Source organism: Sinocyclocheilus grahami, unplaced genomic scaffold (genome assembly GCF_001515645.1).
Source record: "Sinocyclocheilus grahami isolate Dianchi unplaced genomic scaffold, SAMN03320097.WGS_v1.1 scaffold229.1, whole genome shotgun sequence".
NCBI classification, from domain to species: domain Eukaryota; kingdom Metazoa; phylum Chordata; class Actinopteri; order Cypriniformes; family Cyprinidae; genus Sinocyclocheilus; species Sinocyclocheilus grahami.
The window spans coordinates 535,484-586,252 of NW_015505408.1; the positions used below are offsets into that span (position 1 = coordinate 535,484).

Here is a 50,769-nt window from a genome sequence, read left to right on the forward strand (position 1 = left end):
GGGCTCTGTCACGAATTCAGTCCATGGACTTCCATTACATTGACTCTCGCACTACACAAACTGTTGCATAGCACCCCGGACTTCATTTCTCATCATTCTTTGCACAATTTGCACACTGCCCTGATTGCACTCATTGCACACAGCTGTTTCTTATCACCTCACTCACTATATAACACCCACTCAAACCACCATTCTCTGCTGAGTATTGTTTAGCCTGTACCCCTTTCCGAGTCTCCTTGTTTAGCCTGTACCCCTTTCCGAGTCTCCATGTTTAGCCTGTACCCCTTTCCGAGTTTTCCTTGTTTAGCCTGTACCCCTTTCCGAGTCTCCTTGTTTAGCCTGTACCCCTTTCCGAGTCTCCGTGTTTTCCTTGTTTAGCCTGTACCCCTTTCCGAGTCCCCATGTTTTCCTTGTTTTGCCTTGCGATTTTTGATCTTTGCCTGTTTTCCTGTTTTTTTCCCTCTCGTCTCGCCCCTGTGATTCTGTCTGCCAATCGGTGACCTATGCTAGCCCTAGGACTATTCTTGTGTTTTGCCCGCCATATACCTGTTTGCCATTGTTTGACCCTGCCTGTTTACCACGCCTCTCTATTAAAAGCTTGCAGATGGATCCACACGTCTCACGTCTCATCAGCCCTGTTACAGAATACTCAGCCAAACAAGGATCCAGCGGCTTTTCCAGTGGACTCTGGCCAGGTATGGACCAAGGAGGCCTTTCTATTGAGGAGTATGTTCACCGGTTCTGTGTACTATCTTATCAGGTTTTATTTAGCCTGTACCCCTTTCCGAGTCTCCGTGTTTTCCTTGTTTAGCCTGTACCCCTTTCCGAGTCTCCGTGTTTTCCTTGTTTAGCCTGTACCCCTTTCCGAGTCTCCGTGTTTTCCTTGTTTTGCCTTGCCTGTTTTTGCGGTTTCTGATCTTTGCCTGTGTTCCTGGATTTCTCCCTCTCGTCTCGCCCCTGTGATTCTGTCTGCCGATCGGTGATCTACGCTAGCCCTAGGACTATTCTTGTGTTTTTGCCCACCATATAGCTGTTTGCCATTGTTCAACCCTGCCTGTTATACCACATCTCTTTAATAAAAGCTTGCAGATGGTTCCACACGTCTCACGTCTCGTCAGCCCCGTTACAGTAATCAAATATCCCATGACAGATTTAATTACTTGGCTCTTTAGAATACTCTGTTTTAATTAGTAAATTGCTATAATATGATATTTTCTGTTATTCGCAGCACTTTCAGATCATTGTGCGAATTTAATTATTTCCTACAAACTCCATTGGCTACATTCCTTAGAGAAAATGACTTAATATTTACCAATATTAATACTGCATTTTAGCTGTAAGCTTTAAGAAAATATTCAGGTAAAATTCCGAAATAATTCAAACTCAAATCAATATTATAATCGTGCGCACGATTTACTAATTCGTTACCTCGTTTTAAGTATCGTGCGCACGATTTACTTTTTTTCTCTCTCGCTGTAGCGGTTAAAACTAATTTTGGTTATTAGGTGAGTTGTGCTTCGGTTTAGCTCTTCGGCGAGAATTAAAATGCTGGTTTGATGGGTATCTGTGCACCCATTGTTACAGATAAGCGACTTTTGGAGCCAATAATAACGCCAAAACCTAAAATAAAATAAAATGACGATAAAGAGATTAAGCCCTAACTAAAAAAAAAAAATTCCATATAGGCCTATCTTACCTGTCGAGTAAGAAAGAGTCCATCTCTGGGTCGGTTTGGCTCTGTCACCTTCCCCTTTGCTTGTAAACTTTTAAACAATTCACTGATAAGATAACAACTCATTGGTTAATGGTTATGGAGAGAAAGAAAACCTGTCAGAACAAACACGCCTCCCACCTCACCAGGGGCGGATTTAGTGATTTGGGGGCCCCAGGTAAAATACAGGAATGGGGCCCTATACAATTTCACTCATTTACAACCTTGAGGTTCCTTTCACTGTTGCTCGCCAGTGCACGACCGTGTCCCATAGTTGTGTCTAATCTTTTAGATTTTTCATGTACATGTTATTAATGAAGGATTTCTTTAATGTTGTAAATCCCTTGTTCACATTTAAACAGGTTATAATAGTATTAGAGTAGTATTGGTGGTGCGTTGGGGTAATTTTCACTATGCAATTGTCTACACAACGCAAGGCTGTCTAATTCTAAACTTTAAAATATACATTTATTTTTATTTATTTTAATTGCACATTTAAATTAAACTGAAGGAAATTATAAATTTACATGCTTAAGGATTATTTCAACCAAACATGAAGTGTGCCTGTGTGGAAAGTGACTGTGCATGGTCCTTCTTGAGTCTTTCACAAAAACGAGTGATCGCCATTTAAAAAAATTAAAATAAGCCCTATATAATATGCACTGTTGCTTAGTATTAAAATGATAGCTTCAGATGCATGATATTTGTAGGGCCCTATGAAATCCGTTTTATTTTTTCCAAAAAAAAATTTCCGTTTCAATTTTTCTGGATTCAGTTTTTTTTTCTTTTCTTTTTTTTTCTGGATGATTATATTACATTTTAACAAAAAAAAACATGTCTAATTAATTAAAATCATGAAACTTGTTTAATTTAACAGCAGTTTAGGCCTTTAAAATGATAGCTTCAGATGCATGATATTTGTAGGGCCCTATGAAATCAGTTTTATTTTTTCCAAAAAAAAAAATCCGTTTCAATTTTTCTGGATTCAGTTTTTTTTTCTTTTCTTTTTTTTTCTGGATGATTATATTACATTTTAACAAAAAAAAAAAACAAGTTTAATTAATTAAAATCATGAAACTTGTTTAATTTAACAGCAATTTAGGCCTATTAAATGTTTAACAAAAATTACATTCTTAGGGCCCAAAATCTGTGCTTTCTTTTTTTTTTCTGTATTCCATTTTAATGGTTTAATCAAAAACATATCTAATTAATTGAATTCATAAAAACAACTTAATTTATTAATGTGTATACAATAATAGGGTCCTATGAAATTTGAATTTTATTTACTTATTTTTTAGATATTCTGTGTTGTGCATTTTCATTTTTCTGGTAATCAAATGAAGGCGAAAACATGAATCTATCTTTTATTCCAGTGAAAATTAAACAAACCCTTTAATTTTTGTACATTCAAAATGCTACACAACAGAAGTTTACGGTGTAACGAGCAATGTCACGGAATTCGTCAAATATTGAATGAATAAATCAAATGCAATTCATTGCACTTCAATCAAACCGCGATATGGACTAGTGTATGTGAATATTAAATGGCAAAAATACTATTTAGCTACTACAGACGACAACCGCGAGCGTTGCAGGTGCTTAAATATATGCTTTTTATACGCGCATCTCGCATATAAAAAGCATTTTAGGAGGCCCTTGACTTTTGGGGGCCCAAGGCGGTCGCCTACCTTTGCCTAAAGGTTAAGTCCGCCTCTGCACCTCACTGAACATGCGCTGTAATAGTCGGACCTTCTTCTCTGTGTACGGACGTGACATAACCACGCAAAGACGAATGACGTAAAGTTGACATTACCGACCCGACATCTTTATATACTGTAGCTTAAATCTCCATGTATTTGAGTAATTTTATAAAGTACATTTCATGTCCACTGTTGACAATTATATATTGTTTAACAATTTTCTTCGGAAAAATCATATTTTATTGTTTATATATATATGTGTGTGTGTGTGTGTGTGTGTGTGTGTGTATATAGTTTATATAGGCTAGTTTGTGCAGCCTGTTTCAGTTCACTTGAAAATACCTTGATTAAAGCCCTGTAACAGGCTACTTTAAAAAAAAATTATCGAGTGGGTCTATAATTTAAGATAATGATAATTCAAATGTTACATTCAACATTATTCATATTAAATTTATTAATAAAATAAAAACTACTTTTTATGTATTTATTTGAGTCATTTTATAAAGTACATTTCATGTCCACTGTTGACAATTATATATTGTTTAACAATTTTCTTCGGAAAAATCATATTTTATTGTTTATATATATATATATGTGTGTGTGTGTGTGTGTGTGTATAGTTTATATAGGCTAGTTTGTGCAGCCTGTTTCAGTTCACTTGAAAATACCTTGATTAAAGCCCTGTAACAGGCTACTTTAAAAAAAAATTATCGAGTGGGTCTATAATTTAAGATAATGATAATTCAAATGTTACATTCAACATTATTCATATTAAATTTATTAATAAAATAAAAACTACTTTTTATGTATTTTTTCTTTTCCCTGTATAAGTTTATGTATGCAAGTGTGTGCGCGCGCGTTCTATTTCTCCTCTCCTTTAAATGCTCTGCTTTACATACTTACATATATAAGATACATACAAGATGGAGATAAACACATGCACAAAACAACCAAGCACCCACACTTGACAATCACATTGTCCTCCTATATGTTGTTATGATGTCCTGTCCTATGAACATAAAATAAAAACAAATTTAAAAATACTTCAGAAAAATATTTATCAAAATTAGTTTAAATTAAATTTTCTGTCAGAAAATATTTTATTGTAGTATATTTTAATATTATTTTATATATTTTGTCCATAAAATTCATCAACTATGTCACTAAAAAGAACAACCTTTAAAAAAGTTTCATCACATCACCATGTGACCATCGTGTATGCTATCTTCTTCTATGATGGACATTTTAACTGACCACCAATGTTATAGTTATATATATATATATATATATATACAGTGGGTACGGAAAGTATTCAGACCCCCTTAAATTTTTCACTCTTTGTTATTCTTTCCCAAAAAGACTCATGGCTGTATTAGATCAAAAGGGAGCTTCTACTAAATACTGAGCAAAGGGTCTGAATACTTAGGACCATGTGATATTTCAGTTTTTCTTTTTTAATAAATCTGCAAAAATGTCAACAATTCTGTGTTTTTCTGTCAATATGGGGTGCTGTGTGTACATTAATGAGGAAAAATATTAACTTAAATGATTTTAGCAAATGGCTGCAATATAACAAAGAGTGAAAAATTTAAGGGGGTCTGAATACTTTCCGTACCCACTGTATATTAAATGTATTTACTTTTATTATTTTATTTTATAATTTTTTCCCACATTTGAAGTTAACCTTATGAAGAAAATAGCATGTTGTTGGCCAGACTAGGCCTTCCATTGAAATCATGAGTCAAAAGGGAAAATGATCAATTTACCCCACAAAGCCAATTTTTGTATAACAGTTTTCATGACCCTACTGTGTGACTGTTTACTGATTACTTACTGATTTCCACTTTTCAATAAACTGCTACTTGAACAGCAAAAACAGTTTAGAACAAAATATTGACAATTGAGGAACAATCATACACAGCATACAGAGTGCAGACAATGGAAGAAGAAACTTCGAGAGAATCAAAGGCGGTACAGGTTTCCAAGTGGCAGAATGATGTGACTTAGAAACAGCATCATATTTCATAATGTAGAATCAGCAGACATGTATAGGTGGAATAGTGAAATGGTCTGAACAATTTTAATTGCAAACATGGGGGGAAAAAAGATGCTGGATGAATAATGAATGAAAAACAGAGGAAAAAATGAAATGACTAAATTATTTGCATATTCCAGGGTTTTATAACTTGGTCACATGGTCAATGGAAAACAGAACAGATCAAATATATATATATATATATATATCCACATTTGACCACCATTACATGTTTCAACATCATGGTTAACAAAAAGACGTTCCAGTGAAATCAACAGTCCAGAAGCAGCCTAGCCCTTCTAAATGATCTCTAAACGCTTCCACCAGAGCAAAATTGTATATTTAAACCACAAGACCAGTGCAGTTGAGCTAGTCTGGACCAGAAATAGCACCGGCGCATTCACAGTCTATCTGTGGTCTACACAAATCAACCCAAAAAAGAAAAAAAAGGAGTGTGTCCTAAAGTACATCTGCTGCAACACACTGAATGTAAACATTTACAGACATTTACAGCAATCAACTCGCATCGGTTTTGTAAACCCTTAGCTCTGCTAGTGCTTTCATATTGATGGGAAACATCTAAATCTATGGAAACACATTCATTCTAAAGCGAAACAACAGAATGTAATGTTAAACGGAAAGCAGGTACAACACAAATATGAACACAAAACAACTATTAAGTGCTATAGTTGGTATAAACACGAAAACCTCTGCAAACAGGACAAAAAAATATTTTTTTAGCTCACTAAATTTGTAACAAAGGCTAATTTAGTATATTGACCAACATATCTACATAGCTCTCATTTTATTTTTAACAATATTTGAATTGAAATAAAAAATATCCTACTGTTAAATTACTATATGTAACCTGTTCTCGTCTGAACACACACATTTCAGTGAAACTGAATGATAATCTCATCACTTTCTTTAGTCTTTTTCGCATGGTCAGTCGCCACACATGCTGCTCTTCAACTGTATGTTTATGTGAATGGCAGGACGGAGCATCTGCTTCAGACACATTACAGCATGTGTGGACAGAAACAGTCAATGTACCATACATTGTTTTCTAGTCTCACATTTTGTGAATATGCTACACTTGAGTACCTATCACTGGTAGTGTATTGGGATACTCAGCAGCAGAGTGGGAAAAGCCCTTCTTTGACTACATTGAGTGAGAGTCCCAGGTTTCTGCTTGTTGTTTGGCAGTAATGTGTCTCATGAGTGGTATCTGGCCCACACCAGCTGACAAACTGCCTTTAGAACTTAAGATCAAGCAGGTTCTGTTTCTTCAAGAAACGGTATAAAAGGAGACAAACGGTCTATAACTTAAGATGAATCAGGTTTTGCTTCTTAAAAACTCTTTAACCTGTATAAAACAGCAAATCTCACAAAAAATCACTCCAAAATCAAATTAACTATTGATTAATTAATCAAATTTATGAACTATTGATCAAAATAATTATTTATTAAAATTATTGTAATATAATTGAATATATGATCGAATTGTATATGTAACATAATATAAATTAAGCCTAATTTAAGTCTGCTGGTATGTTTTGTATTGTGGCATTATTTTAATATTATTTTGATAAATTGACAATTATGACATAAGACGGATTAAAAACATCCTGTCTGGCCACAATGGCTTTTTTCAATCAAATTAACAAACATTAAGCAGTACAACAAATACTACCATGATTTACTCAATTTAAATTTTTTTTTTTTTACATTACAATAATTAGGATGCATTTTTTTCATACTAAAGTAGGCTGAAAATTAAGGTTGGATGAAAGTTATTTAGAATAAAATGATTACAATGCAAACCATCTTAAAGGAATAGTTCACAACACACACACATTAAAAATTACTCACCCTTCTTAACTTGGAGAAATGTATCATTACAACACTTGCTCACCAATGGATCCTCTGCAGTGAATGGGTGCCGTCAGAATGAGAGTCCAAACAGCTGATAAAACATCACAATAATCCACAAGTAATCCTCATCACTCCAGTCCATCATTTAATGTCTTGTGAAGCAAAAAAATGCATGTTAGTAAGAAACAAATCCATCATTAAGGCATTTTAACTTTAAACTGTCCCTTCTGGCCAAAATATGATTTCATAATCCATAATAAAAATGGACTTCATCCATGTCTTCACACCAAAATACACTGACAGATTTGATTAGAACTGTTTTGGATTGTTTTTGCCTTTAAACAGTGCTTTAAATCTGTGCATACGTCTCTCCTGATTCAGACGAGACAACTTTTTAACTGGAGAAAGCAATGGACATGAAGTTAAAAATTCCTTAATGAAGGATTTGCTTCTTACAAACATGCAGCTTTTCACTTTACGAAATGTTAACTGATGGACTGGAGTGGTGTGGATTACTTTTGGATTATGGTGATGTTTTTATCAGCTGTTTGGACTCTCATTCTGACGGCACCCATTCACTGCAGAGCATCCATTGGTGAGCAAGAGATGCAATGCTACATTTCTCCAAATCTGTTCCCATGAAGAAACAACCTCATCTACATTTCGGGTGGCCCGAGGGTGAGGACATTTTCAGCAAAGTTTCATTTTTGGTTGAACCATTCCTTTAATGATCTTATTTTAGTGTGAAATACAACCCTGACAGATTCTGTGAGATTCACCCCAACAGGCCAGTTCTACAGCTGCGCAATCACAAAACGTAAAATATGCTGTGCAACTTTTTTTTTTTAAACAAAATATCTGTTAAATAAGAGAAACAGGGCACAGAATCTTTCACTAAACTAACGACAAAAAACTCCTCAAACTAAATATTTAGGTGAAAGCCACTGTATATAGTATTACGGTAGTAACAGACAATACAGAACCCATTTTATGATAGTAATTAATGTCCTTAAGACATTTTGCTATAAAACTTTTGATCCTAAACTATGTACAGTACTAACTTGATTTACAGGACATATTCATAAAAATATACTGTGTGAAAAGGTACCATTGCATTGAAACTGGAGAATAATTTACAGTAAGTATTTGTACAATGGTCAACCTCACTGCAATGATATGTACAAGCTGAAACATTTCACCGTTTATGCATCCAAACCCAGAATCCTCAAAAATATCTTCTGTCAGAACAGAATTTTCATTTATAGGTGAACTTTTCCTTTAAGTAAAGAGACTAAACAAATTTGATATAATATGCATAATATAATAAATGAGGTCCACTTAAAGCTGCAGTGTGAAAGTTTCTGATTCTGAAATGTTTAGAAAAATTGATATAAGAGCGGTCACATGGACGATCAGCTCTCTTTTAATATTGTACTGTTCTACAGCACTATACGAGTACATTAAACGCCGCTTACACATCCCAGGACTCATCTGAAGTCATTCTGAGATCTAAAGTGAGAAAGTGACGGATGATTTTAACAACACAGCTGAAACTGAGCAGAACTGTGATGGAAGATGAGATGGGACAAGCAAACATCCGTGTTTGGTTTCTGTTAACTCTGTGCGAGTAATTAAGTCTCACATTTAGAATGGAAAATCGGTTTACTAAAACACTAAGAGCCTCTCATTTTCATCAATATGATGACATTGAAAGTGTTAAGCGTCCAGTCCTGAAGATGAGCTTTTTTGCTGTTACAATGCAATAAATAAAACCAGCTGAACACATGACTACAGTACACCTGAAGGAGTTTGGAGGAAAAAAACACCTGCATAGTATTTGAGGGGATCAGAGGGCTGCAGTGAGGCAGTGTGGGATGAATATCAGAAGCAGGCTCAGCACTATGTGTCACCTGTGGATGGACACACACCTGCCTCTGGATTACCTGAAGAAAAAAATAAAAGGTTTAAATGAGCAAAGCACAGATAATAACAAACACAAAAAATAAATAAATACAAACATATGCACATGCACACACATATATAAGGATATACATACATAAATAAAAAAATAAAAAAATAAAATAAAATAAAATAAAATATATATATATATATATATATATATATTAGATATTCAGTTATTTGCCAAGGCAACATATATCATTTTCTTTTAGATTAAGCTGAAGCACTAAATACAGACTGGACATAAAATAAAAACTAAAACTGATTATAATAAAATTTATAAAAATAAAATGCAAAATATAAAAAATATTTAAAAGAAATACAAAAATAAAATAATTTTAAACCTTAAATAATAGCATAAAAAAATAACACTAATAATAAAATGAGAAAAGTGCAAAAGTCGTTTACTAATTGTAACAAATTAAAATTAAATCTGAAATTATAAAAGTATAAAAACCATTTCAAAACATTAATAAAAACTGCAATAGTATATAAAAAAATACTAAAATATATATATATATATATAAGGAGAGATTAAAAATCTACTTAAAAATCTGGTTTAAAACACGTGTGTCACATTCTTGAATGTAATCTTTGATTCATGAGGTTTTCAAAACTTCTATAACATTTTTAAGTTTCCATTTAAGGACTGTAAAAATTTCCATGACTTTTCCATAAAACAAATATATATTATTAATCATTATCAATTATTTTTACTAATAAAAATAGAGAGACAAAAATAAAAGATTGTCAAATTACTAGACATTTAATTCTTGTAATGAGGTTTATTTTCTTTATCATGATATCAATATTTCTTGGTTGTTTTTGAATTTACACCACCCAAAAACATCAAAAATCTAATTTAATTAAATTACATTTACATTTAGTCATTTAGCAGATGCTTTTATCCAAGCGACTTACAAATGAGGACAATGAAAGCAATCAAAATCAACAAAAGAGCAATGATATACAAGTGCTATAACAAGTCTCAGTTAGCTTAACGCAGTTCACGTAGCAAGGTTTTTTTTAAATAATATAGTAAATAAAAAGAAAACAGATAGAATAGAAAAAGAAGAGCAAGCTAGTGTTAGGTCTTTCTTGCTTTTGTTAATTGTATAATAAATGAAAAGAAAACAGATTTATTTTTAAGAAAACAAGCAGCAAATGAATAGAGTGCAAGTCTAAAAGGGACAAGTGTTTTTTTTTTTTTAAATATGCATATTATTGAAACGATGCATTGAAGTCGTGCATTTTTAATGTATTGTTAAATAAATTAACAATTGTGGACAACAAATTACTGAATTTTCAAAAGAATAATTAAATAAAAATAATAAATATATCTCTCTCTCTTTTATATATATTTTTTTTAATGAATATTTATATATTTATATGTAATATCAATACATTTTAAATTTGATTTAAATCAAATTTTTGTTTTGTAAGACAAAAAATGCTGGATTTGTGAATCCTGAACATGAACCAAATCAGTTAAGAGTGGCTGCTATAAAACAGTTCCTGATAATATCATGTCAACAAAAATATTTTTGATTTGCATCTTACAAGTGCAGATAACAACCATAAACTTGATACCAATATGAAATATTACCTGGTGCAGGCGTGGCTGCTGTGGGGGGCGTGCGGGACTCGTCGTCGTCGCTGAAGCGGATGGCCGGCTGGCCGTCAGACTCCTGTCCGCTGATGCTCCGCAGCGCCAGGATACGATGGTGCAGGGCTGCAAAGAGCTGCGCAGCGTCCTTAGAGCTGGACTGAGAGATGAGATGAGATGAGACCAGCAACACAACACTGACTCAAATCAGCTGGGATGATATAATCATTCGGTGCATTCTCACAGATATGAGGAAGACTTTGACGCCCTGCTCCTCTGTGTCCATGGCTGTTATTCTGAGACTCTTCTCACTGGCTTTATCCACTTGCATCTGAGGCCAAAGCTTAGTGTTGAGGATCACTCGAAGACTTCCCTGAGTCCGCATGACTGCAAGCCAAAAACAAACACTGTGATCAGCTATCAGTAAACAAGAACACTACAGATTTTTCTTTTCTAAACAAGTGACTGAAAAAGGTGTGTTGTGCGATTTTTTGCTAATAATACAGGCTGTGAAAAATCAATGAACTGACCAGTATTTGTCCATTTTGAGATTGCTAGCATCAGTCACTAACTTGAGCACTCAAGGCAGATAAAACAAAAGTACTAGCACCCCCTTGTCGGTAACAAAATCCGCAAGTGGCCTCGTCTATAATGAAAATGTGCTGTTTTTAATGAGTTTTGTATAAACATTGCGTAAAACAAGCATCCAGTAAATCTTAGCTGTTGTGCATCTCATTGGCTCACTTTAAATAGTCTTGAAGTAATAGTTCATCTGATCCCAAATATGTAGTCAACATTTACTCTCCATCAGTTCAATTCAAACTCACGTGACTCTTCTTTTTTTCATCAAATTCAAAGAAATGTTTAAGCAGAAATTTGAAGCTTCTGTTTTCCATATAAACAAAAACAGAGTGATTCCGACACTACTGTTCTAAAGTTGGTGGTCAGAATTTTTAAGAAAGAAATATTTTATTCAGCAAAGATTATCGGACTGATCAAAAGTCACAGTATAGACAATCATAATGTCACAAACGAACCCGATTTCAAATAAATGCTGTTCTTTTGAACTTTCTTTTCATCATTAAATTTTAAAGTATATTCAAATAAAAAAACAGTTCCATTAAATTGTAATATTCCACAATATTACTGGTTTTGTGTTTTTGATCAAATAAATGCAGCCCTGGCGAGCATTAACGCTAGTGTATATTATATGACTTCAGAAGATGTGAAAGTTATATGCGCCATCTCTATGTTGATTTTTTTTGTTCCTGTTTTGATCTGACACTCTGCATGTGCTCTTTTTTGTGTGTTTCACAGAAGAAGAAAAAAATTACATTATGATTAAATGATTACAAAACTTTCACTTTTGGGGTGAACTTTTCCTTTTAATATCAATGACTGGCCACTCGGGCACTGGCCACTATCAAAACTCTATTCTATTCAAATTCACAGTAACATATTGAAGTGTGAAGGTTATACAACCAAGGCCTTCGATAACCTCTGCAGTGCATTACCCAGTCTGGACTGTAAGGTGCCGTCATCAGCGGACGCCATGTCATTGAGCCTGAGCACTCCACATCCTCTCTCCACCCATGACTGAGACGTCATCTCAAACACAAACAACTTACACTGCATCTGAAAACACACGGGAAAGAGCCTCATCTTCTCATGTGTTTCTGAAGCTCGCCTGTATGGATCAGATGTGTGAGCTGCTCTCACCTGCAGCACATTGCTCTCAGACTCCTCTCCTGTCCTGACCTCCACCTGCTCTAATAAACACTTCTGTGGTTTGTGTGCTTCGTGTCGCGCCGCCGACTCCTCCAGAGACTCTTTCATGTTGTCACCTACAGCACATTAAAACATAAATATGTATGTTTTTAGTGGCTAAGTTAAGCATACTGTGCTATTTTATTAACATCCTGCCACTTTTTTTACTTTTAAGACTCTGTGTAAGATAAAAAAAAATAAAAGTCACAAAAAACACATACTCTTCTCCACAGTTTGATCGTGTGAGGAGGAAATCTGGCTGAACAGGCCCATCTCTGACTGAGGCTCTTTGCTGCTCCCTGGAGGTTCAGTGCTGAATTTTGGCAGTGCCTATAAGCGTGCAATACATAAACATGTCAGGAACTGTGATCTATGATAACCTGACCATGCCAAATCATGACAGACATATCAAGGTTTAGAACAGAATTTACTGTTTTACCAAGACACGATCCAACATGTTCTGCCCAAAGACAAACTTCACGCTGTTGGCATCGCTGCTGTCAGGTTTTTGTGCACTATCAGAAACAATATTGATGCCAAGAAAAGTTACAAGTTTCTGCCTGAGGAGATCTGTAAAAATGTCTTTAAAAATTAACATGAACATTTCAGCTGCAGTACCTGGAAGTGATATACTGCAAAAAGTAATTTATTTCCTCTGAATCACCACTTTCGGATGAGAGACAGCTGTTGGCCACCTGCAGCAAATACAATTAAACTTTCAATCAACAAGACAAAACACCAACACAGAAGCGAAACCATTTTTACTAAATAAAGTCAGAACTTTAAAAAGATTTATTAGGAATTAGGGCTGGGCGATACAGGTAAATGATATCTTGATCTTTTTAAAATACCCTATGTTTAAAATACATTAAAGAGGATGAAATAATCATAAATGTAATAAAATAATATATCCTACATATTTGCACTGAAATGGTTTATTTTTGTCATTTAGTGGTTTTCAGCGTTAACCAATCACATCAACCAAACTGTATTGTCACTTACTGTAACCTAAACAGATCAAACTTTTATCATGTAAAAACTAAAACCAATTAAAATCATCAAGGCATCTCCTTCCCAACTGCTTTTTATTTAAATAACATGATGAAAAGTGATTAATTCATTATTATTTGTCATCTATATGAACCGTCATAATAATATAATATATCTTCTGCTCACCAAGGCTGCAATTATTTGACCAAAAACACAGTGAAAACAGTAATATTGTGAAATATTATTACAATTTAAAATAACTTTTTCTAACTGAATATTCCTGTGATCTAAGCTGAATTTTCAGCATAATTACTCCAATCTTCAGTGTCACAAGATCCTTCAGAAATCATTCTAATATGCTGCTGATTTGCTGTGCTGCATAATATTCTTGTGGAAATAGTGATAGAGACCTTTTTCGGAATTCTTTGTATTAAATATCTTTAAAGCGACTTTTGACTTATTTAATGCATTCCTGTTGAATAAGACGATTATCTTCTCAAAAAAAAAAAAAACTTACTGACCCCAAATTTTAACATGACATTAATGTTTTTAACTTATTCATGAAATGAACTAAAAAAAGTTTCCTATTGAAGTTTAAATAAGAGATGCTATTAAAACATTTGTCTGAATGCTTCCATACTCGCAGTAAAGACTAGGAAACTAAATAAATCCTTTCTTCATTTTTATATTGCCAGCAAAAAACTATACAGTAAATATTCAATGTATAACCCAGCCCCTAATCAGAATGAGACAATCACACAGAGAACATCAGACGCAGATGAATCAAACCTTTGCTCTGTCCCTCATATTCTGTCCAAACACAAAACTGCTCTCAATTGGGGCACCTTCAGTTTTGTCTTCTGTTTTGTGCCCAAAAGTGCTGTTGCTCTTTACCTTAAAAGAAATAACAAAAGCTCATTTAAGTTTAAAAGTGTGACCAGGCTGCTCATATCCTGTTCACTTTGCTATAGTTATGTGTCAGAGCTTCAACTAGAAATACGGGGTCAGCCAAACAAAATGAAGACATTCAGAACAAGATGATAAAGTATTTTCTGGAAGCCACAGTCATGTGAAATAAAACTAGACTTGTCTGGCATTTGGACCATAGCCCATGCTGCGTTCAAACATGCTTACATTTGTCAAATATAAAAAAAAAACAGAGCGCAAACATTACAGTTGCCCAAAATTCTGTCATCATTTACTCCTGTAAGAGTTTCTTTCTTCTGCTGAACACAAAAGAAGAAAGTGGGTAACCAAACAGTTTCTGGTCCCCATTGACTTCCATAGAATTATTTTTCCATACTATTCAATGGGAGCAGCTGTTTGGTTGCACACATTGTTCTAAATATCTTCTTGTATGTTCAGAAGAAGAAAAGAGAAAAAAAAAAGATAAGAACTCATACAGGTTTGGAACAACATGAGGGTGAGTAAAAGATGACAATTTTCATTTTTGGGTGAACTATCCCTTTAAGAGATTTTTGTGACAATAAATTCAAGTAGATAACAGTGCTGTCTAGGACATGGGTTGCTGTCGGTCACGTCTTACCGGTGACACGTCATTATCCTGTGTGCCAGCAGCAGACGTCTCTGAGTTACGTTCACATTCTGCTCCTCCATCTGAGAGGTTCTTCGCTCCGTTTGAACTGCTGTCGCTCGAGTCTGCTGAAACCACAGACTACAGCTTTTAGTTCAGGTTCTCCTTCAGCTGATCTGTTTGAGTTGATATTCATCATGTACTCACTATGGGTGAAACGATACACGTATTCATACTGAATATTTTCAGTACAGGTTTTTCAGTTCGGTGCGCATGTGTACGGAACAAATGTAGCATTGTTTTAAACAATGCACATGAGGAACTTTATTTGAAACTCCTAGTGTAATATGTCTTCGTTTTAATGAATCAATATCAATTCTTAAATCCCAAGACCGATCGTTTAGTCTATGCCGTTTCAGTTGATGCATGAATAAAACTTTAATGGACATACAGCTCATCTACTGTCCAATAACTGCCATAAGCTTTGTGTTTTTCATCTTTCAAATTCTGTCCAATTTATCAAGAAATTCAAACAATAAATGCCGTTCTGATGCTCTTTGATCGCAAAACAGCAGCGGAGTTTTAGTTTTATTAGTTTTATACTACTAGCACAAAATAGACATGAATGAACATATCACGTCTCATGTAATAGCTCAATCAGTGTTTCAACCATGGAAAGACATTGATAAAACAGCTTGTAAACAATGTGTCACATAGCATTGCCTCGGGCAAGCCATTCAGTGCCCACAGATGGTTAGTTCGCTACAGAAATGAACAGAAATGTATGCACTATATTAGCCTATATATTCACTATAGTTATGTTAACCTGGTAGTGATGTCTTGATTATGTAATGTATGTGTAAATAAATCTGTCATGACAACAAGATATGACAGACACTGTGTAAATGATTCTATTTCAACAACGAATTGGAGTAGAAACATCATTTTATAATTAGTTCATGTAAAAACTGGCAATTTACATGTTAACATACAGTTTTTTAAAAAAAATTTGAGTGCTGATTATTGTATCTTAAAACAAATATTAATTAAATGTAATAGTCTTGGCTCTGCTGTTAATTGTAACCTTTAATATTATAGTAATGTGCAAGTAATTGGGTTCCCTATACAGTTTATAACATTAACTTCATCCTTTATCATTATCCTTAAAGCTGCAGTCCGTAACTTTTTTTGGTTAAAAATGATCCGAAATCAATATTTGAGCAAGTACATAATCAGCCAGTGTTCAAAACTATCACCTTACTTTAAGCCCGATTCACAACGGTTAGCTTATAATAATGTTTTCTAATTTGAGTGGTACGGGTAGGTTTTCGCGGGAAATTCGAGCATGGCACTGCGTCATTACGTCACGTCTGTAAACATAAAGAAGTTGTCCCGGCTACTAGGCTATCGCATGTGAGGATCCTGCAGGTGGCGGATCATTTATAGCCTTTTCTCACAGCAGTCAGAATAATTAAATGTATCATTTTGATGGCGGATTGTAATCCAGAAAGGATTGTGTGTTTATGAAACACATGTGAATGAAATTAAATGCAGCTTTAAGATATTTTATTTTATTTAGAGACAGAACCACAATTTGTTCAGTAAACAACAGTTTAATAAAAAATAAAAAGAAGCAATTTTATGTTTATTTTTTTTCCCCTTGCTGTACCGAAGACATACCAAACTGTGACTTCAAAACTGATTTCAGCTTTAAGATATTTTATTTTATTTAGAGACAGAACCACAATTTGTTCAGTAAACAGTTTAATAAAAAATAAAAAGAAGCAATTTTATGTTTAGTTTTTTTCCCCTTGCTGTACCGAAGACATACCAAACTGTGACTTCAAAACTGATTTACATACCAAACCATCATCTTAGTGTACCCTAGCACTCACTGTTCTGTGGGGGGGATCGAGCCGGAGGGGGCTGCAGCACTGGAGGTCGCAGGATGCTGCGCTGGGCTTCTTTGGGTTTCGGGCTGGGGACACCTGAAACGAATCAATCAAAAGACATCTCTCAGGCCCTCTGAGGGTCTCTGGCACAGAAAGTTCAAATGGTGACCGTCTATGGAATCATGCAAATAAACAATCTTACGAAAGCACCACAACTGGACATTAATCAACAGACGGTTCAAAACAGCAGATGTTTGAACACTGACTCACCAGCGCTCGGCGCCTGGCCATGGATCAGAGTCGGGGGTTTCAGGCGAAACCCCACAGTTTTCTCTTCTGGGAGGAAGAAAAAAAGAAAAAAAATAGTAGTCAACACGAAACCAAAACTGACATTACTTACTTTTTTGATACAAAATATTAGTCTTGTGCAAAGGTTTGTAATAACTTGCCCCATTTCTGAAACAACTTATTTTTAATTCTGTCAAATACAGAGCACTTTTCTCAATCCAACCCAATTCCCAATGGATAAACTCCAGTCTTGATTTTTTTTCTTACTGAATATCCTGTTTCACTCATAAATGTCACATTATGAAAGTCAAACAGGCTGTGAATGTAATTTTTTACTGACTTACATAACGTGTGATTTGGTACAAGTTTGAAGCACATTGAGTCTCACCAGGTTCTGAGTCTGAGTTTTCGGTTGGTGACTGGCAGAAACTGGATGGCATGAAAACATTATTCTTAGAAACTGTAAAAAGGAAAAGAAAGAAACCGGGCTAAATAGAAGAAGTTCTAAATGTACTATAAAACCTGTAATTATCTTCCAGGTGAATTACCGAAATGAGTTGGTGGAAACTGTGTAAATGATGATGTTCTTCCTCTTTTGGCTGCAGGGTTGTAATCGCCATCTGCCGTATCAGAGTCTGGACAGAAACGGAAGGAAAAGTCCAGAAAAAGGGAAATTAAAAAACAAAATACATTTAAATTTTAAAGACACATGCATACATGAATTCTTCATACAGAAATCACGTCCTCATATATATATATATATATAGAGAGAGAGAGAGAGAGAGAGAAAGAGACAGACAGAGAGAGAGAGAGACAGAGAGACAGAGACAGAGACAGAGAGAGAGAGAGAGCTGTCAAGCACATTTCAAAGATGTTTTTCACCCCAAATTCAAAAGGAAAATTAATTACATTTATTATTTACTTAATTAATTACTTAATTAATAATGACTAAATGGCATGTTTATTAGATTTCTATGATCTGTAATAACATTTTCAATAACATTAACAATAACATTTTCATTACATAAACACTTTCCTTCTTAAATTGTAGTAACTGTATATGGCCTTATAGAATTAGATTCATTTATTTATTTTTTCATTTAATTTTAGCAAGTAATTACTTTTAATTTATTAAATCAAACACATTTTTGTGTGCTTAACTGTGCAATTATAAAAAATAAATAAATACCCAGGTCTCTTTTTCTTTATGACACAAGTGTTCCTCTATATTCTAATATGTCCCAAACATTTATTTGTGAAACTCATACTTTCAGTAATATTTTGGGTTGACTGCTAAAAAGACTGAAGCTCACCCTCTCCATCCTCTGAGCTGGATCCCTTTACATAAACACTTTCCTTCTTAAATTGTAGTAACTGTATATGGCTTTATAGAATTAGATTCATTTATTTATTTTTTCATTTAATTTTAGCAAGTAATTACTTTTAATTTATTAAATCAAACACATTTTTGTGTGCTTAACTGTGCAATTATAAAAATAAATAAATACCCAGGTCTCTTTTTCTTTATGACACAAGTGTTCCTCTATATTCTAATATGTCCCAAACATTTATTTGTGAAACTCATACTTTCAGTAATATTTTGGGTTGACTGCTAAAAAGACTGAAGCTCACCCTCTCCATCCTCTGAGCTGGATCCCTCTGCTGACCTCTGAGGATAGGATCAGTGTTTTAAGGCCAGTATTGAACAGATGTGACCCGAGTCATGCAGTAAGAAGTGAAGTGCTGGTCTTACCTTTTGTGCTTTATCTTTCTGACACACAAACACTGGAGGAGCAACAGCAGGTTTCTCTGCAAGTTGAAAAACAAGATTTGGTGTCATTGAGTGGACATGCTACAGCTAAGAATCTCATGTATCCTTGACAGAGAGAAAATAAATCCAAGACAGCAGATAAAGTGTGAGAAATGCATCAGATTATATACATCTATGTACAGTATCATTTAAAAATATATTAGAATTCATTCAAAACTGAGAAGTATAATTGCAATAGTTTTTAATAATTAAAACTGTCTATTTGAACCAAAAGTGTGATTTGTATATTTATTAGGGCTGTCAATTTGACATGCGAGTAGGATTAATTAAATTGTGGAATAAATAATACATTTTATTTAAATAGATGCAATGCTGTGAACTGTAGCCCAGTGATAGGCTGTTATATGTCCAATTATAGGGAAATAAAATACACAATATATTAATGTTTGAAGCTACTTTTTGTTTCATGTTTTGAGCTTGCACTTTCTGAACGGGTGCTTCTTTTTCTTAGATGAAATAATAGAAAGAAAGAATAGAAAGAAATCTCATTTTTGAAATCTGAAACCATTTATTGAACCTTAGACAAAATCTTAAAAAAATGTGCATATGTGTTTTTTTTGTTGAGTACCATATTAGATACAACAGTCTTTTCTGGCTTATATGATACAGCAGTATGATACAGTAGAATATGAATCACCCAAGAATAGACACCTCAAATTTATACAGAGGCCCAAACTGAGCAAAAATATGCAAGTCGGTACAGATGCCAATATTTATATGGCTAAGAAAGATGACATGCTTAGTTTTATGATCAAAGCTCTGTAGTTTCAAAACGTATAATGCAATGGAATACAATAAAAATTGAGACATGAACAAATAAATATTCACCAAAAGCCTGATTGATCATATATGATACTTATACATTTTTCTAGAAAATGTATGTATAATAAAGTAAACCTAAGCTGATTCAGTCCAAGAAGTGTAACAACATTAGATATTCTTATGTTTACTTTATAAAAATCTGTAAATATTTCACAGCGAAAAGACCACAAGCTGAATTCTTTTTATCAGGTAAAAACCTTTTAGTATAATTGTAAAAACATCCCCATGTTTTTCCAATTATACTAAAAGGTTTTTTACCTGATGATAAAGAATAAAGATTGTGTAAAGTAGATTATATACAACAGGTTTTTCAGCAACGTGTTGATCATTCAGTGTACTTAATATGGAAACATTCCCGTCTTCATTTCCTTGTGTCTATTTTTATGTTACCACGAGGAAGCCTGGGCTTACAGAGATGTGTGGCTGTCTATAATCTTACACCCCACACATGTGCTAGTTAATATCTCTGATGTCTAACGCAGACCATTTAATATCTACCAATGACTGTCCCAGTAACATCACTTAAGAAGTGCAGAAGAGATCATCTCCTCATCCGTTTGCCAACACAACTCACCGTCCTCATCTGCCATGCTGCTGTCTGATCCTCCGCAGGATGAAGTCAAGATCTTCTGTTTCCAACCATCAGAGACAAAACTCTAAATAAAATATGGTGGCTGTACAAAAACAAAAATTTTGTTAAATAAAAAAAAAGACCTGACAAGAAGTAGCCAAAACGACTGATTTACAAACCCGAACATTCGCATTAAAGCAACCGTTCTGCGATAGTTCTGAAACGGAATATTTGTATGTACTCAATAAACCTCATGCTTATACGCTTGTATGACTTGAATGAATCAGTTTTCAAGTTTAACTCACTGATTCAATGCTCCTGTCGTAGCAGTCTACAGCTCACTGGAGGGAAAGATTTTCAGTTAATGATGACTTCTTAAAATTGTCGTTTCTCACTCAAAGTTGCATAGTATACATTTATGGTCATTTTGAGTACAATAGAAATGCATTGTGCATGCACGTTTACAAACAACCTAAACATTAGGTGCTGTTTTTAACCAAATATCCAAAAATGTTACGTTAATATATGAGTTTGGACATTTTTATTTTTTGTTATATTGTTTTATATTTGTATATATACACACAATAAAATCAATAATTATTTAATTTGTAATAAAAAAAACATATCGTTATTTTTAATAGAAAACACACATATAGACTATACATATTATACTAATTTGATGTCCAGAGTCAAAAATGACTCGCCTTCAAAAGGCTACAACACAACAGCTTGTATATTTTAATTAATTAATTAAAAAATAAACTTTTATATTAAAAAAAATACATATTTTATTTTTTAACAGAATAATATGCACATAGGCTAAAGCACCTAACCTTTTAAAAACTGCTTGTAAATCTTTCATTACGCTTTATTATTACCATTTCTTAGATACAATCTTATTTCAAAATTCAATTAGCACATGTTTTGTATTTTATTTCGGAACTGACTGATCGTAAGTCTCATTGATCTGAGCTTATACACCTCAGTAAACAAAAAGCATTAATTATTACAACTCTCAATTCTGCACAAATTACAGCTGAACACATTAGACTAACGTACCTCTTAACTTAAAACGAAAACAGTTTAAATGTTAAAATTGACACTCCTGTCTCAAATGACCAGAAACCCACCAACATATAGACAGAAATACCTGCCTACGCGCTTATGAAGACAGCAGGAATAACAAATATGTCTGTAAATGATAAACACACTTCTGTGAGAGAGTATAAATATGTAAACATTAGTTCTGAGGCCGGTGCGTTCAAATGCCACGATAACATTTCATAATTAAATCAACTGAAATAAGCAAACACTCGTTCTGTCGGCTCCAGACAGTCTCACAAATCATAACATGATTGTTTGTACTTAATTAAAAAGAGCTTTACTGGTATTTCATGCACAAACATCTCTTACCCTCATCTGTCACCTCCGCCATTTTTCTTCCGCTGTCTACCCATAATCCTTTGCGCTCTACTGCGACGCCAGAGCGTAGACGGCTTGCGTTGCGTTGCGTTGCGTTGCGTTGCGTTGCGTTGCGTTGCGTTGCGTTGCGTTGCGTTGCGTTGCGTTGCGTTGCGTTGCGTTGCGTTTCGTTGCGTTGCGTTGCGTTGCGTTGCGTTGCGTTGCGTTGCGTTGCGTTGCGTTGCGTTGCGTTGCGTTGCGTTGCGTTGCGTTGCGTTGCGTTGCGTTGCGTTGCGTTGCGTTGCGTTGCGTTGCGTTGCGTTGCGTTGCGTTGATGTTTCTGTGGTCGTTTGTAGAATGCTGGACAAAACTATAGTTGACTTTGTTTGGAATTCTAAAAATCACTTAATTAAAAAAAAGTGTTATGTTAGCTGATCGGGCTATGGGGGGTTTTGAGTTAGTGGATTTTTCTACTCTTAATAATTCGTTTAAAGTTAAATGGATAAAAACATTTTTAAACAACCCCACATCCTGTTGGAATTTTATTCCAAATCATATATTTAATTCTGCTGGAGGTTTGCATTTTTTTTTTTATTGCGCCGCAACTTTGACGTCTCTAAAATACCTTTAAATTTCTCTTGTTTTCATAAACATGCTTTAATAAGTTGGTCACTTATACATAATTATAATTTTTCACCACATAGCTACTTTATTTGGAATAATAAAAATATTAGATATAAAAATAAATCTCTTTAGATTTGCCATTGAAGAGAATGTGCCATTGTGTTTGGTGCAATTCCCAATTGTATTGTACCTTTAGTAACTTTGTTAAAAAATATTTATATCCAAACTTTTCTGTAACCCCAAAAATTGTCTCTCTTTGAATTTAGACCCTTCTCACTGTAAATTTATTATTAATCTACTGCTATATCTTGCTAAATTTTACATTCATAAGTGTAAATTTTCAAAGAAAACTCCCTACTTTTTTATTTTCAGGAAAGATTTTGATGTGTATGTAAACTATTTAAGAAACTCTAATAATTCTATTGCGTGTAAGACTCTTTCATGGTGTAAGTCTTATAAGCTAACATAGTATGCTTTGGAGTATTGTTTGTAACCCTTATTGTCTTTTGTTCTTGTCTTTTTATTTGTTGTTCTTCTATTGCACAATAAAAAAATTTAAAAATGCTTGCGTTGCGTTCTCGAAGAGTAAAAACGTTCTGATATTTTACTAGAATAATAGACCTATATAATTATAATGCTATTTATTTATTTATTTTTTAATCATGAGAAGAATAAATGCAAGTTTTCCACAAATACAGGGTTAAGTAGTACCACCGGGTCAGAATGCAGTGTAGTTTATCTTTCGGCCACCAGAATGCAGTGTAAAACATGTGAAATATGGACTAAAAACACACACAAACCTGCTTATATTATTCATTTCATTACAGTACCAGCTTCAGTAATTCACCTGAGATAGCAACAATTTACTGAAATTTGAAAAATGATTATAAATACATACTAATTCATATGAAGATAGTGCTTATTTGCGTCCAAAATACATGTTTTTAAGTAAGACACATTTGTAATTCCCTTTGATACATGGTACACACTTTAGATAGTGCTATGAAAAGATATAAAAGTCTGTATGAAATCTTTATATTGCAGTGGTCATGTTTTAACACTGGCGTGTTGGTCATTCTGATCATCTAAATCATGATACATTGGCTCTCGGTTCCTATACAGACAATAATGCTGTACGATGAACACAACATCGAAGAATATGGACAGCACACCCAGTCCAAACTTTGTGGGGTCTCCAAATATAAACATCCATTTATCTGTCAAGGAAACACACAAATTAAAACAAATGTTTGAGTGCATTCTAATGTCTTTAAAGCATTGGCGTATAGCAAAGTGTTTGTGTGGTCTCACCGTTGTTATAGGCCTGAAGGAACATTTGAAGTAAACTGAAACTGCCCCCTGTGAAGTCCAGCAGCACATTCCCGATGCTCCATCCCTCTGTGCTCTGCCTGCGGTAGTTCATATAAGCCTACAAAATAATGCAGAATTACATAACACATTTTTGGGTAATGGAACTGGACTTGATGTCAAGAACATGTAAACAAACGATAATCAAGTTGTAATTACTTTAATTTAAACTTAAATAAAACATACACATAGGTGGCCACAAGTTTGGAATAATCACAATTTTTTTATGTTTATGGAAAAAATCTATTTATTTGGAAAAAATGTCAGTTTCAAAAACGCGGTATAAACAGTAATATTGTGAAATATTACTACAATTCAAAATAACTGTTTTCCGTTTGAATATATTTTCCAAAGTAATTTATTCCTGTGATGGCAAAGCTGAATTTTCTGAATTTTCATCTTCAGCAAATCAGCATATTAGAATGATTTCTGAAGGATCATGTGACACTGAAGACTGGAGTAATGTTGCTGAAAATCTAGCTTTGCATCACAAGAATAAATTACATTTTAAAATATATTCAGATAAAAAGCATTCAAATAAATTACATTTTTGATCAAATAAATGCAGCCTTGATGAGCATAAAATACATACTTCAAAAACATTAAAAATCTTAATTATTACAAGCCTTTGGCCACCAGTGTATGTTATAAATAAAATCCAATATACATACATATATATCATTTAATCTTTCATAATTTTTCCTATGCATCAAATTTGATCCAAATGTAACCATTTCTAATATTTTTCCCGATACAAATGATGTTACTCCAAAATTCAATCACAAATCTAAGCTTTGGGACACTTGGGTGCAGTTTCGTAGGACATTAGGAGGATTGCTTTTATCTACTGTTATAAACCACAAATATAACCAAGTGTACAAAACTGTTAAAAAGAGGAAGTGTGAAATCTATGTTTAGCATTCCAGTGAACTGCATCGAAGCCATTATTTTTAAAGGGATAGATCACTCAAATATGAACAATTCTGTCATTAGTTACTCACCCTCATACCATTCCAAGCCAACATGACTTTCTTTATTCCACTGAATACAAATCTCCCATGGCTCTCAAATTTCTTTCACACATGTGAAAATTCAGACATGGAGGCTAAAGACACATCAGGCCAAGTTTGATTCTCAAAACACACTGAATATTGGCAACTGAAAGCAAAAGATCTGAGTGCTAGAATACAGGGCGAACATTCTGAATATAATAAAATGTTGTTTTCAGTGTTTGCCCCAGTTCTCATGCACTTCCCTCATAAACATTTCCCTTCGGATTTCATTGGAACAAGGAAGTACTTTGGTCTGCACTTTTTCAAGTCAGGTTTGGAACGATATCAGGGTGGGTGAGTAAATGATAACATATGCATTTGGTGGTGTGAGATGGGAGAGTTGTACCTGAGGGATGTACTTTACAAGTGTGACACCCAGTTTAATGTAAGAGAAATAGTACAGATAATCCAGCCAGGAGATCTTCTGTGCCACAGCAACAAACAGGGAGACAAACGCAAAGGTCCAGCCAATCGCTAATAACCCAATGGCCACTTTGGAAACCTTTTGCCCTCCTCTCTATATAAATAAATGATTTTTAAAAAAGCAATTTAGGAAACAATGCAATTGTTATGTACTACTATTCAAAAGTTTGGGGTCAGTATGATGTTTTTAAGTTTTAAGTGAAACAACAAATTTCTAATGCTCACCAAATCTGCATTTATTTGATGAAAACCAGTAATTTTGTGAAATATTCTTCATGATCCTTCAGAAATCATTCTTATATGCTGATTTGCTGCTTAAGAAACATTTCTGATTATTATTAATGTTTTAAAAAAGCATCTACTTAAAACTTGTGGAACGTGACATTTTTTCAGGATTCTTTGATGAATGAAAAGCAGCATTTTTATTATTATTTTTTTCTTTTCAAAACTCATTTTTAAATTTAGTGCTGAATACTGAATAAAATAACAAATTTCCTTAAAAAAAATCTTACTGACCCCATACATTAAAATGTTATTATATGTGTGCGTGTATAACATTATCATTATTAAGACGATTTACACAGTAATGCTTCAACATTTACCTCATAGATGGCACACTGGCAGATATAGACGAGAGTGAGAAGTAATGCATGAAGACTGAAGAAGACGTCATTGGCATCGACAGGAATGACCCCATTTGGATCTTTCTTCAAGAACTCCTCCTATAGATGCACCATTTATCATCTCCATTCAAAATAAAACTCTATTAAACAAAAGCTAAAGACACCGCTTTAGCTCAGCTAGCACTAAATTAGTCCTTTAAATGTGTGATTTTTCTGCAGAAATACTTCTATCCCAGTAATGTCCCACACCACTGTCAGTAAAAAAGAATGCAGCAGAAGACTGGACTGAATAACTACAACCTGAAAGCTGTCGAGTGCACACACCTGCATATACGTCACCCAGAACAGGCCAATGTTGAACACACTGTAAGCGAAGAATCCAGTCAGGTTGAGAGCGAGGAAATCAAAACTGAGACCTACCACACTGCATGAAACAAAACATGCATGTTATTCATATATAGACGAGAGTGAGAAGTAATGCATGAAGACTGAAGAAGACGTCATTGGCATCGACAGGAATGACCCCATTTGGATCTTTCTTCAAGAACTCCTCCTATAGATGCACCATTTATCATCCCCATTCAAAATAAAACTCTATTAAACAAAAGCTAAAGACACCGCTTTAGCTCAGCAAGCACTAAATTAGTCCTTTAAATGTGTGATTTTTCTGCAGAAATACTTCTATCCCAGTAATGTCCCAGACCACTGTCAGTAAAAAAGAATGCAGCAGAAGACTGGACTGAATAACTACAACCTGAAAGCTGTCGAGTGCACACACCTGCATATACGTCACCCAGAACAGGCCAATGTTGAACACACTGTAAGCGAAGAATCCAGTCAGGTTGAGAGCGAGGAAATCAAAACTGAGACCTACCACACTGCATGAAACAAAACATGCATGTTATTCATAAGCTTTTTTTATTCAGTCTAAATCCTCGAGGCTCAAAGATCATCTCATACCTTCGTCGTTTCCAGTTCTCATACGCCTGCGGGTAGAACGACACAGACCAGGCCAGGAAGTAAATCCAGCCAATGATTTGGTTGATGATGAAAAGGATGTTGCTTCTGACAATCAGGAATCTGATTCGTGTTTCTAAGCTGGAAAAACAGAACACACATCTAACACACATCTAAAATAGTTTTTTTCGAAAAGTTATTAGAATATTATAGAGTTCAATTTAAAGGGACAATTGCTGGTCCCCATTGACGTCCATAGTATGAAAAAAATACTATGGATGTCAATGGGGACCAGAAACTCTTTGGTTACTCACATTCTTCAAAATATCATATTTTGTGTTCAGCAAAAGAAAGAAACCCATACAGGTTTAGAACAACTTGAGTGTGAGCAGACCTATCCCTTTAAATGTATTGGCATAGTGCTTTTAACAATAAATACAGTTCGCCTATTACTCAGCTGCCCACAAGCACCAGTGAAATCCCCTAAATTAAGGAACTAAATAAATAGAACAGGATTTGCAAGTGGCTGATGCAAATGTCTCCAAGTCTGGTTATAATGCATGCACAAGTGTTGCTTCATGCTATAACTGACAACAAAAAATATCAGCAGGAAGCTATAAGAGAGCATCGCTTTTTATCCAATACTGTTTAATTGGTGACAGATTAAGAAAATTTAGCTTACAACACACTTTTTTATGTGAGTGTCATTGCTGGAAAGGTAAGCAGTCACCTGACCAACCCCTTTTGCTTGCACTTCAAAAGATACAGATGAGTTTCCTGCCGGCACGACAACCTGTGCAAGAGGAGAGAGGACAAATATAGTTATCTAGCATTGCTTAATTTGACAGTGTTTTATATAATTTTTACAGTGTTTATTTGTCTGAAATTAATATAATTATTCATGTATAACTCAGGCTATAGATTGTAAATAGATGACACAGAAATTGAAATTGTATATATCTTATAAATATATATACAGGTGCATCTCAATAAATTAGAATGTCGTGGAAAAGTTCATTTATTTCAGTAATTCAACTCAAATTGTGAAACTTGTGTATTAAATAAATTCAATGCACACAGACTGAAGTAGTTTAAGTCTTTGGTTCTTTTAATTGTGATGATTTTGGCTCACATTTAACAAAAACCCACCAATTCACTATCTCAACAAATTAGAATATGGTGACATGCCAATCAGCTAATCAACTCAAAACACCTGCAAAGGTTTCCTGAGCCTTCAAAATGGTCTCTCCGTTTGGTTCACTAGGCTACAAGTATTCTAATTTTTGTTTCACAATTTGAGTTGAATTACTGAAATAAATCAAATTTATGATTCCACGACATTCTAATTTATTGAGATGCACCTGTATATATGAGATGTTATGATATATGATGACTTAGGGCTGGACAATAATTCAATATCAATATGTATCGCGATATAATTTTTTTCAATAACGGTGATATGATTTTTAAACACATTTCCGATATTTCGATATACATTACCAGTGTTTCCCATACATTGATTTATTTGTGGCGTTTGACTTCGTTGAATAAACATGAGCACTGCACGTTTCAAAATCATAACGCGTCGCGGGTGTTTTATATGAATGTATCTCTGAAGGGAACCAACTGTCTTCAGAATAGTTTAGACTGTATTTTTATCTGATAAAGTAGCGTTCATGAGCGGAGCTGCTTTGTTTGCAAATATTATAAATCCAAACATTATAAATAAGATTATAAGCTCCAGTCCAGAATTTGACATGAAAGCAAGCATCAAAACATACTAATTCCTATTAGACCAAACTGTAATAACAACAGAATCTTTGTATTTAACATCAACTTTTGACTATGATTAAGTCAGACGGGTGTATTAAAATCTGAAAGGTTGAAATAGGTGCACATACCTCACCAGGCAGTAGAATTATTGAAGAGACATTTTTTGATTTATACGTGATATTGAAATAAAGCGTTACAGACGTGTTCAATGGTGAACTGTGAATGTAAACACATAAAAGCCCAGTTATATTTAAATGATTCCCAAACCATATAGTTAATCTTTACATAGAGACTATGAATAATCAGATCATGGCTTACAATCGCACCTCAGTGTAATAGTGATGTTTTCTGAAGATTGTTCCGGTAGATTCACTGTTGCTGGAGCTTTGATAGTCACTTCTGCATCTGTAAATATAATGATATTAACTTTTCCCTGTTCTTCTCTTTGTTATCTTTTATTTGTGTATATTTAAAACAGCATACATACCAGCTAACGCCGTGTGCGCACAGGCAGACAGTGTTATGAGCAACAGTAAGACAGCTTGCTTCATCTTGACATTATATTTATAATCCCACACGAGTGCAATTACTGTTCACTCAAGAGCTCTCATTAAAAACAAAGCGAATATGCGTCCTAACACGCCAAGCGTTAACTCTATTACAGAGGAAACTGATGATCTCAGTCTGTACTTCCGCATGCATTCGACATTTTGGATCACATGACACGGGTCAGCTGACTTCGCTCGACCAATCATATGTATATATGCTGCCTCGTGTACTGGCCCCCTCTGAAACATTGTTGGCCACCCAGATGTTTTTTGCGGTCTAATTGTTTTCGTACTAGTCAGTTTATGACTCAGTGTTGCCAACTTAGCAATTTTGTTGCTAGATTTAGCAACTTTTCAGACTACCCTAGCAACTTTTTTTCAAAAAGCACCTAGCAACAAATTTAGCTATTTTTAAAAAAGTATTTGGCAATTTTTAGCAACTTTTGTAAAGTGACTCAAATGATAAAAAAGACACATCTTTTCAACTAAATTACACAAAAAGAGGAAACCATTGAACAGCTAGCCAGCCAAGCAGCACATCAACCGGGATGCCGAACAGTACAAAAATCAAATGTGCATTAAGTTGCTAGTTCCAATTGGTCAATAATAAATGCACATTTATGATACAGCATGTTATCAGCTTGTATATATAATTGTTGTTCAGTTAGGTACACTGTAAGGCAAGGCAAGGCAAGTTTATTTGTATAGCACATTTCATACACAATGGTAATTCAAAGTGCTTTACATAAAATAAAATAAAAACAATAATCACAACAATAAAACAAGGAATTTTAAAACTTTATATATATAAACATTACATTGTGTCCTATTTTTACAGACTTTTGTGTAGCACACTAACTAACTACCAGTTCACTGCTTAAAACTATAATGGTTAAGAATGTGCAGTTCTACTAGTTAATAAGAAAATACATCAAATGTTTAACTGTTCAATAATTCAATGTTGTAAAAAAATCCAATCATAAAGATTTATTTATTTTATTTACTTAGTCATTTAGCAGACGCTTTTATCCAAGAAAACGATTATACGTATAATATAGTGCAATCAGTTCGGACATCGCACAGTGCTCTACAGTTAGTTTTTCTAGTTTTTCTACACTGTAAGAAAAAACGTGGAAAAACTGAAAAGGTACTAGTCATTTTCTGCCAGGATGTTATCCAGTAAGTTGTAACCTTAAAACACAAAATGCAATGTGGAATTCAAAACACAGGTAAAACACCTGTAAAAAATACATACGTAGTGTCCCTTCATATATAAACATTACATTGTGTCCTATTTTTACAGACTTTTGTGTAGCACACTAACTAACTACCAGTTCACTGCTTAAAACTATAATGGTTAAGAATGTGCAGTTCTACTAGTTAATAAGAAAATACATCAAATGTTTAACTGTTCAATAATTCAATGTTGTAAAAAAATCCAATCATAAAGATTTATTTATTTTATTTACTTAGTCATTTAGCAGACGCTTTTATCCAAAGCGACTTACAAATGAGTTAGAGGGTCAAGTAAAGGTGGAACAGATGTGTTTTTAGCCGTGTGCTACTTATGTTACTTTTACAAATTAAAATATTTTTATGAACAAATAATATTAAAAAAAATATTTTTCACTGAGATTTGAGTAATCTCGTTGTGTATTCTACGTAAAAACGCTGTTTTGTGTCATGGTTTTGCAATGACGTCATCACGCAATGACATCACAATGCCATTTAGCAACTTTTAGCAACAAATCAATCTGCCTTTAGCAACTTCCCCTGAAAATTAGTTGGCAACACTGATGACGGTTAGTCACAGGCATCGGATGAAATGAGAAACTTCATCACATTACATTATCAATTGATTTGTTAAATCAAATGAAAAATAGTGTGTCTGATTGGTCCAGACGCTACAATGCCATAAAACTAGCCAGCTAAACCAGTACCGACAGTGTCATGTAAACATGGCTGAAGTAGAAAAAAAAAGGAACAGACAAACCGATTCAATTGAGTGAGTCATTTACGCTGGAACTAGCTGATCGCGAATCATTTGAATCAGATCGGGACTTTGGAGTAGAGGCCTGCGCGGGACTGTTTTCTTAATCCTGCTCCCACTGAATTTCTGACCCGGTTTAGTGCCGAAATTTGCACCCTGCCAGATTATGCACCCCCTAGTATTGGTAGGTTTAGGAGTAGGTGTGGGGGAGGGGTTAGGATTAGGGGTGGGGTTGGGATTAGTCAATCAGGTAGCGACTTCAACTAGGGGGTGCATAATCTGGCAGGGGTGCAGAATTCGGCACAACACCGGTCCCCACCCGCTCCTGCAAGCATTCTAAAGGCCCTTTCACACAGGACGCGGCAAGCGGTGAAATCGCCGCTCGGCTGGCGCTTTTGTGCAGTTGAGGCGGTGGTCGCGTTTCGGTCTCAGAGCGGACATTGCCATAGTTACAATTGTCAACATCACCTTTGTATTTACTAAAAACTAAATAAAATATAACGGAAATTTGTGTTTGTGTCATTCTGCCATTAATTGTTGTCATTATTTATTTTTAACCTTTTTTTTCCCGTTTGGCACAAGTGAAGTTGTTTTTGATGATTTGCCTAAAGAGCATACCTGTGAGGTTACGACTGAATGAAATATAATTTTATTTATGCTTCTGTATGAAATTTTAGATGGGTCATACAGTTCTGGGAAATCTAGGCTATTACATTTAAAACAAACTTCTCCTCTATTTTTTCAATAGGCAGTTCAGTTCAATGTTCACTGATTGGTTGAAACCGACGCAGCTGCCGTTGCCGCTCACAAAAAAGATAAAATATTTTTATCTTTGGCGGCGCGGGATTTTGGGTACACAAGCACCGATTGCGCTCCGCCTCCGCACCGCCAGCGAAACCGCCCGCGTTTTGCCGCTTTCCGCATGTCTCCCATTGAGAATGAACTAGACACTCGCGACTGCCGCATTTGTGTTTGTGTCATTCTGCCATTAATTGTTGTCATTATTTATTTTTAACCTTTTTTTTCCCGTTTGGCACAAGTGAAGTTGTTTTTGATGATTTGCCTAAAGAGCATGCCTGTGAGGTTACGACTGAATGAAATATAATTTTATTTATGCTTCTGTATGAAATTTTAGATGGGTCATACAGTTCTGGGAAATCTAGGCTATTACACTTAAAACAAACTTCTCCTCTATTTTTTCAATAGGCAGTTCAGTTCAATGTTCACTGATTGGTTGAAACCGACGCAGCTGCCGTTGCCGCTCACAAAAAAGATCAAATATTTTTATCTTTGGCGGCGCCTGCCGCGAAGCGCCGTGCCCGTGGAAGCGGCAGGATTTTGGGTACACAAGCACCGATTGCGCTCCGCCTCCGCACCGCCAGCGAAACCGCCCGCGTTTTGCCGCTTTCCGCATGTCTCCCACTGAGAATGAACTAGACACTCGCGACTGCCGCATACCGTGTGAAAGGGCCTTAATACTTTATATTATTATCTCGCAACAGGGAGCCACTATGCAGGATATTTAAATAGCTTTTGAATGAGCACTCGCTGTTTACTTTCACTTTCGATTTTGCGATCTCCCACACTCTGTGTAAAGCAAGCACATCATACAAGATAAGATCATTATTAATGAGCTCAGGATCTGTTGAGCAGCAAATCCTCCAGCATGATCTTGTCAGTCATCTCTCCTAACTCTTGACCCAGTCAAATCTGACTCTTGCAGCTGCTGTTGGATGCAGGGTTGTCAAGTCCTTGTTTTTTCGACGGAATTAAGCTGCTTTTAAACTTTTGCCATGGGCTGATTTTCCCTCGTGGGTTAAAGGTTTAAAATATTGCATATATTACATTTGACCGAAATGCTTGTATTGAAACATTTAGCATTCTATGTATGAAAAAACTGTGGTAAAGGTAAAACCGCCCACTCCCGTGAGATTTCTGTTGGGTCCCGTGGGACCCGCAGGATCTCAGTCCCAATGCAGCCAAAGTCCCTTTAAGGCAAGTCATGTCACTCGGAGGCCATCTTTGAAACGCCTCTTGGGCATGCAAGTGCAAATCCTATCTCTTTGAATTTGGAAACATCAAATTTCTAGATCCGCCAGTGCGCATGCGCAGTCCTAGGCGCACGTCTCAGAACGCTGACTGTTTTTCTGGCAACCGGGACTTCTAACAGTAGCTGCAGTGATGCGCTGACATTACCGATTAGGGATTGGCTCTTTTACTCAGAAGGCTGGGCTTCATTCAATAGAGCGGCCATACTGAGCGTTTCATTTTTCCCCATTCAAAACTATACGAGTGACACGTCTTGGGTATTCTATGCAGCCCTCTACTTCAAAGTGGGTTCGCAAATCATTTGATTCAGATCGGAACTTCGGAGCATCGTGAATCATTTTATTTAGATAGGAACTTCGGAGCGGGTTCGCAAATTTTTTTTTCTCTTTTCTTTTTTATTAAACAGTAGAAAACATCAAAGGCAGTAGAGTTATAAAAACAAAAAAGAGGAAAGTATAGTCTACACAAATACAAATCCCTTAAGAAAACTAACTGTGGTTTTACTATAGTAAAAGTGTAACCATGTTTGTTTTTTTGCATAAGCACAATTTTGCTACAAACTATAGTTAAACTATGGTTAGTGTAGCAAAACCATGGTTAATTTGTGGTTACCAAGGTTTTACTATAGTAACCATGTTTTTGTTGTTGTTGTTTTGTTTGTTTTTTGTTTTTTTTGGAGTTTAAACCATGCATATTTTCGTAATCGATGTGTTGCCAGGTTAACAAAAAAACTGTAATAAATGTACAACCTAAGAGGACACAGGATGAATACGGAGATGCAGTTTTCACTTTAGGATTAACAGAGTTTTAAATAGTTTCCATGTACTTGTCTAGATCCATTTTGAATAAAGAAAAGAGAGGTTTAGAACCAGATTTTTGTTTATGTATGTGAAATTTAGCTAGCAGGAAATTCTCCTATATTCTCTTTTGAGTAAAACAATCCAAAGAAAATATCTTTAAAACAGAAAGAAAAGTCACTTACAAAATGAGATTAGATGAACATTTAAAAAATGTTAAGCTTACATTTGAAGATTAACCATTTTTAATAGTGTACCATAGATTTTCATAGTTATTAGTTTTGTCTCTGGTGGCCACCCTATTTTGAGGCAGTGCCCCAGCATGTCCCCACCATAGATAACGCCTCTGCCAGATTCCCACAGATTGCTTCAATAAAAATAGGATCTCTTCATGTTCGGTTCTTGAGGTTAAGATTTATGAAAACCCATTTAGCATATACAGTTTGAGCCAGAAACATCTTACATGAGGTTTTGTAGAGGATTTAGTGTCCTCTGGATGTCTGGAACATACAGGGTACTGTTGCTATTACCCAAAGTGACACTGAAAATTTCTGTGAATTTTATTTATACATTTCATGTAACCTAGAAAATATTTTTCCTTAGAAATGCTGTTATGTACATGTATGTATGTATGGTTAATTGTTGTTGTTGTTGATTAATATTATAACCGGAACTTTAACTTCGATACTTTGATGTCCTTTATTTATATGACTTTTGTTCTTTAATAAAAATAGATCAATTAAAAAGTCAAATTAAATAAATACAGTGTATCCAAAAATGCATGTGTTTTAATTCATCCCACACTCTTTCAATTATTTCGAAATTAAATCAGAATTTCACAGTGATTCGATTCCTGATCAGAGTGGAAGTTTGATGTGTTTTTGTAAAACTTAATTTGAAATTTTGTAATTTTGTAAAAACAGCACAGTTGTTTGCATTTAACACTTTTTAATCTTGAATTTCATTACATTTTGGGAAATGCTGTTATTTATTCTTGATTAATATTATAAGAGTTTGCCGCGAAAACAGAAAATGAAGCATGATACTGCCTGTAAATGCATTAATTTATGAGTATAAAGCCTCTGCATTACTCAGCTCGAAGCAATGCTGAAAGAATATGGGATGTTCACAGTTACTGGGGAGAGAAGATGTTTAAGTTGTCACATAAATTCTACTGTAGGCTTCTCCTCAGAAATTAGAGACAGATGAAACCAAGACCATCTGCAACATATCGACTTAGAAATATGACTTTATTATAAATTGACTGATGGCATGTCACGAAGAAATAAAATATGCATAGGCCTATCTCTTTGTTGCAGTGTAGTTTGATTAAAGCTGTACTTCTGCAGCATTCTAGAAAACATCGGGAGAACTTTCTTAAATTAAAAAACAATTAATGTTTACAAAAAGATGAACTGCATGAATCAAGACAACAGTTCTCCATATGGGACTATTTAACATTCCAGCCATCAGTTTTGCTGGGAAACATAAAATGTTGGTCCCCAAAGAGACTGAAGTGTCTTCTAATGTTCTTTGAAAGTGAACGTGGCGTTCTTTTTGCTAGTAAAGAAATCTGACCCTTGCTTTAAGCCCTCAAGTGTCAAGACTTGGTCAAGGAGTGGGACTTCATATGAAACACTGCACTTTCTGCAGAATTCCAGGTCTAAAGGTCATACGACAGCTTGGAAACATCGAAAGTAAAATGCACCAAAAGATGAGATTCTTCTGGTTAAATGCTGTTTATTAAAAATTGGAATCCCCCTATATGCAGCAGAACTGCGCTGTTGGCACGCCATGAATTGTTGTCAGTCTTACTGGCAAAGCCCTGCAGAAGATCACTAGCTGTCACAAAATCAAAGACATCTACATCTCTTCTGAAAGACGCAGCCAAAATGCTGCAGTTTAGGTCAGATTCAGGTCAGGTCAAGGCCGAGACAGTAAATGGTCATCAGAGTTGAGACATCCACGAGGGAGCAAAAAGATTCAGTGACATAAACACACACATGTAGCACTGGACATTTTCAAAAGTGTGATCAATTTAGGGGAATCTTGTTGTGCAATATTGCATTTCATATGTTTGTATTGGCACACAGGCCATGAAAAGTCCTAAAGCAGATGTTTGGGGGGGGGGTTTTGGCAAAGATGTTGTATTGTACAATACTAAGCAGGGGTGAGAAATGGGGTCTGTAAAAAAGCGGTTCTTTCCCCCATGTTGAAACATCTCACTGCTGACCAAATATAGAGATTTGTAATTTGAGATATTAGAGATATCGCTTCAGTCCTCCTGTTTATGTTTGTCGAGCTGGAACTCTTAAGTCAACTGCGATTTGTCAAAACAATAAAGTCAGTCCACAGGATCCACTTTCATATTAACATCTTCTAATGCAACAGAATGTAAAATCTAGGTAAAATGTGATGGGGGCGTGGCAGAGTTTTGTTGCTATAAAAAGTGAAACAAGCAAAACAGAGGAGGAGATAAGAGCAGCTTCAGCCGTGAAGAAAAACCTCATTCTTCTGAGAATCTCTTGAGGTGCAGATGAGACATGCAATCTACAGCCATTATTCAGCACTTTAGAGCCACATGATTTTGGTTAGCGGATGCACTTAATAAAATGAAAATTGCACTGAACATTTCCCTGTCTTTTCTTGCAGCTTACATGGAAACCCAGCATTCAACCATGAAGTTTCAAGTCCTGTTTCTTCTCTTGCTGCTGGCTTGTATGTATCCCAGTGTGGCACAAGGTAAGAATTTGGTTAATTAAGTGCGATGACTTAATAATGTGATATTAATGATGCAATATTAAATATATCATTTCTTTAAATATGCACATTTCTAAAAATGTACAGTTTTGATTTTAGATCGTTTTTAATGTATGATATAATGAATATATGAATAAGCATAAAGTAGTATGCATAGATAAATACACTGGGAAAAAAATCATAAGCATTTAAATTAACTGGTTTTATTCAAGCCAAAATCACTGTTTCACCCTAAATACACTCATTTGTACAATCAAAACTAATTCCTATGGGTTAAATCGGGTAACGAGTGCAGGTTACTACTTTTTATATAAAAAGATAAAGTGCAAAAATTATTTTCTTATTGGAGTTTACATGAAAAACTATTTTCGTCTTTCTACTTACAAATTTCTTGATTCATTTAATATGCTCCATACCACTTTTTTAAGATAGATAGATCAAGTGACTAAATATAATTGTGATTTATTCCCAGGTTCCTATGAAAACTGCTGTTTGACGTATGCCCATGTAAAGAAGACCATCAGGAGGCATGTCATGAGTTACAGAGTGCAAGAAACAGATGGAGGATGTAACATTCCTGCTGTTGCGTGAGTACGACATAAAACACATCAACACAATCGCTTTCAAAGCAACCCTTGATCGTCTCATCCAGCAATTAAACAGTCACGGTTGTAGATTTATGATGTCCTTTTCTCATTTTCTTTTTCTGTTTTCCACACAGCTTGAAGCTGAAGAATTTCAGGGTGATCTGTGCTGATCCAAGAATAACATGGATACAACAAATGATACAGAAAATGAGTGCGAAAAGCACTGGCAATATGTAGTGTACGGGTTTCAGAGGCAGCTTTGATCACGCCACCGCAGACCAAAATATTTTTATATCACCAACACACTAATGTAACAGTATGTAGTTTCTACCACTATCAATCCTGCTGATTCATATTTTCTACACCTATGAATTGCTATCTTCATGCAGAGGTTCATAAGGAACTGTATTGCATGGTCTGCTTCTGTTCATTGTATTAGAACAATATGAATGTACGAACTGTGAACATTTGCTCTCTTTGTCTCCAAGCTTCATAAAGAATCTTTTTACACTTTATGTATATATATACTGTATATTTGTTTATGCTTTAGTCAAATATAACCTGTGAACGGCATAGCCTTGTTTGTTTGTTTGTGTGTGTGTGTGTGATTGAGTGGGTAAGAGGGCAGTACATATACATTTAATTCATTTTTTTATAATAAAGTGTTGCAGTTGTGCATTTAAATTGTCATGTCATTTTCTTTTGTGCATGTGTTGAGCCCATCTGAACTACTATTCTAGCATGTAATATCAATTAATAAATCAATTCATAATTAATAAAAATTAAATAAAAATCATAATTGTTATTTTGAACAACAAAAATGCTTAACTGAGCCTATAAATGAGATATTAATTGCTTAATGAGAAAAGCTTGGTAGTAAAACAAGTTTGCCTTTCATTACCTTAAGAAAATCCATTTGCCCTGTTGGTTCAGTGCCATACAGCATGTGTTTGTTCTTGCTTAAGCTCTTTGTGATTGATTTAGAGGATTCTTATCTCTGTATCTTTCAAATGCCAAAGTATCAATGCGAGATGTGACAGGTGATGCCTAAACTTGCTGGGGTGAGATGAATTACTGAGTCGAGTTTCTCCATTTCATGCCAAATAGCTGCGATTCAAATACTATAGTCTAAACCTGTCATCACGTCCATTTAATCTTGCTGTGTGGGCGACAACCTTATTTGTTAAAACATAATGCATTTCACTTACGAATTTCACCTTTGTTCTAGAATACTATTAAATTCCAATTCCACACGTGACGAGACAATATAAGCCATCTAAAATCATTTGGTCTTTAAAGTGAGAAATCATGAAAAAATTAAACCCTTGTGAATAAGTGCACTTAACTGTGCTTAATGTGCACTTGTAATGTACTTCAAATCACATTTAAAAAAAACTCTACTTGCAAGTAATATAATATTAATGAAATATAAGTTCACTTACATCGTCAAAGAGAGTAAAATTTCATGACTGTTTCACAGTTAAAGGGTTGGTTCACCCCAAAATGAAAATGTTGTCATTAATTTACTCACTCTCATTTCGTTCCAAACACGTAAGACCTTCGTTCATCTTTGGAACACAAATTAAGATTTTTTGATTAAATCCGAGAGCTCTCAGACCCTGCATAGACAGCAACGCAACTGAAATGTTCCCAGACACAGAAACGTAGTAAGGACATCGGTAAAACAGTCCATGTGACATCAGTGGCTCAACTTCAATTTTGTGAAGCTACAAGAATACTTTTTGTGCGCAAAGAAAACAAAAATGACGACTTTATTCAACAACTCTTCTCCCCCGAGTTACTGTCTTCCGCCATTTTGGAGCATATCACAACGCATACGCACGCTTTACCCTAAGTGTAAACAATGCTGATTACGCCGATTACGTCCATACGCGCGCGTTCCCCCTGAACGTAAACAACGCTGATTGCATTCTTGGGTACTCTCTAAAATGGCGGAAGACAGTAACTCGGGGGAGAAGATTTGTTAAATAAATGATGTTATTTTTGTTTTCTTTGCGCACAAAAAGTATTCTCGTAGCTTCGCAAAATTTAAGTTGAACCACTGATGTCACATGGACTGTTTTACCGATGTCCTTACTGCATTTCTGTGTCTGTGAAAATTTCAGTTGCACTGCTGTCTATGCAGGGTCTGAGAGCTCTCGGATTTAATCAAAAATATCTTAATTTTTGTTCCGAAGATGAACAAAAGTCTTATGGGTTTTGAACAACATGAGGGTGAGTAATTAATGACAGAATATTCATTTTTGGGTGAACTATCCCTTTAAGTAAAATCACTTTGTAATAACGTCAAATTAAAAGTCGTACTTTGCAGTAGGCCTACATTTTAAATCATGATGTTTTAGTAATCTTTTGTCATGCTTTAAAGCAGCACAATTATTTTGGTGACTGATATACTAGTATATACTGAGGTACCAAGGCAAATGCATTGTAAAGTATATAACTGTGTTATTCAAAACTACATTTAAGGTTAATATATTTTAAACGTATTGAATTGCAACTTCATTTCAGATCATTTCTGCCATATGTACATTAACTGACAGTCACCACTGATAAGCTACCACTAAATATTGTAGAAACGTAATTTGCTGTAAAGTTGCTTTGCAACGATTTGTATCGGGAAAAGCGCTATACAAATAAACTTGAATTGAATTGAATCATTACAAATGGGTAATATATGTTTAATTACCATAGACTGTATAAAAACATGGATGTAGTGTCCGTGACGTCACCCGTAGTTTTCTGAAGAGCGTTTTTGAAGCTCAAAGTGGGCGGAGCCGGCTGTCGCCATCTTGGCAGCGCGTCACCCCGCGTCACTCCCGGATAATCGAAAATGAGCAAAGAGGTGGGAGCTGGTTGCTGAGGCCACGCCCACCTAGCTCGACGGTGGTGACAGCAGCAGCAATCCACCTGTCACTCAAGTGGCCACGCCCTTAATTAGGCAGAACTTTAAGGCTTAATATAATTTAAACGGATGAGTTATTAAAAAATTCATCCCCCTCACAGTTGTCATGAAGGGCAAAATTAGCTATATAGACCAAAACCACTTTTTGTACCAGGCTGTAAACATATTTTTTCTGCTGTAAAGTCCGGCATTTTAACATGAGAGGTCTATGGGACTGACTCCTTTTGGAGCTAACCTCTAGCGGCCAGTCGATGAATTGCAGTTTTAGTCACTTCCGTGTTGGTTTCATGAGAGAGTTGCCGCTTGTTAAATACATGACATACAATTTTTAGTATTACATTTCAGGTTGCAGTATTTTTCAAAGCCAACAGAAGTAACTGTGAAATTACATATAAAGGATACTTCTTAAGTTCTGCTAAAGTGGGTCAAAGAGCAGTCTAAAATTCAGCTAATTCCATTGATTTAGATTTAATACATTTTCATTTAATTGCAATTGACATGTAATTACTATAAGTGTCTTAAAATATTCAGTTCACACTAATTATTGTCAATATTTACTCATTGCTTCAAAGCCATATGACTTTCTTCTGTGGGAAATGGAGAACGTTTAGGGCTAGAGTTAATTCACCCAAAAATGAAAATTCTGTCATTAATTACTCACCCTCATATCGTTCCAAACCCGTAAGGCCTTCGATCATCTTCGGAACACAAATTAAGATATTTTTGATGAAATCAAAAATGAGAGCCCTCTGACCCTCCGTAGATAGCAATGTAACTGAAACATTCCCAGGCCCAGAAACGTATATTAGAATTGTTAAATAAAGTCGATATTTCTGTTTTCTTTGTGCACAAAAAATATTATTTTCTCATCAAATTAAATTTGGACCACTGATGTCACATGGACTATTTTAACAATGTCCTTAATACCTTTCTGAGCCTTGAATGTATCAGATACATTGTTATCTATGGAGGGTCAGAGAGCTCTTGGATTTCATCAAAAATATCTTATTTGTGTTCCGAGGATGAACAAAGGTCTTACGGGTTTGAAACAACATGTGCGTGAGTAATTAATGACAGAATTTTCATTTTTGGGTGAACTAACCCTTTAATGATGCACTTTTCCATACTACAAAAGCACACACTGACTTGTAGGCTTTCAAGTTTCAGAAAAAGGGACAAAAAACTATAAATAGATTCCAAGTCTTCAAATAAAAAGATATATTTTCTAAAAGCAAAGGCATACTTTTCCCTCCTTATTTAAACTGTTTTAAATTAAGTTATTTAGGTACTAGTCCACATCTGTTTCGACATTTTCTCAAATCCCTAATGTTGGCAATAAAGCTGATTTTGCCTGGAAACGAAAAGAAGAAAGGAAACAAGACAAACCACTTTTTGTACCAGGCTGTAAACATATTTTTTCTGCTGTAAAGTCCGGCATTTTAACATGAGAGGTCTATGGGACTGACTCCTTTTGGAGCTAACCTCTAGCGGCCAGTCGATGAATTGCAGTTTTAGTCACTTCCGTGTTGGTTTCATGAGAGAGTTGCCGCTTGTTAAATACATGACATACAATTTTTAGTATTACATTTCAGGTTGCAGTATTTTTCAAAGCCAACAGAAGTAACTGTGAAATTACATATAAAGGATACTTCTTAAGTTCTGCTAAAGTGGGTCAAAGAGCAGTCTAAAATTCAGCTAATTCCATTGATTTAGATTTAATACATTTTCATTTAATTGCAATTGACATGTAATTACTATAAGTGTCTTAAAATATTCAGTTCACACTAATTATTGTCAATATTTACTCATTGCTTCAAAGCCATATGACTTTCTTCTGTGGGAAATGGAGAACGTTTAGGGCTAGAGTTAATTCACCCAAAAATGAAAATTCTGTCATTAATTACTCACCCTCATATCGTTCCAAACCCGTAAGGCCTTCGATCATCTTCGGAACACAAATTAAGATATTTTTGATGAAATCAAAAATGAGAGCCCTCTGACCCTCCGTAGATAGCAATGTAACTGAAACATTCCCAGGCCCAGAAACGTATATTAGAATTGTTAAATAAAGTCGATATTTCTGTTTTCTTTGTGCACAAAAAATATTATTTTCTCATCAAATTAAATTTGGACCACTGATGTCACATGGACTATTTTAACAATGTCCTTAATACCTTTCTGAGCCTTGAATGTATCAGATACATTGTTATCTATGGAGGGTCAGAGAGCTCTTGGATTTCATCAAAAATATCTTATTTGTGTTCCGAGGATGAACAAAGGTCTTACGGGTTTGAAACAACATGTGCGTGAGTAATTAATGACAGAATTTTCATTTTTGGGTGAACTAACCCTTTAATGATGCACTTTTCCATACTACAAAAGCACACACTGACTTGTAGGCTTTCAAGTTTCAGAAAAAGGGACAAAAAACTATAAATAGATTCCAAGTCTTCAAATAAAAAGATATATTTTCTAAAAGCAAAGGCATACTTTTCCCTCCTTATTTAAACTGTTTTAAATTAAGTTATTTAGGTACTAGTCCACATCTGTTTCGACATTTTCTCAAATCCCTAATGTTGGCAATAAAGCTGATTTTGCCTGGAAACGAAAAGAAGAAAGGAAACAAGACAAAGTCAGTGTATTGACTAAGTGTGTGGGTGCAAAAGTGGCCATGCACTGTGATTTTGATAGTACAGTCGTAACACAAAGAAAATGATAAATAGGGTTATTGTTCCAAACCTGAATTACGTTATTTCTTCTGTGGAACACAAAAGAAAAAGCATTATGGTATCATTATATATAGCTACATAAACACTGAGACATTTTCTTCATCAGCATCTACACAGGAGAAAGAAAATCAGGTTTGGAACAACAGGCAGGCGAACAAATGATGAGAATTTAAAAAATGTTACAATCTCTTTAAGCTAGTCTAAAACATTTTCAGCTGTGCTTCTCTCACTCTTTTTTTTCATCGTGATCTCTCATACACACATGTAATTAATTGTCATGCTTGGTTCTTCATTAAACGGCATCAATGGCTAAAATTAATCAGAAAGGCAATTAATCAGCCATCAGTGAGCATGTCACGCTCAGCCGTCCAAAACTGCTGATTTCGCCCTAGGATAAAAGATATATTTTATAATCTTTGAAATTAGCCTCAGATGGCATAATTGCACGGTGTACTCAGACTGGCTGTACATTTCGATCTGTTTCTCACACACAGCTGCTTTAGGGGACTATGGTGTAAAATAGAGTTGCATGAACTTGTTATGGAACTTTAATGGGTTTTTTCTGGCACTTCAGAGTACCTCGTCACCATAAGCTTTCATTTGATAGAAAATGTTTATATTGAAAGCCTGTGGTCCGTGTTTTTAAGGAAAAGAGTTGGGTCAATATTCAGCTACACTTCTTTTGTTGTGTCCCATGGACAAAAGGTAAGTCATGAAGTGTTGGAACGTACATATAATGGAAAATAATGATTAATAATTACAGAATTTTTATATTGTTTTTTTTTTATTATCTCTGAAATTATCCTGTTTTATACACTTTTGCAGCATTAGTTATGGATGTATTTTTCTGATTCTTTTTTCCAGTAAAGATTATTTTTAAAGTCCTCATTAAAGAGTCATAAGCCAAAAAAAAGTGTTGGACAAAATGGACAAAAAGATTCAAAAAAGGTACAAAACACTAAATAAGGACTAAAATCCCAAGAGGCATTGCAAATGATGTAATCCATGTAAAAACAAAGGGGAAACGTAAAATTATGGATTTAAAGATTATAATGAGACCTGTCATCTTACACTGCATGCTTACTTGAATGAAACATCTGTTTGACTCATTAACACAGTGACTTTCCACCACCTGGCGGTTTTTGTGTTATATTGATAGTATCATTTCATTTTTAAAAATATATCAATTCTTTTTTTTTTTTAAACAAAACAATAATACCCATTTATTCAATGTTTGATCAAAATATTTCCTTCTAGAGCTACTTTATGTAATACATTTTTTATGTTTTTTTTTTTTTTTTCATCAAACACAACAATAACAACTTTATCTTTTGGGAGGTAATTTGGAGAGAGTAATCCAGAGACAGGTGTGGGTCAATCGACGGCGAATGTAATCCAGAGGGCGAGGCAAACGGGTAATCCACAAACAAGCAATAGTCCAGGCAAGGTGCAAACATAGTCCAAAACGGCAAGACAAAGGGAAAATCCACAACAGACAAAAGATCGTGTAACAGGCGATCAGGTATAACAAGACTAGTGATGTTCGGTTCTTGAACGAGTCGTTCTTTTCAGCCGGTTCTCAGAAAGTTACCGGTTGAGCTGGTTCACAAATAAACTTTAGTTCTGGGTTGATGATGCACGACGCACAGCCGAAGTAGCACGTCCAACTCAAAAAGAACCAAATGAGCCAGTTCAACTAACTTTCGAAGTTTGTCGAGGATTACAGAGGACTCAACAAGAACCGAATGAGCCATGGCAAAGTTTGCCGAGGATTACCGAAGATTCTGATGAGTGAGTTGACGATACTGTGCAAGCCTGAGGCGCGTACTGGAAATATGCTTATTATGACTGTTATTAATTTACATTTTATTAAAACCTGCAAAAACCTTTTTGTCGAGTGATGTAAATACATTTTACATTTTACATTTTATTGTGCATACATAGTATATTTAAAGTTGCTTAAAAATCAAGGAGTTTATAAGAATTATTCATTCTTTATAGTGTAGACATGTAGAACATATCCTCGTTTGTGCATCATTGTCTGTAATGTGTGCTGTAGGTGTGAAACTTTTAGGAATCTTATCCGAGTTGTAGGCTTGTCAATAATGGTCAGTCAGTCGTATCTGAGGATCCGCAAATGAAACTGTGACCACAAACACCATTAACTTAAGTGAATTATATGGCAATAATCAGCGATATGCTTTCACACAAATAGCTTATTTGAATTTTTTTCATTGATACAACATGGCACTGAGTTGTTAGAAAAGAAATGCGTAGAGACGTTATTGCTTGATGACGTCAGGAACCGAAGAATCTGCTTTTTGAACCGGTTCAATGAGCCGATCTGTCCGAAAAGAACCGGTTCGCAGAAATGAATCGGAATTTGCATCACTAAACAAGACTAGACTGAGAACTAGGACTGGGACCTGGCTCTGTGATGTAGCTATCGCTAACACAGTGATACGCTAAACAATACTCTGCCCTGAACAGTGGTTAGGGCCTTGTATTTAAAGTGTGTGATTGGTTGCAGGTGAGTGCGTAATCAGTGCACATGGGAAATGTAGTCCAGAGTGATGTGTGACAGTCTGTGTGGTGTGAGTGTCTATATAACGGGAGGGCGGCCTCTGGTGGCAAGCGAACGGAAGTCCATGAACAGGATTCGTGACAAATACTATGGATTTAGTGCTTTGGTAAGCAAAACAGTTAAAAGGGGATGACTTTTTCATTTTCTTCATTATCAGAAATAAATAAATAATGCAGCATGAGGCCCAAGTTGATAAATATTATTATTTTTTATTTTTATATATATACTCAATATATATATATAAGAGAAAGCACTCTCTATCAGGGAAGTGGTGGAACTGCATTGTGTTTGAATGTGAGCACAACAAAAATAATTCTTATTTTAAATCTGAGGTGTCCTATGATTTTGAAAGGCAGTTTAACAGCATAAAGATCTTGTCTCTTACATATAAAAAGGTTGCACACTGAAAAGGCAAACACTTTTTAAGGGTGTATCTAAATGGAAAACAAAAGATGAATTGCCTGTTAATAGTGTGAAATATATGGTAGGTGTCAGTTAGCATCTGATATCAAAGCACATCAGCGATCTTTTGTGATCTTCACTAGTCATTGATTGCACTTTTTGGTGCCAAAGCATGTGTGAACAAGTCTGGAATGAGTGGCCAAGAAGTGGATTGCAAAATCTATATCAGCAAACTGCCAATCACTTTGTAGAAATCATGAACGCTGCAAGCACAAACTAGTAGCGTGCAGGATGTACACAAGTGTTGTGAAATTGAGGCCAAATGAATTCACAAAGACAGGAAAAGAAACAGTTCGTTCCGAGGACAGTAAATCTCTGGCATGCTGTGCACGTCTAAGAAGGATTTGAAAGGCTGTTTACTCAAGGGTCCTGTTGCTGTGAAGATAGGCTGTTATATGAGAGATACAAGAGTCTAAACTTTACATGCTTAGCAATAACCAGGAACAGTAAGTCTGTATTTTTGTGGCTGACTGGGTGAATATATTGGTTGGCTTGAAAAATCTAAGGACAGTTAATCCAGTCCCACACTTGTTTGCACTGGATATCTCATCCAAACTGAGCAATTCGGAAGATCCAGTTAAAAATAAACTCCTTTAATTGGTTATTTGGATTACTGGATAGTCTGATGTGTAATTAATCACCTTACTATTCGTTTTGTTTGCTTTCCCAGTTCATCACAGAACAAAATGCATTGGATTACGTAAGAAAATAAACGACTCTGTGATATTCTTTTTGATCAGATGTAGCTCAACGAGATGCTTCTTTTTTAACCACAGTATGGATTCTTAAGCACGTTGATTTTTATGACACACCTGTTTCATGTATTATAGAGACGTACACAGGCGATGTACTGCTGTATATACTTTTATTGAAGTTTAGAAACGTCAAAAATCCAGGTTACATTTCATGCCAAAATAAAATGAAACAATATATGTATTGCATAAAGCCCCTTCAGTTTTTTTTCTATAACATTTTCTCATATTCCATATACAAAAATATAATACAATGTATTTTCATGTAGCATCTGAAATTTGTGTGACACACGGTTATATGAAATGTTAGCAGATCTCCTCCATTCCTGATATGAATGTGCCATGGCTTGTTTCCCTTATCAGGGAAAATAAAGATTAATTCTATAGAATACGAAGTAATCGCTGATACCACAAGCTTTTTATAAAGCATCACGCTAATTTGGATTAACAGCTGATTAGCGTTTAATCCTTTACGTCATACATTCAATGTAATCCCTGCCTGAGATCAGCAAATGATTGCTAAGATTCTATTTGAATAGAAACAGATGGCGGTGGAATCCACTAAATAAGCATCAAATCTGTCAGGCTTTTGTAAAAACACATGTGAACTTCATTACACAAGGCCAGAACAACCAGTAACCAATTTATTGCAAATATTTACTGCATATGACACTCAACCAAAAGCTGTGGCTCAGACTATATCAAACAAACAACATCACAAACATTCAACCATTCAGTGATACAACAATGTATCAAATGTTTTCCTAAACGTTAAGTATTGGCCACATCTCCGTATTCAACTTGGCAACAGTAAATTACCTCTTACGGATCGACTGCAAAATAAAAACATCTACTATTAGAATTACATGTGTGTGATAAATCCAAATGTGCATGCAATTTGTGCTGCTTGGATAAAATGCTTTGATTTAGGCTAATATAAAGACTGTTCAATGAAAAGCAGCAGTATCAACATATTTCAATGAGGTCTAAAAGTCGGAGACCTTTGTGAAAAGAGTTTATTGTTGTTGAAAGCAAAAATAAAACAAAGCGACATACAAAATAAACAAGTATTTCAAATTTAAGCATTTTCAGAAATGGTCTCAGACCTTTGGTCCCCACTGGACCCTGCAGATTTTGTCAAATATAATAAAAACTATGCAATGCAACTGATTTATTCTGATTAATTTGAGCATTTTATTTTTCAGTTATAATGATTCAGTCCCATTTTTGAGCTATTCCTTAAAAAAAACTGGCTAATAAGAGTCATTCATTTCAGGAATCAAGCTGTCACACTATATAGTTTTGATTCGTTGAAAACAGGCTCACAGTAAGAGACTCATAATTTATTTCAGAAATCGGGCTACACTTGTTGGACTGCATGTTACTGATTCACTAAAAATAACCAGTTCTTTTGTTTCGGGAATCAGGTTGAAATTGTTCCACAGTATGTTTTTGATTTGTTAAAAAGAAGATTTCGGGAATTGGACTACACTTACTGTGCTGTATTTTGATTCACTAAAAATAACCGGCTTGAGCCATTCGTTATTGGAATCAGTCTACAGTTAATGCACTGTATGTTTTTGATTCACTAAAAGAAACTGACTCGTAAGAGTCATTCATTTTGGGAATCAGGCTACACTTGATGCACTGTATGTTCTTGATTCGTTAAAAAGAACCGTCTTGTAAGAGCAGTTTTGGGAATCGGGCTACACTCTAAAAAATGCTGGGTTGTTTCAACCCAATGTTGGGTCAAATATGGACTAACATATTTGTTATAGTCAAATAGTTGTTTAACAAATTAAAAAGTCAATTTAAAAATGTAACCAAAATTTAACCCAACAGTTGGGTTAGTCCATATTTGACCCAACATTGTGTTGAAACAACCCAGCATTTTTTCTGGGTCTGGAAATTTGGTATCTGAGGGTCAATATTTAGAAAATCGCTTTTAAAGTTGTCCAAATGAAGTCCTTAGCAATGCATATTATTAATCAAAAATTCAGTTTTGATATATTTACGGTTGAAAATTTACAAAATATCTTCATGCTACACTCTAAAAAATGCTGGGTTGTTTCAACCCAATGTTGGGTCAAATATGGACTAACATATTTGTTATAGTCAAATAGTTGTTTAACAAATTAAAAAGTCAATTTAAAAATGTAACCAAAATTTAACCCAACAGTTGGGTTAGTCCATATTTGACCCAACATTGGGTTGAAACAACCCAGCATTTTTTAGAGTGTACACTCGTTGCACTGTATTTAGATTCATTAAAAAGTACCGACTCATCAGAGTCACTCGTTTTGGGAATCAGGCTTCACTTGTTGTGCTGTAGGTTTTTGATTCGCTATTATGAACCGACTCGTAAGAGTCATTCATTTCAGCAAGCGGGCTACACTTGTCGCGCTGTCATTAAATCACATACACTACTAGATTCAGCAGCAGATAAGCGCCAAATAAAGGAAACCTTTTAATTTGGTATATTACAAAAATATGATTAAATGTAAAAGACTGATCTTGGGATCGATTCTGGGATGCTGGGATTTGTAATTAATCGCAAAAAACAGCACAATTTCATACGTGTAAATTCATTACTTCCTGAAGCATGGCATCAAACACATTATCCACCCATGAACCATTAAAAGGAGGTCTTCATAAGACGTTACACACTGCAGAAGGATTGTGCTTAGCAGTTGCGTTGTTGGCCCAGTATTTCTTGGTACCAAAATCTTCTGGGTACAGGGCGGAATATCCTATCGCTTCCACGGATCTCCTCTTCTGGATGCGGTGCAGCAGGATTCGATAAATTCCTGTTATTGGGCTGCGACAGTCAGTGCAGGTGTTATTCTGCAGGTGCATGCCACTGATGCCCAGCTCGCTCAGGGCCGACTTCACTTCCTGTTCCTCCACACAAAGACTCTTCGCAGGGTCAGCCAGGTAGCTGGGCGTCACGCTGAAAGCAGGATAGGGTTTGGGGTATTCGATGCCCTTCAGCCAGGAGCATACCATCAGCTGTGACACAGAGGTCCGGTCAACAGGTACGGGTCTCAGCATGCCTTTGATGGCCAGTTGGCAGGGCTCAGGGACGTAGGGCGGGATGCTGTACGCCCCCTGCAGGATGCAACGTTTCAGTCGGCCTAAGTTGTTGGCGTAGAAAGGCATGGTGGCAGTCACCATAAAGTAGAGGAGGATGCCCAGTGCCCAGATGTCCACATAACGGCCCACGTAGCTTTTGTCTCTGAACAGCTCAGGGGCCGCATACGGCGGGGAGCCGCAAAACGTGCTCAGAGTTTCGGTCGGCTCACTGACAACACTGAAACCAAAGTCACCCACTTTGATGCAGTAGCATGTGGTGTAAAAAATATTTTCTGCTTTCAGGTCACGATGGACGATGTTGTTTTCATGCTGAAAAACAAACAATGAAATATAAAGATCTGTTAGACTGAAACATACCTTGTAAAATTATATATATACCAGATCCATCAGTGTGTCAACGGCAAACGCATTTCTGTGTGTGTGTGTGTGTGTGTGTGTGTGTGTGTGACCCTTGACCACAAAACCAGTCATAAGGGTCCATTTTTTTAAACTGGGTCTGGAAATTTGGTATCTGAGGGGTCATAAATATATATAAATATATATATAGGACGATTGTGAACTTTAAACTGACCACTGACAAAAATCGTAAATGTAATTCAATGAATTTTGCTGATCAGTCTTAATTAATAACTATATTTAACATACAGGGTTTTGATCTGTCAGTAAAAAAATAATGCATCCATTGCAGAATTT

General features: G+C 35.2%; 4 protein-coding genes across 7 annotated transcripts in view; 1 reads left to right on the forward strand and 3 right to left on the reverse strand.

Annotated features, from left to right (window-relative positions):
• Positions 1–7,915: 7,915 nt before the first annotated feature.
• Positions 7,916–22,044, reverse strand: LOC107597153 (ran-binding protein 3-like). Of its 4 annotated transcripts, XM_016288102.1 has the most exons (19): positions 21,995–22,027; positions 20,887–20,922; positions 20,585–20,684; positions 19,111–19,166; positions 18,990–19,026; positions 17,906–17,992; positions 17,746–17,817; positions 17,340–17,405; positions 17,073–17,165; positions 15,190–15,305; positions 14,433–14,537; positions 13,272–13,348; positions 13,093–13,168; positions 12,875–12,983; positions 12,606–12,730; positions 12,401–12,521; positions 11,131–11,273; positions 10,887–11,046; positions 7,916–9,264 (listed from the first exon to the last, which is right to left on the reverse strand). In XM_016288102.1, exons 3-19 carry the CDS (start codon positions 20,598–20,600, stop codon positions 9,221–9,223), a joined length of 1,503 nt encoding a protein of 500 aa, XP_016143588.1. In that variant the 5' UTR covers positions 20,601–20,684; positions 20,887–20,922; positions 21,995–22,027; the 3' UTR covers positions 7,916–9,220. The 4 variants fall into 4 exon arrangements, with proteins under 4 accessions (XP_016143588.1, XP_016143586.1, XP_016143585.1 ...); XM_016288100.1 differs by lacking the exon at positions 20,887–20,922 and having other exon boundaries at positions 15,190–15,302; positions 20,585–20,666; positions 21,995–22,044; XM_016288099.1 differs by lacking the exon at positions 20,887–20,922 and having other exon boundaries at positions 20,585–20,666; positions 21,995–22,044.
• A 1,218-nt stretch (positions 22,045–23,262) lies between these two features.
• On the reverse strand, positions 23,263–29,509 carry LOC107597154 (cystinosin-like). Its single transcript, XM_016288103.1, has 10 exons — positions 29,290–29,509; positions 29,129–29,207; positions 28,931–29,018; positions 27,719–27,822; positions 27,033–27,170; positions 26,851–26,950; positions 26,052–26,171; positions 25,373–25,543; positions 23,918–24,035; positions 23,263–23,823 (listed from the first exon to the last, which is right to left on the reverse strand). Exons 1-10 carry the CDS (start codon positions 29,351–29,353, stop codon positions 23,654–23,656), a joined length of 1,152 nt encoding a protein of 383 aa, XP_016143589.1. The 5' UTR covers positions 29,354–29,509; the 3' UTR covers positions 23,263–23,653.
• Positions 29,510–36,616: 7,107 nt separating this feature from the next.
• ccl25b (chemokine (C-C motif) ligand 25b) lies at positions 36,617–37,816 on the forward strand. The gene is made up of 4 exons (XM_016288166.1): positions 36,617–36,716; positions 36,839–36,928; positions 37,419–37,533; positions 37,668–37,816. Exons 2-4 carry the CDS (start codon positions 36,844–36,846, stop codon positions 37,768–37,770), a joined length of 303 nt encoding a protein of 100 aa, XP_016143652.1. The 5' UTR covers positions 36,617–36,716; positions 36,839–36,843; the 3' UTR covers positions 37,771–37,816.
• A 9,366-nt stretch (positions 37,817–47,182) lies between these two features.
• LOC107597155 (serine/threonine-protein kinase NIM1) overlaps positions 47,183–50,769 on the reverse strand; it is a 9,319-nt gene continuing 5,732 nt past the window's right edge. The window contains exons 4-5 of the mRNA XM_016288104.1: positions 49,228–50,385; positions 47,183–48,696 (exon numbers count right to left, since the gene is read on the reverse strand). Of these exons, the coding sequence (XP_016143590.1) occupies positions 49,633–50,385 (753 nt within the window). The 3' untranslated portion in view covers positions 47,183–48,696; positions 49,228–49,632. The remainder of the gene's footprint in view (positions 48,697–49,227; positions 50,386–50,769) is intronic.

Coding starts and splice junctions, on each gene's coding strand:
- LOC107597154 (XM_016288103.1), bottom strand. CDS start 29,353: ATGAAGCAAGCTGTCTTACTGTTGCTCATAACACTGTCTGCCTGTGCG. Junction 29,019..29,128: donor AACATCACTATTACACTGAG/GTGCGATTGTAA, acceptor TTACATTCACAG/TTCACCATTGAACACGTCTG. Junction 27,823..28,930: donor TAATTCTACTGCCTGGTGAG/GTATGTGCACCT, acceptor CCTCTTGCACAG/GTTGTCGTGCCGGCAGGAAA.
- LOC107597153 (XM_016288099.1), bottom strand. Junction 12,522..12,605: donor CTGAGAGCAATGTGCTGCAG/GTGAGAGCAGCT, acceptor GTGTGTTTTCAG/ATGCAGTGTAAGTTGTTTGT. Junction 9,265..10,886: donor AGCAGCCACGCCTGCACCAG/GTAATATTTCAT, acceptor TTTTTTCTTCAG/GTAATCCAGAGGCAGGTGTG.
- ccl25b (XM_016288166.1), top strand. CDS start 36,844: ATGGAAACCCAGCATTCAACCATGAAGTTTCAAGTCCTGTTTCTTCTC. Junction 36,929..37,418: donor GTATCCCAGTGTGGCACAAG/GTAAGAATTTGG, acceptor ATTTATTCCCAG/GTTCCTATGAAAACTGCTGT. Junction 37,534..37,667: donor TGTAACATTCCTGCTGTTGC/GTGAGTACGACA, acceptor TTTTCCACACAG/CTTGAAGCTGAAGAATTTCA.